The sequence below is a fragment of the Amblyomma maculatum genome, chromosome 1 (assembly GCF_055883805.1).
Source record: "Amblyomma maculatum isolate TAMU_Amacu chromosome 1, ASM5588380v1, whole genome shotgun sequence".
In the NCBI taxonomy this organism is placed as follows: Eukaryota; Metazoa; Arthropoda; class Arachnida; order Ixodida; family Ixodidae; genus Amblyomma; species Amblyomma maculatum.
The window spans coordinates 212,842,219-212,914,307 of NC_139344.1; positions in this window are offsets into that span (position 1 = coordinate 212,842,219).

A 72,089-nucleotide genomic window follows, 5' to 3' on the forward strand; every position below is an offset into this window, starting at 1 on the left:
TCAGATATAGAAAGAAACTTAGAGAAACTTTTTAGAGAAACTTAGAGAGCTTTTTATCCAACTGTTTCGAACTGAGTGCAGTGGCTCAATAGCCATCTTGCTCATCTAAGACATTCTAACGTGAGAACAGAAAAAAAAAAAAAAGTGGCAACCCGCACGTGCGCGAGATAAGCCCAAGAAGGTTGAAGCTCCACCGATGCGGTTGAGCGCTCACTCGTTGAAAATGTTCCGCCTGGTTCTCCACTGACGCCACCATGACGATCAATTTCTCTCCTCATTACTCATGCGGCGGTACCCGCAGTGGCGGCTGCTAGAAAATCGCTTCCCACGCAATCGCACAGGGCCTCAGAATCGCTTTTCAAGTTTATCGCTCATTGTTTTTATACCTTCATCGCTTTTTGCATGTTTTACGCAATAACGTATACAGCTCGTTCCGTAGAAAAGGCGTTTTTTTTTTTCTTGTGCGCATGTGAATAAGTCAAAAAAAAAAAAACAAGAATTTTTGTGGGGAGGTGCGTTCGTCACGTGCTGTAGTTTAAGACATGAGTGCATGACGCAATCTTTACGCAATTTTTTCTGTTTTGGATCTTCGTCTTTTCTATTATTTATACTGACCAAGATGTTGACTGCGTCTGAAGCTGCTGTGGAGTTGATATATATTCTCCTTTGTTTTCTTTAGCACAGCTAGAGGCGCGTAGTTATGTTATCGTCAGATGAGATTACGCTACTGCGTTGACCCCTTTGAGAATAATGAAGGAAGCATGGTAGAGCCGATGAACTGAGGCAAACGGCAGCACACTTTTGTAATACGGGACTGGGTAATATATATATATATTTTTTTTTCTATCGCATTTCTTCACAATTGGCTACCGCCGAGCTTTGTTACCGCTGCAGTGTGCCAGTTCACTCCGCGGATGCTAAAAACGAACAAGAAAGAGGGATCGTAATAATATTTGTTGTATGACGTGTGCCTGAGCGCAGGCGTCAGGAATTTCTTTTTTTTTTTTTTATTGCGAAAGCAATACTACTCGCTCTTTCAAACCTTCGCGTGACCCGGCCGCAGTTACGTCTTACCCACGTGACGCTGTGACGTCACACCTCACGTGACACACGGGCTGGCAGGAGTTGCCAACTTGTGTCTCTCGTTTTACATGGGACGGTTATGTCAGAATCAGCCTGCTAGGACCCTGGCATTCACGTTACCCCTGTAGGCCACTAAGGCACGTTCATATGGGTTGGTCAAAGCGGGGCTTTATATGTGGGCTCCGGAAGAAGAAAAAAAGAAGTACTCTTGGTCACCCGCAGCTAATGATTTCGCTCAATATTTGGTTGAGCAGCGTTGAACCATTGTAATTTTTCTGCTATGAAATAAATTGGTTCACTCATCATCGCCGCTGTCCAGGGATGTTCTCGCATGAACGATCGGTTTGTGGGTAAAGCGCCAGCGACATGGGCAATGAAGTGTGCCGTTCGCTATATTATGAGAGCCTATATATGCCCTAATTAACACCGTTCCTACTGTAGCCTTGGATGGCCGGGTACTTAGCCAAATCTCAGCCTCCAAGATAGGATAACCCAAGGGCCAATCCCGATATGAGCCGTTGCTCACGACTTGACCTGCCCTCGCGATTGGCCGTCGCATGGGTGCCGGGTAATTCTAACCAATCATTGTTGTAAAGGCGCACAAACAGATGTATTTTGCATTAGGGCGGTACGCGAGTGACCATTCTGCGCCATCGGACTAATAGTGAATAGCCAACTACGTCAGATGCAGCAGCCGAAGCCAGCAGGGAGGCACAGGCTTTTCTCGGCATGCCTTTGGTAAGACGAGCTAAAGCCTGTTTTAGCCTGCACGTTGACTGCATGCACAAAGTATGAGATTGAAGCTTTGTCGGCTTTTCGTCCGGCTGGCATATAAGCGCTTCAAGTGCGACGCTGGTTGTATGTTGCTTTTGCAGTGAACATAGTGACGTTCCCGGTACATTGCGATGGCGTTCACGGAACGTGTCAGAAATTGGCTGCGTAGGGCACGCAATTTCGCTGGCCTCCGCTGTCTGGTATCAATTTCAGCCTCTGCCACATCGAGTTTGTAGCACGCAGTTTTCGATACTCGTACTCGAAAACTGCGTTTTCTGCCCTTAACTTTGTCTTGCAGAGGAACATGAGAGTGAACAAAAAGAAACGTTTAGCCGCAACTGATGGCGTGTCAAAAATTCAAAAGGTGTTTTCGATACGTGAAACACTAAAACAATGAGTGAGATTTAAGGATGAACCATAGCTTTTCTGAGATCATAGTTATCAAAGAGCAGTCATTTCAAGCGTACACGTGCGACTATATCTGTGCTCAGTGTTTAGACAGACATGGTACGCCAAAGTATGCCACTCACAATCGGCGTTAGAAGATGTCGCGCACCGAGCTTAGTCATTAAACACTCGAAAAAAACAAACAAAAGGGGCGGTTTCTCATTAAGGTGCATTAGCACTTCAGAAAATGCAGGCGGCGTTGTTTACGGAGTCGTGTTGTCACCGCGACCAGCACCGAACGATAAAAGCGGTCAAAGAAACTGCGTCAGCCCAGCGTCTGAAGGAAACGAATGAAGAAATGGCGCGGCGAACGTGACTTTGTCGGGATTGGATTTCCGTGTAATGCGGTAAGCAAACGAACTGTCAAACATGTTTCTTCTTCTTGGGACTCCATCGACCATCCGCGTGCGAGGCGACAGCCTAACGGGTCCCTTTATCGATCCCGCGCAGTGCCGCAGGTGTACCGCGGGACGTGTCTGGCGGAAGCGCATACCAGCTCGTATCCAACTCACAGCCCCGGGACTCGTCTCGCCGCCGCAGGCTCCCGGGACCTTTCGAGGGGAATGAAAGCCGGCCAGCGGGTCTCACTCCGTTGAGCGTTCCAATCACGTCTGAGTTCGCTCACCGTGACGCGTTTGAATTTCGGGCGCCAGGTACAAGGCGGTGATGAATTCGGGGCTAGTCCGCTGCCATGGCACGGTACCCGCTGAAGGGACCATTGCTCGTTACATGAGCGCGTTTAGCAGCGCACATGGCGATGTTTCTTATAGTGGCCTAACCAGACAAACTCTAAGTAAAGAAATCATGCGAGTGAAATAGTTTTTGTCCAACGTCTTGTGGAAATGGAAGTGCCGCACGAAACATTCTGTGTACTTCGGATGTGTGCATTTCGTCACAGACTGCGGCCGTTTTGCTGGTTCGTTAGCAGAACTAGGAGTTTGGTAAACCGCACTCCTCCGTAGTGCGTGATGTTATATGGGGCTTTGAGTAGGGGACGTTTCAGGAACCTACTTGAACAAAATGACATGGGCGAAATTTCGTGTGTTTTTTTTTTTTTTTTGTTAGCTTAGACGCGCTTAGAATAGTACAAATGACAGTTCTACGAGATTGTCCTAAAAAATCACCCTTTGTTTATCGACTCTAAGCTTCGCTGTCATCGACGATGTTATTTTTTTTTTTTAGCCACTCGGCCTTTATAAGTGCTCGTTAACGAATACATAACCGAGGTGCGACACGATTACTTTTTCTTCTCTTAAAATGCATCTTTGCAATACTTGACAGCAATCGAACAATGACCGAGATTCCCTGTAAAATAATAAACTTGTTTGGCTTTTACGTAACAATAGAATCGCGTTTAGAGTAAACTAAACCAGTTTGAAGGTACATATCGCCTAATTTTACTTTGCCATTAACGCACAGCATCCACCACGTATCTCTACCTAAACTGGCTGCTAACGACTTCCCAGCGAACGCCTTTCGAGGCGAGCTATTGTGGTTGCATGCAGTTGCTCTGAAAACTTTTGTGTTCAAAGTACTGCCCCGCGCTGTATTAATAACACGTCTTTGAGTATCTCCAAATAATTAGAATATTGGAAGTGCGATGCAGCTTCGCCATATTAAGAAAATTGACTGTTTTCTTGCTCTAAACACATTTTTTTTTTTTTTGCGAATAATTCGAAATGTTGGCTTCTTAGCTGCCATAATACGCAGTTTTATCTGAATCTAACATATGCCAGACACGCTTTAATTCTACTTTAATTCTTAATTATCCCGAAGAGGCTCGCTGCTTACGCTTGGCTGCTTTCCGTCGTCAGGTCGGGAGATTTAACCTTGGCATCAAACATCTGCGTCTCAACTTTCGCAACACCGGCTACTAAGTTTTCTCTTCCCGTCCGAGCTTTTTGGAGTGTTTGCTCCAGTGAGAAATGAGGCGGTTTTCTTTTTTTTCTTACATTGTTCACGTAAGAGTCAAATTAATCTTGGCATATTTCTTTCCACCATTTGCCCTTTTCGGCAATGGTTACTTCACTAGGATACGGGCAGCCATCTATATATGGTCATCTCTCAAGTGTTATATTTAGCAAAAAAAGCGTTCCTGAAATGTTGCGTATTGCGTACATCGTAAGAAATACGTATAGCGCACATTCCTAAGAAATGCGCTGGAAACAGCGCTTCCTAATAACACCATTGCTTTCTATTCTCCGTTGTGTGAGCTGTTACAATGGTAGTTAAGTTGCGCTGTCCGATCAGATATTTTCTCTGTAAGTGTCGTTACAGCGCATATTTAGCCCAAATCAACAATGAACACCAATGGTTGAAACTTGCGTCATCTCTTCTATTTATCGGCGTATTTAAGAACACTAACCCTACGGTAGGTGACTGGTCGCGAAGATCAACCAACCGGCAAATGTTGAGGAAGCAAAAGTTTTCGTGCAGGAGAGAAAAAATGCTCATGCGTAAGTATTTCTCTGCTTCCAAACGGCCACAGGGGCTAGCACTGGAACTGTATATTTCTTTGTACGTATAGTACAACTACACGTTGAGCATATATTATGCCGAAAAAAAAATTTGCCTTTTTCGGTGGGGCGTGGGTAATTTGCCAATGGCGCCGCGAGAATTTTTGGACGGCCTGCTCGCCCCCGATGGACCGAAAACTCGATAGCGATAAGCACGAAATGGCATTGCTCCATCCCAGCCTCCATAAAGAGCGCAGGGTGACCCTTTTATTCGAAATATATACGGCAGTTTTTCATGGTCAGTTTAGGACGCGAATTTTTGACATTCGTTGCGTAATGAACCGATGCTTACCTCATATCGATAGAACGGCTTCGAATTGAATGTCTGGTTTCCAACCACGCGTTTCTTTGTGAATATGCATAGTTGCTTATATTTTCATCTCTTCAGATTAAAACACCTTTAGGTGCAAAAAAAAAAAAAAAAGTCACCGCAGAATGGCTTTAGCATAAAGGACAGCAGTGCACGTCATGAATGTTCTCTGGCCAAGCTAAAGCCTTCTTTTCCGTGGTATACCATGCAGAGAGCCATTTTTGCAAGAACACGTTAATGAAAGTGGGCACTATTAAAGCGCAGTGTTTTAATCTTCTTTGTTTTGCTCACAAAATAAAAACGCACATATGTGCCCACCTCCCATGTCCCATCCCACACACACACACTCACACTTACGCACGCGCACGCACACATGCAAGCAGAGACGAACTAACATTATGGGGAGAAAAAAAAACTTTTCCCGAGAATATGTTCTTAAGAAGGCGAGCAGAGTACGCACGAAAGTGCGCACAAAAGCCCTGGTGGAGGCGTTGTCCTAATAAGGCATCGTGGAAGCTGGGATGCGACGTGGGATGCCCTTTGTAGGGTTATGAGTGGCATAGAAGGATGGGCTGGCTGACGACAAAGCGGCTGGCCGTATATTGCAGCCTACCATCAGCTGAATTGCCCGCTGTGGCTGGGCGACACACAAATGTTATTAATGAGCTTAACGACCCCGGTCGTGTGCAGTACATACAGCCTTACAGGTGCATCAAAAGCTACTTGTACAAATTTATTCTTCACGTTGACTTTTACGCAAAATCTATACAATGAAGAAGTGTTCTAATGCCAGACGTCCAGAAAGTACTAACTGGGCGTGTGTACAATGATTTTATTGCGTAAAGAAAGGATTTACGGGATTTTCAGTGATAAATACATACCGCCTTTTTCTGTTTGCTCGTTTTTGCAGTCCCGTGTCAATAAAAACTGCTTTTTTATTTATTTCGCGAGTTGTTTCCAGCCCAGCTAGGTACTGCTAGAAATAGAGACTGAACATGCCAGTTGCATACAAACAGCATTAGTTAGGTCGCAAAGCGCCAGCATAAGAAGGAACGCTACCTGGTGTGAGCTTCGTCGGATTTTCGAAAGCTACAGCACTGCCAGATTGAGCCTTCGCTAGGTCTGCGATGGCTTGAATTATTAGACTCATTTGCAGCTGCGTTTCGCGCCATGTAAACGGCACTATCTTAATCGTACCCAGCGTACATCTGTGAAATCCCATATCTGCTGTGTGAAAACATGGCCGCTCAATGCGGATATGCTTAATGGACACACAGAATCACACTATCAGAAAGCGAAAGATTCATATCAAAAGCCAGTAGTTGTGCCGTTAATTCTTACACATTTTGTTTCCATTTCTCTCCTTTCTGTCATTTCTCATCTTATAATTTTGTCTCTCTAGAGCTCTGATACACTGCAGCAGAGTTGCGAACCAGGTAACCTACAGCTTATCCTCAACCTTGTCTTAGAGTGATTCATGCTCTGTCTTTGCTTTAGGTAACAAATTAGCACTTATTGTGCCTGTACAAACAAGCTCCATATAAAATGATTAATAATATTCTATTTATGTTTACACTGCGTGATGACTGACGATTTTCGTTTCATCAGCATGGTTTTATCAGAGCTTGAAGTGGTATTTTTATTTCACATCATTGACAGCTGAGTTTAACACATTGCAGTTTGTCGTTCAGTGCACAGCACCTTTTGCTCTCTCTCTCTTTGTGTCCAAGATACTTTGTTGGGCGAGTTGGTAAACATCCATTAATAATTTAAATTAAAACTTGTACTGTGGCTTCCTTTTATCTTGTCCTGTGTCTCCTGGTTCGTGCTGTTTAAATTAATAATAAATCTCTCTCTCTCGCTTTCTCTTTTTTTTTTTTTATCGCAAGCTCAGTGCGACGCTGTCGTCAGCTATTTCCGAGGAATATCAGAGGGCATAAAAAGTACCGAAGGTACCTGTACATAACATTACCCAGTGCGCGAATTTGTAGCACGACACGTCTGCAGAGTACCAGCGACTGATTAGACTGGGCACTTGAAAGATTCAGCGAAACTTGTCACGTTAGCAAGTGCGTGGGCAAAATTTTAGTTGAGATCACGTGGAGAAGGTATTCAGTGAGTTTAAGCTTCATAGGTCAGCTCCGACACGGGAGGCGAGTAGGTGGTCAGCTGATGGTCGCACACTGTTTTCAGGAGTTGTCAAGTCTGGTTAAAACGACAGCTTAGCCCAGACTATTATAAATGCGGTTCACTGTCGCTTGCTCGCGTTCTGTCGAGATGAGGGCTCACTTTATCCTCCTTGGCCCCGGGCGAATGATTTGTCAGTGCCCGCTTTACACAATTCACTGAGAGAGAAAAAAAAATTTTTTTTTCGAGTACCCTTAGTGCATTCGGCGTGGGTTACAAGTTGAGCAGTTTCCACCTGTTCAGAATGGCAAGAAAAAACGAAAAAAAAAAAACAAGAAAAAAAAACATTCGATTTCACCTGAAGATTTTGTGTCGTACAAGATGTAGTGCATGTGCTGGTTCGTCAGAAGAAATAACACATGAACGACTGTGCTATTTTAACAGAAGATCATGGGGGAACTATGTATGGTTCAAGGTGTTGTGTTGTGGTGCAGTATGGTATTTTTGGACAAGAATATTGCCTGTTTTCATTTCTGTCAGAGTGTCGTTCAATTTTCATTCAACGGTATTGTGACTCCGGACTGTCAGTATTCACACGCACTTTACGAAAGTGTAAAAAAATTATATGATACAGAATATACTACGTGGACGTTAGTAAGTGAAAAGCTATTTCTGAAACAAAAATGGAATGTGCTTGGAAGTGGCTTGTACTTGTGAAATAATAAACTGTTTGGCCGTGACTGACCGGACAATGTATGTTGTGTGTGATTTTACCTCATTAAGATCGCTTTCTTCTAGCAACGCTTAAAGAGCTTTAGCTCCAGGAGGAAAAATTATCGTGTATGAAAGTAGTACAAAATATTTGAAATATGCATAGTATGTAGGCTTCGCGAAGGCTTTCAATAAAGTACCGCATCGTAAACTTCTTTTTAAACTGTGCAAACTAGGAATCAGTGAAACTATACTACTGTGGATTTAGGCATATCCAGATAACCATTATCAAGTTGTTAGAAAAGAAAGTACAAAATTGGAAAAACGTGAAGTTTGGTTGGGGGTGCACACAGGCCTCAGTTTTAAGTCCGCTTTTCTTTTGTGATATACAAATGATATTCCTGCTATCGTTGAACCGCCTGTCAAAATTAAACTTTTTTTCCCATGATTGTTTATTTTATTCTCCTCTGATTTGTCCGGCAGATCAGACTATATAAATATGTGTCTTCAGTCGTTAAATCCATGGTGCCTGAAATGGGGCATTAAAATAAACTAGTAGAAATCCAAGTACATGCGTATGTAACAAGAAAGCAGAATGTTATGCAGTTTAAATACAATATCAGTAAGGATTTCTTAGACCAAGTAAAGTATTTTAGATATTCTGGAGTGACATTAACACATAATCTCGAGTGACGCAGGCATATTGAAAATATATATTTAAAAGACTATCAGAAGCTTTGTTTTCAGCGAAGAAAGTTGACGAATGCAACTAGAGAAATTAAATTGATTGCCTACAAGACATTTTTGTGACGAATTATGGAACATGCAAGTGCAGTATAGAGTCCACATCACGGAAACTGGAAACACTACAAAGGAATTCAGCGCGTTTTATATATTCTAAATATGGCCGCAATGATTAGGTCACAGAAATGCCAAAACAGAGCGAATTAGAATTACTAGAAATAATAAAAAGAAAGCAAAAATTGGATTTTGTTTTCTGGTAATGAATGATATTGAAGTTAATAAAGCATGCTATATTACACCTCCTTTGAGATGTTGCCTAAGAAAAACTCAGTGAAGTATTCCAACCTATGGTTACACGTATTTATGTGTATCATTGCTCCTTCTTTCCCGATGCAGTAGAAATGTAGAATCAATTGTCAAGCGAAGTTGTGGACGAGACAGATGTGGAAAAAAAAAATGAAATAGGTGCAAAACACGTTCTTCCAGGACCGCTGTGCAAATTCTTAATTTTGTTTTTCTGGGTGTGTTTTAGCCATCAGAATTGAGCTTGTATTTGTATGTTTCCCTCTCAGTAATGACCCTCATTTGAGGGTTAACGGTATGAATAAATAAAATAAAAATAAATAAAAGCAGCCGAACACCTGAAGGGTGTCGAAGGTCGACAAATTGAATAACAACTTAGAGTGAGTCATGTATTTGTGAGCATGAAGTAAGGTTTTGAACTCGCTATTTTGTTTCGATGGACATTAAGTCGCGTTCGCACTTTTTTTTTTTTAATAGGAAGAGTGTCTGTGTGCCTCTTCACTGTTCTTTGACTACAACATCAACTGGCTGTATACAATAGTTTAGGCTTGCATCCTTCGAGTCATTTCCTATGTCTACTCCAGCGCTGAATGACAGAATCTACGTGCTTGATTTATAAATACAGCGGCTTTTTAATGAGGAGACTTCTATATCGGCCATCTGCATATGAAAGGTAGGTTCATGCGTAAGCAGTGTGGATGTTGCGGCAGCCGCCAAACACTCGTAATGAACGCGGGACCCTCCCTCTCGTATTTGTGCCGCCGAAACATCGTAAATCCTTTCCTCACAAAAACAAAAAAAGAGAAATTAGCGAGCGACGAGCGAAGTCCCCTTTTCAAAACTATGCGCCTATACAGTGGACGGTTGTTGCGAATTTTATGCCTACGTTTGCGTTCTTCGGTTCACAGTCGCGTGCCGGCTCAAACTTCGGCAACTTGGACGGGCCGATTATGCACCTGATCATCTAGCTTCAGAGGGTTGGGAATGCGTCGCAAACCAAACGCAGCAGCTCGCAAGATTTCAGGTGCTCGGCCATCCCGCATATACGATGCCCTACTCGTTGAAGATCGATCGGCCTTCACCCTTAAGCGCCGCAGGAGAGCGTTCAACTGTAAATGCGCAGCAAGAGATTTTTCGGAAATTCTTGAGAACGGAGAAAAGAACAAGTGAACCTCTGCTAAAAAATGCGTACCACTAGGACTGTGCTAGTTGTGAAACCTGTTGTAGATCTATGCTTATGATTTTGTTTCTGAAGTGTATACCACTGTCACCACCAGCGCTCTATACGTGGAGAGAGCTAACCGGTCGCTCGCACGCTTCCGTGGACCGTTTTTCGCAACAGACAACTTTTTGCAGCGACATTGCCTCGATCTCTTTCTCTTTTTGTTGCAGAAGAGTTTTGGAAATGGAGACGACTAAGCAACATCATCCGAGTGTCTCCACACCAGACATCCGTAAACATACCAAAACGCAACTTGGTCCGCAGTGTGTTCAAGGCCAAACCTTTCCACAGACCTCTACGTCTCCATATCGGTGTGATTTCCTTGGGGACCGAACGGAAAAAACCGGCATTGCGATGAACCATCTCAACTCATATCCACTTATAGTGTTGCTTTAGAAGAAAGATACGGCGGTGCATGACCACGCTCAAGGCACGGGCTGTTGGGAACGTATGGGTAGTAAAATAAATAGCAAATCAAACAGACATAGAGCGCAAAATGACTGCAGCAGCAATGCATAAGAGACCCGGAGGACAGCCTCTTTGCGCATGCGCTTTTCGAGACAATGATTCAGCGAGCTCCTCAGCATTTTATTGCAGCCATCCAGCCTTCTCCAAGAACTGAAACATATCAAGGTACCGGGAGCAGCAACGCCAACAAACAGTTGGCTGCACGGGGCACACAGCGTTTTCCGCAGAGTGTCTGTAGTGGACGCGCAGTGGCCATGTGGTTACGCCCCCGTACGACTCATGACTCTCACATGAGGGAGAGTGCGCACGATCGACTTTGAAAATGAATTCGTGTTGTTACACACCGCAGATCGATCGGCACTCGACCTAGCAACGCTCGCAGCCAGCCGGTAATTTTGTTCCGCGGATGGAGTTTAGCAACAGCACTTCAGCGGACTCGCAGCTCTCGACAGCGTCGATCCGTTTACTGGTTCAGTGCGTTCCCTGGGCTAAAAAAGAAGTGCATTTATCGCAGTAATGGCATTAATCAGGCTTGGAGAGCGCACTCAAGTGATGCGCGCTCCAAGCCCCTGAAATGTAGCGTGGTTTTCGCGAATTATTCGAGAGTTATTGCACTGTTTCGTGTCGACGTATTGACAATAAAACGTTCAAGCTGGGGAGGGGGGAGGGGTGGCATTGTTAAAGGAATCAGCTACACAGACGAAGATTAAAGCTAATGGGTTAGCGAGAAATAGTGCCGAAGTATTCCTGTAGCGGTTACTGACAGATTGACCGGTTCACATTCATTGCAGATAACTTTTGACGTGCGTATGCTGGCAGTAAGCAGGCAAGCTATCGTTAATTTAGAACCATGGGAGCTGTTGCCAGGAGCTGTTGCCTCCGCGCTCTCCTGACCGGTCGTTCGTTTATACCGGACCAACATATTCGACGGACTCCTGCCTCTTCCCTGAGGGAATTTAGTGCATGAATAATTTAGTGCACTGAATAATTTGGGCCTTGCTTGTTCCAGCTTCACTAGTTGGCACGGTGACATTTAACCCAGACAACGCTGTTAAATATAGACAGCATACAATATATTTGCCAAGAAAGTGAGCGCATTAGAGGAAAAAATAATAAAATGCTTACTTTCTAGAAATAAGCAGTATTTTGGCCGGAAGAAAGTTATCGATGACGCTTGTAGTTTGATCAGTTATTTTACAATTGAATGTTGACGCATAATTAAAGCCTAAAGTACGAAATAATTCAGGAAAGGCACGCACTCGCACGGAGGCAGGAACAGGGCTGGCACTCTTTTCCGATAAAGTTTCAACATTACAATCACAGTTATCGGTTTATCTACGTAGATCGCAAGACGGTGCTCTCCCAGATTCTGTTCTGGGATTCTGTGTACTGAGAACCCTGTAGCGCACCAGCTGAACACGTGTTTCCTCGAAAAAACTTCTTAATCTCGTCCACCTATACCTTACCCTCTGCCACCCCCAGCTGCGACTGATCTCTCTACAGGAATCCTTCGCTACCACAGGGGACTAGATTTGTCTTCTTTTCGCACGCCCTGTTCATGTCCATTTCTTTTTCTTTGTCGTAGCTATTGACATCGTTGACTCGCATTTATTCCCCGGCGCGCTTTCGCTGTCTTTTAAAGTTAAAAATACGATTTTGCTTATAACAGCTCTCAAATTGGTTCTCTGCGTTGTCCTCAATTTATGTTCGAGCTTACATAGAACGCGCTTTGGCCACCAAGTTTCCATACGATAGATTCGCGCTGGAAAGATGCAACTGTAATGTACTCTCGTGAGCAGTGGTAAGCTGTCATTTATAACCAGATAGCCCCTGCCAAGTATACCCTACCCTTTCCTTGTTCTCAAACCTGTTTCATTTTTATGGTCTGCTCCAACAGCCCATTTTCACTGAGCAGATACATTATGCTTCGCTGTCAATCGCAAACTGCTGTCTTTTTCTTTTTTTCCGAGACTGTGAAACATCACTTTAGTTTTTTATTACCATTAATGTTTAAAGGAATCGGTTTGCTTGACCAGCCTATGTCCCGTACTTCGTGCCCTGAGTTGCCGATCAAGGCAATGTCTTCAGCAAATCAAAGCTTACTAAGGTATTCTAGATTATATGTTGCGACCTTCCGGAGCAGCTCCCTAAATGCCTCCGATTAACGCTTGATGAACAATAGCGGAGAAATTGTGTCTGCCTGCCCCACACCATCCTTTACTTTGCATTTATCACTCTCCCTGCAGATCACTATTTGCGCTGGACAGCATCGATAGATATTTTCCTGAACGCTTCTCGACACCTGTGAATGCAATATATAATGGTTGGTTATATTCTGCGCATTTGTTTATAAGCAAACTGATGGCATGAAGATGATGTATTGTCGAATAGGCTTTCTGATAGCTCTTCTTGCCCTTTGACTGGCTGGTTGGAGGACACTACAATCCACGTCAACGCGTAAACGACAGAGCGCAGTTCCACAGAGCATGGGGCATGTTGCTGGTCCTACCACAGCAACGCAGAACCAGTCAGATAAATACCTCACCTGCCTCCGCGCTTAAGGCACGCATAAATACGCTTCGCGGTCTGTGCTGCCACATATATCACATAGATCATATGTGGGCTTTCACCGCACGAGGCGGACTTAGGGTTGTCTGATGGTCGAAAGATTCACTGAGCCATTAGTGCAGCGATTTGGTCCGATGCCTTTTTCCTAAGAAATTCGTCTCATAATAGCCGAGCACCAAGCAGGGATAAATCTCGTACCCATTGAAAAGCCGGTCGGTACCCCGTTGCACAGGGATCGAGAATAGTACCTCCCGAATGCAAAGCGGATGCTCTACTATGCACAAGGCCACCGCTTCGGTTCACAATAGTCGGAACTTCCCTTTTAAAGTGCAAGTGGAATTAACATACTTTCCTGTGTACGTGTCGAGCTACCGGTTCCAAGTTTGCCTCTAGGCACCGTGCAGCAGTAACTCGCGGTGCGACGCGCGCGCCCCTCGCGGCGGGAAGAACAGTTTGGTAGGGAGACGTGCGCCCGGTCGTGCAGCGGAGACGCGGCGGATCTGCTGTGCGTGGGGCACATTCGCCTTTCGTTCTTTCGATTCGCGGCATTCTATGGTCACAAATGAGCTGCTAGGTTGCAGTCCTTGAATTGCTGCTGTTGCACCTATTTTCACTGGCCTGATAAAATATATTTCCCGTCACCGAATAAGCTTTACGAAGCGAAGCGACGCTAAGTGCGAATCGCTGCCTTCCAACGAGCAGTGAGCTGGCAATCATGCCCGGGTATTGCCGCGTCCAGAAACACCGCGAAGCATTTTCCCTGAAAGAGGACACACTATACCTTCACCTGCATTAGCATCCTTTTTCAACCCGCAAAAAAAAGCATAATAATAATATTTAAAGAAATTGAGCAACTCATAGGCATCAGCGCTACTGGGACCGCCGTGCGCGGTGGGCCGCGCTCGTGGATGCAGTTGTTCATTGCATAATTTTTATTTAAGCTGTCTTGTGGTCTATATTTCCCCGTCTATGATACCTCGCATAAGCACCAGTACAATGCAGAGAGTAATCAACAGGAATGGAGCGTTTTAATAGCGCATTTAGTACGTCTTGTGCATTTGTTTCGCGAATTTACCTTGGCAACTTTTCTTTTTGCTTGCTTGCTTGCTTTCATTATTTTTTTCCTCACTCTGAGCTCATTCCTTTTTTTCTTTCCACACCCTTTTCTTCCACGCTTATGCCGCTACTTTCCTTCTCCTCTTGGGCGGCTTCCTTTGTCCGTCCCCCAGCCTAACGTTATTTTTTTTCCTCGCCATCCTTCGCTGTCCGCTTCGCCCTCCTCTGTAGTGATTCATAAAGCCCCTGTCTGCCATTCCATACGCTTTATTCATTTAGTTGTGTTAATGACATTTCGACGTCTACTGATTTGTTGAACCTCGATTGATAAGCTGTTTCTCATGCGATACTGCTCAATCGAGACTATAGTAAAAAATAAGTAAAAAAAAAATCAATGTTATTTTTTTTTTTACTTATTCGTGGACGCTCTGAACAGACCTCGCATTCATTACATGCCATCCTGCTCCAAACAAGTTGTCGAGCGGCTGGCTGCCACCTGTTACCTTCCCCTGTAAAAACTCAATTTTGTGGCAGAGGACTTGAGGCATTAAGGATCGTTAAAAGGCATTAAGGATCGTTAAAAAATACGAAAGAAAACTGGCATTCAAGTCGGGATGAGGCAGGACGTTCTTTCAACGAAAAAGAAAATTAAGCATGCTACAATTCTGACATGTGACAGAGAGGAAGGCATGCATGTTTATTAGAAACTAGATCGCTTGTGCAGTGCTGTAAGGGAGTTTTCATGAGAAGAAGAAGAAGTGGAGGTTTCCGAACGTCTGAAGCTAGCGCTCTTCCACTTTTCTGGATTTTATATCGCTGTGAGCTATTTGTGATCTCGACATCCTTCGGGATGGCGGGCGCACGACCCATGCGCCCACCCGCCACCATCGAACAGGCTACAGCGTACTCGACGGGTCACCTTGACGTCGCGGACGTGGAGCTTCCAGACTCGGCAGATGACTCCACCGTGACTGAGATGGATTCCGACAACAGCTACACGCCTGCACAGTCGCGCCGCCTGAAAAGGAAGCTGCGCCGAACATCAGTAATGAGTGAGACACCAAAGAAGAATGCTGAAAAGCAAGGGATCTTTTCCGTGGCCTTCGTACCAACAACGGCAACGGCGAATCTGAATGTGATAGACAGACAGCACCTGACGCAGTTTTTCGACCAGCTGGTTCCCGGTGAAGTTGACGAAGTCAGAATTAATCCCTGGAAGAATGTCCTGACCGTGGATGTCAAATCCCAGGCTACAGTGGACAAGCTGAAAGGAATTGGTGCGCTAGGCAACATGCCGGTCCGTTCCTTTCTTGCACATGGGAAAAAGACTACTGCAGGTGTAATCACCGACGTTGACCCCGAGATAAGTGAAAGCGATCTCAGCACGCTGATCAAATCTACGGCACGCATTGTGGATGTTCATCGATTCGGCCGCTCAAAGTGCGTTAAATTAGTTTTTGAAACTGAATCCCTCCCATCCCACGTTAAAGTGGGCTATGTGAGACACCCAGTTCGGATGTATGTTCCAAGACCTGTTCAGTGCCACAAATGCCACAAGATCGGACATGTGAGCGCCGTTTGTCGAAACGAGGTATCCTGCCGTCGATGCGGCGGTACGCATCCTCATGACGCATGCGAGACGGAGGCTGTCAAGTGTGCGAACTGCTCGGGTGCCCATGAATCGACGGCTAAGGACTGTCCTAAAATTCGAGATGAAAAACGTATACTAAAAAAGATGGTGAGAGATAACTCGACTCATCAAGAAGCGGCCGCGTCTATTCGTCGTCGCAAGCACCGTTTCCCGACGCCGACACAAGGAATCGGAAGGCAAGCCTAGCCTGGATAAGTCAAGTTCAGAGCTAACGTCAGCTCAGGTGCCACAACAGATTGAGTCTAATCTCGTTAAGAGTACTCTTGCTGTAATGTCGCAGACAGTGTCACAGGCCAAGGATCAGACAGAGGCTGTTGTAGTACCTACCGCCTCTGATGCTGAGTGGCCAGCTCTACCATCAAAGGCCAACGCCAGGCCTAATCCCAGTTTGGTTGCCACACGTACTGAAAATTCCGACAACCCCGACAGCCAGCAGGTAAAAGAAATGCTGAAACAGCTGGTTCGTTCAATGCGGGTGCTGCTCTCCGGCATCAACACGCAAACAGCAAAGTTTGCTGTTCAGTTTTTGGACGCATTTGAGCCGCTCTTGGCGGCATTGCAATAATTCACAATGGCGCAACAAACTAACCCCACCTCTGTGACGATGGACTTGTGCCGTAGTGTTGTGATGCAATGGAATGCCCGAGGCCTGCGTGGTCGGCTGAGTGACTTCCGACAGCGGGTACAGAAGTACCGCTTTCCTGTGATTGTGATCTGTGAGCCCAACATGCCGGCTGCTTTCCGCCTTTCTGGATATGTTCTGCTATGGTCTAGAGAAGCAAACGAAACAAGCAATGTGCTGGTATGTGTACGCCAAGACATTGCGCACGTCCGCCATGCTCTGCAGCCCCACAACACGAACCACTACATTTGTTTGACGTTAACCCTGAAAGGACGAGTATGTTCTGTAATTGGCGCTTATATTCCACCGAGGGATGGCTTGGACAAATCATATCTATTTTCAACAATCCAGTGTTGTGCAGCTCCTCGTATTATTGTGGGGGACTTTAATGCTCACCACCCTCAGTGGGGTAGTGCAATAATGAGCAATAGAGGAAGAGACCTGGCAGACTTTATGCGTACGCAAGATCTAGTCAATATAAACGACGGCTCACCGACGTTTCTACGCGGAACAACCTACAGCAGCTGCTTGGATGTGGCGTTTGTTTCCAGAAACCTCCATCCCTCCGTTTCTTGGTGTAGTGATGTGGAAACACATGGGAGTGATCACATACCAACGTACATATGCATCAAGTGGTTTGCACCTGCCACTTCACCCCGTGTGCAATACACAGACTGGCCCGCCTTTAGGGCAGCGGTGGAGACTTCTAGCGTGAACCTCCAGTCACCATCTCAAATAGAGGGACTCATTACTTCCTCTCTCAGTGAGAACACTCGCTGTGTTAGTGTGCCGGTGTCAGTGTCCAGCATCGACGTGGAATTCGAGCGGCTTCGCGCGATCCGTCGGCGGGCTGAAAGGAAGTACAGAAGAACGAAATCCGCGCAAGATCTCGCACTTTCTCGCCGAGCTAAACGACAAGTTTTGCATCACCTGGAGAGGTTAGGACGACAACGTTGGAGACAGTTCTGCTCATCACTGGATCCCCGTAAGCCCCTGTCGCGTATCTGGCATGTTGCGAGAAGTTTGCGCACACCTCCGCGAGAAAGGCACCCTTTTCGTGCCCTGGCCCTTTACCAACGCCGCAATGAAGTTGAGGTAGCTGAAGATTTTTGTAAAATGGTTGTGGGCACAAACCAGGCACAGTTACCAATTTCAGAGGTTTTTGCACCACCTTCGCCGAATGATCAATACGACGTGCCCTTTACAATAGCTGAATTAGACGCCGCTCTTGCTTCTTGTCGGCATTCATCTGCACCTGGTCCTGACGGGATTACTTATTCAACCTTATCGAACCTAGGAAAGGATGGTAGAACTGCACTACTTAATTATTTCAATGATATATGGGCTTCTAGTACTGTTCCTGAACACTGGAAAATTAGCCGCCTGGTTGCTCTTTTGAAGCCTGGAAAGCCTCCTCTCGAACTTACCTCATACCGGCCAGTTGCCCTAGCAAGCTGTGTTGGAAAAGTTATGGAGCGCATGGTGCTGGCAAGACTTGAGTGGTATCTAGAGAGTAATGATCTTTATCCGAATATGATGACTGGATTTCGCCGCGGACGCTCTTCCATTGACAGCGGCATCGACCTTGTGGCGACAGTAGAACACGAAAAGCGTCACCGTCGACTAGTAGCTGCTGCATTTTTAGATATAAAGGGAGCTTACGACAACGTCCTCCATGAAGCTATTCTTGATGGACTTGACGACGTGGGAGTTGGTGGCCGGCTGTACTTGTGGATTGTAAGCTATCTCAGCGGCCGCACTGTTTACATGACTACGCCTGAAGGAGATACTACCCACTTTCAGGTCGGTCGTGGATTTCCACAGGGAGGAGTTCTCTGCCCAACTTTATTTAACGTTGCGCTAATTGGCCTGGTGAGTGAACTGCCAACTAACATCCACATAAGTGCATATGCTGACGACATCTGCATCTGGGCCTCTGTTTCGACGCGCCCACAACTACGTGCGAGACTGCAACGAGCTGTGTCATCAACATCGGTGTACTTACGGCGTCAAGGTTTATTTTTAGCGGCAGAAAAGTGTGCAGTGATCGCGTTTACGGGAAAATGTGTCAGCCGCTACCCGATTACCCTTCATGGAGTCGTAATACCATACGTCTCCAGGCACAGATTCTTGGGAGTAATTATTGACCACCGACTATCTTGGTCGAAACATATTGCTATGGTGAAGAAGAGGCTAATTAATTTTTGCCATGTACTTCGTTACATAGCTGGCATCAAATGGGGTCCAACTGAGCGCTCCTTAATACGGCTTTACGAGGCTCTGTTTGTTGGCTACATCCAGTACAGTCTCCCAGTACTCTCTAGTATGAGCATTTCCTGCTTGCGGACTTTAGAGAGCGTGCAAGCGCAGGCACTGAAAATATGCCTTGGACTGCCCAGATTCACCTCTAACAAAGGCACAATTGAAGAGGCACACGCTCGCCCAATGTCCATATACTTGTCAAACGAACCACTTCGTGTATATTTACGAGCACTTACAAGACACCGTTTTCACCCACTCAGCAAGATTCTGGATGAGAGGCCGGACTGCAGTTTTACAAGTGCACTCCGCTGCCATCAGTCGCAAGTACCGACAGGATATGCCCTCCCATATCGTCCCACCCAACCACCATGGACGATGGATAAACCTTTGGTGCACCTTCGTGTTCCCGGAATACTAAAGAAATCAATGGTACCAATTAGTGGACTCAAACAACTTACTCTGGCACACATCTGGTCAGAATATCCCAGTTATATTCACGTATACACCGATGGATCTGTGTCAGCACAGGCATCCGCTGCAGCTGTGGTCATACCAGCTCAGAAAACGACTCTGCATTTCCTTTTGGGACATACCTCTACATCAACCGCTGCCGAACTTGTAGCCATTCGGGAATCTATTCGCTATATACGTGGGGAACCACCTCAAAAATGGTGTATATTCACGGACTCGAAGATTGCATTACAAATTTTGGAAAACTTCTTACGCCACACTGCCTATCAATCCCTGGCACTAAACATTATGGAGCTCATCACATCTGCCCAGCTGCAAGGCCACATGATAATGTTTCAATGGATTCCTGCCCACTACGGCCTCCATGGGAATGAGCAGGCCGATGTTGAAGCAAAAAGCGCACTCATCAATGGCTTCCAAACAGCTGTGCCTTTTTCAAGAGCGGATACGACGTGTCTTCTAAAGAGTTATATGAATATTGCTACAGCAGCTTACTGGGCTCAACCAGACGCCCGACACATCCGTCTAAGAAGGCTCGATCGAACATTTAAATTTAATGTTCCGCGTGATATTCCACGTCATCAGACATGCTTGATACATCGACTTCGTTTAAACGTGGCTTTCACGCGCAAGTACTTACATTTAATTGGACAGATGGACTCATCGGAATGTTTAACTTGTGGCATCCCAGAGACTGTGGACCATGTATTATTGGTGTGCCCAGAGTATGCGAACGAAAGAAATGTGCTAGCTGCTTCCTTGAAGCGTTTAGACAAGAGGCCTCTGTCGGAGGAACTGCTGCTGGGCGCTTGGCAGGACAAGGGGAAGGGCGTCCAGGCAGTGCGCGCTCTTTGCCGTTATTTGAGCGCCAGCGGACTTGATTCACGTTTGTAAAGCAAGCTGCTGTGTCTGTATATATTGATTCACGTTTGTAAAGCAAGCTGCTGTGTCTGTATATATATTTCATATGCGTTCTCCCACATCGTCACCCATCATGACCTTCTTTCTTCTCTCCTTCCCCTTCCCCAGTGCAGAGTAGCAGGCCAGATTTGAATTATTCGGGCCAACCTCTCTGCCTTTTCCTTTCAATAAATCCATCTATCTATTCATTCTCATAGCTGTGTCACTGTATCAGTGACCGCGTGCCATCTGCCATCCTTTCCTTTATCGTCGAGAAAAGTGGCAACCGCCTCACCAGAAAACAGCTAAAGCTCTTCAAAATCCGTCTGCATAATATAAGTGCCTGCGGCATTTTCAGGCCCTGGTAATTGCGTTCTCGAGTTTTCAGGCTTGTCGCTTTTTTTTTTTGCATTTTTCTCTTCTTGGACTACAGCTTTATTCATTCCCATTATTCTCCCACACTCGTTCCATCCTTCTCGGCCACTCGATTGCACGCAGATTTATTTTTTTTTTCTCAGCCACCCCAGCTTGGGGCGTTCGAGCTGGCCTTTGTGAAGCTGTACCACACTCTGGAGGAGAGGCGTTCGCCACAAATGTTTTCTGTATTTTTCTACATTTTTGACGTATTTTTTACGCCCCCCCCCCCCCCCCCCCCCCCCCACACCTTCCCACCCTTTTTTTTTTTTGCTCGGCCTTTTCTAACTGCGCGCGCTTCTCCTGTCCTCTTCCGTTTCGCGTGTTTCCAGCCTAGAAATAAACGCCCAGCGGGCGGCCAGGGCTCGTCCCTCAGTGGGTTTACATGAGACCGACAAAGTCGGGTCGGGGAGGGCTGTCGGGCTAAAAAACGGCTATCGGGCTCAAGTATACGCTAGGGGGTCGAGATAAAGGACCCTCGGATCGGATCCCGCCAGCCCGACTGCAGGGGGTGGGTTGGCTCTTCCTACCCAATGGGCGAGGGGCATGTATACTCTGACGCGTCGGGCAGGTGCCTCCTCTCTCTCCTCCTTGCTGGTCGAGGACGGGACCGTAGCCTTGTATACATGAGCCCGACGCAAGCGGGTCGGGTAGGGGGGAGCCGGTTGTCGAGCTTAGCCAGCCCGACCCGTCCGGGTTTACATGAGCTCGATTCTGTCGGGCAAAGATCGCTGCTACACCGTGCGTCGAGCAAATGAACCAGGCGCAGGCGGGAGAGGAGGAAGAGGAGGAATGCTCAGACGAACAGCTCACAGTCCCGTCCCCGACCTGCAAGGAGGCAAGAGAGGAGGCGCCTGCCCGACGCGTCAGCGTATACATGCCCCTCGCCCATCGGGTAGGGTCAAGCCAATCCACCCCCTGCAGTCGGGCTGGCGGGACCCGACCCGACGGTCGTTTAGCTCGACCCCCTAGCGTATACATGAGCCCGATAGCCGGTTTTCAGCCCGACAGGCCTCCCCGACCCGACTTTGTCGGTCTCATGTAAACCCCCTGCGTGAGCTGTTCTTCTGAGCATTCCTCCTTTTCCTCCTCTCCTGCCTGCGCCTGGCTTTCTTGCTCGACGCACGGCGTAGCAGCGATCTTTTCCCGACAGAAACGAGCTCATGTAAACCAGGACGGGTCGGGCTGGCTCAGCTCGACAACCGGCTCCCCCCTACCCGACCCGCTTGCGTCGGGATTGTTCGTGCTTCGCTACGTCACTTGAGCTTTCGCTGCGCAGGCCGCCTTTTCAAGCGCGCGCCCTGCTCAGGCGGCCGCGCGGGCCGCGCGTCTCCCTATCAAACTGTGGCGCTGCCTGTTCGCCGCTAGTGCTGTCCCCTGGGTTTCTGCACGGTGCCCATAGTCATACTCAGAGAAAAAGGGCAGACAACTGTATACAAATACATTTGAGTTCGGACGCATCATGTCATGGATGCGTAGAATTATTGGCTGTGTCGAACATAAAGATTATATATTCCAAAATGTGTAAAATAATAGGAACATCGCGCTGTATATCGAACTGCAATGTCACCGGTCATTCGATATATCGAAGTGCGCTCCACACAGTTACAAGTTTCGTATGGTTAATAGAGTTTGAGTTTTAAACTGACTAACACTATGAGGGACGCCAAAAGGGGGGCTCCGGATTCTTTAACGCGCATTGAAATCGCAGAACAGTACACGGACGACGTGCGTTTTGCCTCCATTGAAACGTGGCCGCCGCGGCCGGGATCGTACTCAGATCCTCCGTTCAGTAGTCAAATGCCCTAACCACTGAGTCACCGCGGCTGCGGAAGGCCATTTTCCTACGCACTTTTCGAAAACTTCCCATGCGCGGAGCGCGGTCGGCTGCGTGGCCCAGGCACTTGCTAGCAAGTCCGACGCTGTGAGGTGTGCCTGGAGGTGGCTTTCAGTCCCTCGAACTCATTTTCCCCGCTAAATCACTGCAGTGCATTGAAGCAAACCAAACTGAAGCCTGTAGCAGTGGCTGTTGCGTGCATAGGGGGCTTCGCTACCGAAGGGGTGCAAGGTGCTAAGGTATGAAGGAGTGCAACTCTACGTCAAGTTAATGATTGTTTTATATTGTACTGGTAGTATGATTAGACGTGCTATAATAGGCGGCGGCTGTGATTCAAAGCTCTAACCGCAGTGGCTGCGACGCTAAGTATGTTTCACCAAGCAACGCTTAGCGAGCGCTGCGCCGCCAGCACACCACCGGACTGCAAGAAGAGCGTCACTGGCGGGGTACTTCTAGGTTGCAGGTAAATTTTCCTATTACCGTTTCTTATATATGAAATTAATTATGTCGAACTAGTTCGCGACACCCTTTGATTTAGTTGTATCCGGGTTCGACTTGCACAAAGCTGTTGTATCGGGGGCGTGTCAAATCGTTCCTGGTGTCCACCCTCCGGCCAAAGAAAACTTGAGCGACCAAATTCAAATCGGAGGCGCCACCTCAGAACAACGGTGTAAAGTGCTCTTCCTTATACATACACCAACGCCTTCCGCCGCGGCAGCTGAGTGGTTAGGGTTCTGGACTGCTGATCACCAGGATGCGGGTTTGATCCCGGTCACGGCGGCTGTGTTTCCATGGCGGAGAAAAGCAAGGCGCCCAGCGTGTGCGATGTCAGTGCACATAACAAAAAAAAAAAAAAAAGAAACCCAGGTGGTCCGAATTTGCAGAGCCGTAAACTACTGCGAGCCTCATACTCTGAGCCGCTTTTTCATAAAAAAGCCTCTAAAACCTACCTAAAACAAGCATAATCACACTGTCATTCATTGCGCTAGTGCGGCTAATTTTGAGCGATCACAGGCAGGAGTCTTGCGTGACGTCATCATTGTGTTAATTATTTATCGCATCAGCTAGCGCTAATAACGTTTCGCATCTTAGGAATAAGCAGCAGCACGAGCCTGACTACAGGCAAGGCAAAGGCCTCTCTCACAGCCCTACAATTGAACCAATCCTGTGCCAACCGCATTCACCTGATCCCCTCAAGCTTCCATACGTGATCCGCCAGCTTCCTCCCGCCCCCTGACACGCTTGCCTTCCTTCGGAATCCAAGCTGTTACACTTAGCGATCATAGGTTACCTTGATATCGCCTGACATGTCGTGTACATGCCCATTGCTTCTTGATTTTCACCCGAGTGTCATTAACTCGCGCGCTTGTCTTTGTTCCTTGATTCTATTTGCCCGCTTCCAGCCTATCATAACTGTTATAACTGCCTGTTATAACTATTATTTTCCATTCCATAGCTCTCTGCGTTGTCCTCAGTTTAAGTTGAACCCTTTTAGTTACCCTTCATACTTCTGCCTGATATGTGAGTACCGGTAAGATGCAACTTTTATATACTAAGGCTCGATATAGCTAACCTTTTATTTTAAAAAATGCGTAATAAGTTTTCATAGCAAAGAGTGTAAAACTGCTGCGAAAAAAAAAAAAAACAAAAAAAAAACTTTCCGCGGAGTATTTTTCTGCGTTAATTTTGTTTTTCAATCTACGCTCATTTTTTTATCGCCGCCTCCACACGGCATAATCTTTTTCCGTTCGTAACGCTACGCCTGTTATCTTGCTAGGTTCTGACTTGACTCTTTCCGAATGGTCGCTACCGCACGCACCCGATGCTAAGTTCGGCCTTTTCGCAAAGATGTGGGCATGGCATCTGGAATTTTTTTTTAGTCGTGTTTAAATAATGCGCGGTCGGCAGCCACGGCCATTACGGGCCCGACGACACCCAAGCGAGGGCTCCGCTATCTTCGTAGCCGAGTTACTCTCTGTCGTTCGGGGGAAAACGTCCGCTCAAAAAGCAGTCTTGCTCCCGAAGTCTTCGTCCGCCTTTCTGCTCGCTTGTCTTCACTACAGCGTGAGAGGGCGCTACTGCTGTGAGGCTTATCAGTGTGTTCTTTCTGTGCACAATAGTATACAGGTGCATAGTGACATCCGCACGCTAATTTTTTATTTTTTTATTTTTTAGAGCTTCAGCCAACAGGGAAAGCAGCCACTGCACTTATTGACCGGTCTGCTGGCCTAAGCGCCCTCGTTCACCTGCTGAGAAATGAGGAGGGTAGATAACGGTTCAGTGCCAGGAAGAAAGGTCAGGTCGGACGGAGCTACCTCTGCCTTGCGACTTATGGAGCAGGGAAGGGAAGGAAGACAGAATGGTGAGAGTAAAAACAGCAGGAGGTGATGTCATTGAACAACGATATACATACATACCGAGTACGCATACCGGGTGCGGGGGAGAGCAGCATATCTGCAACAAAAATAGACATAATTTCACCATACTTTGGCAGCTATTTTCCTTAACGTTTATTTCCACAACTTCCTAATTATTCCGCCATTTGCAGCAATAATCAAATTTATTCGGCTTCACAAATGGCTGCATGATAGGATCGGGTGGTCCTTATAGATGTTGGTAATTGCGTCAGCAGTCACAGCCTTTAGCGAGTCTTTGGCGTTATGCGGCTTTTTGTTGGCCCATCTCGCAACGACGCTCCGGACATAGTAGTTAAGAGTATTTAATTCTAGAAAACTAGGAGGCCACAAATTTGGACTCACGTGGTCGTGAAGGTTGTTAGCAAGCCAATCCTGGTTGACGCAGGTGGTGTGAGCTGGAGGCGGATCAGCTGAAAAAACTAAGATATTTTTGTCGATATAGTCTCTATCCAGGACATTAAAACGATGGAAAACTTCATGTGCGCGGCAGTATTAACGCTGAGTCTTTCTGCAAAAAAAAAAAAGAAAAAAAAAGTGGAAATACACGTCACTTTCATTGCTGACGACGGCTAATATCATCAAAAATGACGGAAATTTGGTGCGCAATATCGTAGGCACCTCATCTGCGCAAAATCACCTGTCGTTATGGAGTTTAACCTTTTGGTATTGGTCAAAATACTTTTCATCTGAAAAAAGAAGAAGAAAACAGAACATTCGAGGCTTTTCTGGCTTTTTAAACTTGCTTAGCAAGCGCTAGGACCGGGGCAAACGATTCTCCCGAGTTTTACAGGATGAGTTGCCTCCTTCTCATGGCATAGGCCCTGTTCTCAGTCCATGGAATGATACCTAAAGTCCTCATGCACAGTAAGCCTGAAGTTGACACTGCGACTTAGAGCTCATTTGCAATGACCTTAATTGACTTTCCTTAGTTGTCACTCTCGACAACATGCAGCCGGTGGAGAAAATCAGGTGTTCTGACGACATCTAACCGCTGACGTTTTTTTTTTTTATTTTTTTTTTTTTTCATTTCGTCACTAATGCCGCGCCAACGCCAGAACACATCACTCAATTACACACCTTATAAATGAAGGACTTCTCTACGTTCAAAAATGTGGGAATTTCCAAGTCGCTGTGGTGCACGGCCATGGTGCCGAGGACCGCATGGCTTTTAATTTTCTAAATCAACATGTGCAATTCCATCTTGGAACAAACTACGCACTATCAATATGAATGATAAGGTGCCAGTAAACAAGAAGCTGCACGCCAAGGTAGATATGTCGAGTGTGCTGATGTGCATAACAATAGGGAATAGTATTCTCAAACATTCTGGAGGGCACTTTGGACCACTAAAGTGCGATTAGGAGAAAGCCATTATAGCACGGTAGATCGCAGCCCTCCACTACGGCACTTCTATCTCCCTCTCTTCTTTCACTCCCACCTTCCTCCCTTCCTTTAAGGCGCGGTACATGTGTCCGCGGAGAATGGTGACATATACTGCGCCTTTTCTATCCTGAAAATCAATTTCAAACGCCGCTGATGCCTGCTGTAGTAACGCCTCCAAGACATCTGGGTCTGCTTCTGTTTGCTGTGTGGTGCGGCGTTCGAGGAAGCGGCAAATGAAAGGCGCCGCATGGACGCCCGGCGGTCAGCTTCGTATGTGTATGAATCGCCTGGTGACGTCATGACCAGTCTTGACGGTACATCGCGCGCCCCTTGTCGAACACAACCGGCATTTCATTGAACGCATCAAAGTTCACCGGCGTTCCATAATTTGTTTACAGGATAGGAAATTCGCAGTATCTGTCACTCCCGGAATCCCGCTATCATCCTCGCGGTAGACAAGCGGAATTACGAAAAGCATTTCACGATCCGGGGCGTGGCACAGTGGTACAGCGCTCGGCGGGGATCCAAGGGATGGAGGTTCGATTCCCGGTGGGGACAAGGTTTGTTAGTTTATTTTAAACTCTCGCTCTCGAAACGTGGACACATTTGCTAACGACAGTATCAGGCATTAAAGGATTTTGCCTTACTACCTCGCGCATTCGGGATAGACAGAAACAACATACATGAATGCTCAAGAAAGGACGCACAACGTGCACCCTTTGTCAAAAATATACGTCCCAAGGGGTTCGCTTCTAAGAACTTTAACTAAGCCCCTGGAAGCAATACTGGAGGAATATGTAGGTAAGCATAGAGAAGAATGGGGACTAGATTTGTCGTCTACTAGATTTCGAACGGTGCAGAGGTGCACTGAGCCCCGTTACGGGGCTTAGAAGCAAAACCCTTGGGCTGTATATTTTTGACAAAGACTGTACGTCCACTTACACGAGGACTAGCACGCACATCATACAAAGCCATATACCCTGTCTCCAGGACAGCTGACCGCGACGATCTCATGCGGTGCTTAATGCTCAATGCCAGACTAAAGTCTGGCCAGTTGACGCTGTAAAGAGTGAAGAAGGTAGAATCAAGTAATTTCGGGGCCCTTGATATGGCACGCTGGAAATCACCGCATGCGACGGCTAGAGTGAGTCGCCATAAACGTATTAGCCAATCTACTACCCGAGCGTATGCAGCAGATAACACTTACAAACGGCGATACAAGCGCGAGGTCGTCTTCTCTCTTGCGGCTGGTGTGTGACTAATTCTGATGCAAGCCTACAGGGACAGGGAGAGGGGGTCAATGTAGTCGAACGTACTCGCAGAATGGCAGAATGAATGAGCATTGTGTTTCAGATGATTATCTTAAAACTTGGGGATGCATTCTTTACACGGGGTAAAATGCTCAGGAGAAATTTCAAACGGTAAAAATTGGACATAAACCAGGCTGGTGGAATAAACACCTGCTATCGTATGGCGCACCTCGTAAAAAGGAATGAACCATATTAGCCATCATATGGTCTCTACGCTCGAAAGCATGGTCAGCAACTTTCATCTTAAACCTGCCCGTATAACTCACGCAGTGGTCCGTAATATTCCCGCTAAGAAAGCACAACTGCATTTCACCCAAGCATAATTCCAATACTCAGCGGGAGACCAACCACAACATGCAACAAGCTGAGGCAATCATTAAAACAATAGATCGAACAGAAACTGTTTGTGACTAGGCGAGGCTTTTGTTGTTTCGCCGCGGATTCCTCGCGGAACATGCTTATTGGTTTTTAGACTCGTAGGGTGCGGCATTTAGCAGTCTTGACTGTGGTCGTAACCTTCCACAGGCAAAGCGTTTTATTATTGTGAGCTTATTGCGGCATTTAAAACTTCCGCCCGCTGACATTCTCTATCAGCACACTACGAGAAACGCGGAGGGGGCGCTTATACTTGATATAAAAAGTACTGTCATAGCTGAAATACGGGGTAAGTTCATTACACGGGTGCGTAAGTTAATAAGGTAAATAGCGGCGGCGCTAACTATATTACGGATTTTGCTAGTGTAACGATGATCCTGTAGGCGAAATTGGAAGGAAAACGGAGGGAAGAATTGTGAAAGGGTCGCTCTCCGCAGCTCGGTAGCAGATCAATGATAATAAAAAAAAAAAAAAAGAAAGCCTTCATGGGCGCTTAAGTTAAGCAAGGTATCAAATTCTACTCTAGGCCTCCTTGAGTAGAATTTGATGCCATTACAAGCAATGTTTGCGAATAGATAAGTTTCTTTAGTTGCAGTCAAACGTGATCTCTGTCGCTTTGTGGGGTTTGCTATCACCGCTTCCTTATAAAGAAATTCGATCACATTAAAACTGTCATCAACCCATTAAATATGTGAGTTCATTTGATCTTTTTGCGGCTCTCAGCGACCATCCCCTCAGGTATGATTCCGCCGCAAGGATGGAGCAGTGACCTCGTACGTCGGTACTCATTTGCAAACATTCCTCATTTTATCCTCGAAGCTATGTTATTAATTCATCCAGGTACATTTCGTCGTATAGTCCTTTTGTTACTTCTTTGTTCACATACGATGTCCATATTCCAACAATGGTTCATGGCCCTGAGGTTTCTGCTTCTTCTGATGGCAATGCTGCCAATATAGACTTGTGGCCGATTAAGTAACAAGCTGTTTGCTTGATCTCGGCGATGGAATATTCTTGTTGTGCAATTTTAAATCCAAACGTGTCTTGGGACGTGTGGTCGCAGTTTGGTTTGGTTGTTAGGGATCAACGTTCCAACGCGACTCAGACAACGAATTACGCCGTATTGAAGGGGTCCGGGCAATTGCGACCATCCGGAGATTTTGTACATCCACTGTCATCGTCCATCGAAACGCGGCCGCCGCGGTCGGGTTCGAACCGGAGTTCCCCGGCCGAGTAGTGAATGTCCTAAACACTGAACCACCACAGCGTGGTTGTGGCAGCAGTATATGTGGCAGTGGCCGCCTCGGATCAAACAGGTTCGCAGAGAATCTTGGGAATCTTCATTCTGGCCCGAACGTTGTAGTTGAAATCGCTTGCCACACTAAGTAATTTCTTCCGGAATCCGGCATGTAACTCTGTCGCCCCTATATCATCAGCGACGGCTTCATGAGTTTGTGGTGCCACGTATACACGCGCAACCACAATCTCATTCGGCAGTTGTGCTGGGCAAATCTCTCCACTTTTATGGTCGCGACAATGAGGGAGATTCCGTAACAGCGAAACCACGCCGCGCATGCGTGTCAACTCCAAAAACTCGGCGCTTTGCTTCGCACACAAAGTCAAACTCTTGATTTCGTATGGTTGCTTAACTGTTTGCAGCCAAGTTTCAGGAAAACAAAGTTACAAGGAGACTTTTGGTAAGGAGCCTCCGCCAAAAGCGGCGAAACTTTGCCCTTTAAATATGGCCTCATGGCGTCCCACTCCTCGGAGACCAGTCATCGCTCGGTGATGTCATCTGCAAACTGCCACCTGCCAGACCTTCGAACCCGGCCCTGGACTTGTTTTCATGACGTCACACGTCACACAACTCGCCGACCAATCAGCCCACAGCAGCGATGTAACGTGACCTGGTTACCTGATCACCGATTGGTTGAGATGATGACGTAACAAGTTCGCGTGACCTCTCTCGGTGAAAGCTGGAATATTGTTACAAGGAACGCGATGTTTATGGTGCGACGAGAGCTCTGAAAAGCCTTCCCATTAAAAAAGAGAAAGTCGAAGGTTTGCAAAGAGCTACTGCGTTTCACGCTTTCTTAGCTCGACATGTTCCACGGGCAGCTACCGGGGCACGACCACGCTGACCACTCGTCTCTCCACGTAGACCGTTCACACCGAAGGCATAGGCACCAATGTATCGGCGCTGCAAAGCCGTCTTAATTGGTAATCTTTCGCACCAGAAAAGATAGCAACTTGATCATGTTGTTTGCGCGCAGAATAAATTGTAAGACGCGGTGCACCCACGCTAGTGGAAGGATGAACTGATGAACTGTTTTCACGGACCGGCTACCGGTGCTCTGTATGACGGAGGACTTCGAAGGTGATCTGAGTGTAGACAGCATTGCACATTTAGCCTCTCCACTTTTTTTTGCGCCTTTGAGTAAACTTTTTTTGAGATGACATTGCTTGATTGGTGCCTCAAAGCATAGACGGCGTTTCATTTGCTTAAGGTGGTGGCTAAGTATGCTTCGAAGGTAACCAAACGAGCTCCCTTTACTACGCACTGTTCAGACTGCGTCCCATTAACAAACCACCTATCATGTTACGTTGTATAGGATGCACAAATAGGGGAAGAAAACTCTATTCATTTCATTTCATTTCAGATCATATATTTTACCCTCAGGGCTTTCAGATTACAGAGGGGTGGGAGCAGTACAACAAAGCAAAGGCAAGTGCAAGAGGAAGCATGAAACAATACAATTCTGTAGAAAAATAGCTCAACACGAAACTCAATACAAAACAGGAATACAGCTATGCAGAAAATAATAAAGCAACCAAACAAGATTATCTGAAATGGATCAATGAAATACAAACAGTGCGTAAGAGATCAATAACTTGAAATTAGTCAGGTAAAAACCGGGTGATTATTTTAGCTCTAAAACGCGCAGGGTCGGTTATGCAAGTAACAGTCTGGGAAAGATGGTCCCAATCGTGACATGCTTTGGGAAGGAAGGAATTAGAGCAGGTCACAGTCCTACAGTAGAGAACAACAACATTTTGAATGGGGTCGACGTGAGGTGAGATGAAAAATGGCTCTTTTATGCAACTAGCCATCACGTGCTTGTTGTGATAGTATATTTTATGGAAAATACAAATGCGTGAAATTTTACTAAGAGTAGATAGGGATTGAAGCTTGAGGTTAGATTTCATAAGCGTAATACCCGTGTCACACGGCCACTGTAAAGGCATTTGAATAAAAAGACACCTCCCCAAAAGGAGTTTCATCAAACGCACGACAAAGTTCAATCGCCGTTCCAGAAGAGGTTTTTATCAAAACCGGAGATCGCCGATCTATTTTACGGCTGGAAAGGCGTAGCCTCCACCCCAGTGGACACAAGTAGTTATCATCTACAAAAAAAAGGAAGCAGCAGTTTATTTTTGTGTCACGTTTACACGGTACAAAAAAGATATTTATGCTTTGCAGAAGGTTAACTAGGCGCAATAATGAACTTTTTCTACAGCACTCTCGTGTGCACTTTGAAGATATCACGTGATGACGCTAACCGCCGATGCGGATGCGCGACATCTTTTTTTAAATTTACCGTTTGTGAACATACTGTAGCTAAATTTACTATGTAATAACACAATTATTTGATTTATATGATGCGATACGTTGGTTTATTGGGCTTATTCTGAGTGGTTTTGTTTCAAGATGTAGCGCCGCGCTTTCGATTGCGTCCTCGGTAGGAAACGTTAAGAAGAGATCGCCAGCGCCGTGTGTCTGCTATGCGACTCCTTTTGAATACAAGTCTTTCAACTCGCTAAAAGACCGCTTAGGTAAAAGAGTTTTTGCTTGCTCGTGTGACACTGCACTTGCTGTCAGATGATAATGTTCTACAATGCAACGAACGCATTGATTATGCAGAGCCTCTAGCTCATTTATTAGTGCGATATTACAGGGGTCCCAGACGGAGGTTGCGGGTGGATAATTGTAGTGTACAAAAGCATTTTCAATGAAGGCGGCGATAAAAAGAAATTTCTGCGACATTCTGCGAATGTCTGCCCAAAGTTAGCCTTCAAAGTGTCGGACTTGATGTGAAAATTGCAAGATTATAAGATATGGTAACGCCAAGGTGTTTGTACGATGTTAACGATTGGAGAGGAATATTATTAATAAACTAGTCTGGACCTGTCTGTAGATTACGAGTGACATGCATCCATTTGCATTTAGATATGTTTAATTACATCTTCCAAGACTGACATCAGTCAAATATTTTGCTTAAATCAGTTTGTAGGCAAGCCATGCCATCCATGTTATTATTTACTCTGTAAATTACACAGTCGTCGGCAAACAAGCACATATTAGATGAGATGTTAAGAGGCAAGTCATTTATAGAGATCAAAAATAATAATGGTCCAAGAACCGACCCTTGTGGCACATCTGAATGTACAGGGGCTAGTAGTGAATCGTTATCGTTTGCAGAGACGAACTGAGTGGGGTTACTAAGAAAGGCACGAATCCATTTGAGTATGTTAGTATCAAAGTTAAGTTGGCTTAGTTTTAAAGCTAAAAGAGAATGACCGAGTCTATCCAAAAGGTTTTGAAAAATCTAAAAATAAGCAATCTGTTATGAAGCCAGAGTCTAGAGAAGCATGAAGGTCATTATTGAAGGTCGTTATCTGTGTTTCACACGAAAAGAATTTGCGAAAAGCATGCTGTTTTGAAGTAAAGAACAAGTTAAATTCTAAGGAATTAACCATGTAACTAAATATGATGTGCTCAAGAACTTTACATGGGACGGAATCAAGTGAAATGGAACGGTAATTACGTGGGTTCTGAGTATCTCCAGATTGGTGCACTGGAATTACTTTGACGGTAAGGCAGTCATTGGAGAGGGATGCGATGCCGTAAAGATTGCGAGAAAAGACATTGAAGTATAATCAAAGAACACTGCGCAATATTTTTAAGGAATTTAGTACTGATGCCGTCAATGCCGCACGAAGAAGACATTTTAAGTTCGTTAATGACACCCCGAATTCCTTCTGACGAGATGACAATGGCGTCCAATTGCAAGAAGCGATATACTTGCTGTGAAGCTAGTGCTGAGGGATTGGTTAAGCTGGAGAAAACTTTGATGAAAGTTTCATTGAAAAGCGTTACGCACAGTGCATCCGGAACTGGATCGCCTTGTTCAGTAACTAGTGCTATGGTGTTAATTCCGTTGCCTTTCCCTGTGTTCCAAAACTGCTTTGGATTGTTTTTAAGCATATTTGGAGGAGTATGATGAAAGAAGGTAAACTTGGGTTGACTTTATTGAGTTTGAATAGGCTGTTGAAGCACCTTTGTACGCAGACCACTGGGATAGCAGTCTGCGATGTGCGAGCTGCGCGGAAAAATCTTTTTTTTTTTTTTCTTATTGGAAAGGCGGTGTACCATTCAGCAGCACAGTTAGTATATATTCTCTTCATAGGTATATGCTTCTTTATCAGGTCAGAAACCATGTTTTGAGTATTTCCCTATTACAATGCACACTGAGGTCAAGATGAGTAGGCAGAAAGTCATCTAAATACGAGGTCAGAGCGGCATGAAAGTTAGCTTGTTGCAATCTATGATGCAGTTGAAACGCCTACGTTAACCTGTTACTGGCAAAGAGACAGTAAAGCGAATTATTTTGTGATCGCTTAGACCAAGTGAAATGATGATAGAGGACACGATGTCTGGCGACAATGTTAAGACAAGGTCAAGAAAGGATGGCGTAGTGGGAGTGACACGTGTTGGTAGTTCAACAAGTTGCGACAGCCCAAAATCAGAACATACGCGAAAGAACTTTTCAGAATGTGAACATGGCGGTACCACCACTGGTCTGTCTTGATTGCAGTGAATCACTTTAAAGTTAAAGTCCCCTATCAGAAAGACAGCCATCCCTGGCAAGCGAACAGAGATTTGATTGAGGCAGTCATGCAAATCTTCACAGAAAAGGTTTGGCTAGACGGTGGTCGAAAGCAAACCCAAAAAATAATTTTCCTAAACCATAAGGTTATATAATACTACACGATTTCTAAATTTGTGGTTACAGTAACACGGAAGCTCTCAATGTGTTGATTATTATCAAGTAAAACGCCACCGTTCCTCTCAGATCTGCCATTAAGGCATATATTGTAATTATATTGACAAATAAGCAGTTCACGGCCTAATACCTTATCATACAACTGTGCCTCTGTGAGAACAATAATATCAGCGCTGCACTCATTTATCAAAGCACACAATTTCTGTACTTTGGGGAAATACTGCGTATGTTTGTGAACAAAACATTCGGGCCAGTGTTCACACTACTAGCACCGCTTCCCGTGGCGAGTCCCTACTTTCCCACATCAGGCAGAATACGACCAGAACGGAGAGTGCACGGAGGAGCACTGTCGGCATTGTTCAGAGCAGGCTCAACCTCAAATACTGCATCACTTTCTACACTGTAGCTATAGCATTTCCCATTGGCAAATAATTTATTGTGCCGTAAATTAACTGGCAGGCCATACTGTTTTGCGTATTCAATTACCCGCTTCCTCTCCACACGTGTGGATGCAGAAAAATATTCCCTCATACAAGGTTACTCATCCTTGCGCAATGATCGGCTGGAGTAAACTACACGTTTTTGCTTTATGGGTCTCAAATTTTATCACGACGGGCCTGCTTTTGTTTCCTGGGAACCTACCGATTCTATATGCACGAGCAATGCAGTCACTCTTTAAAGAAAGTTTGAATTTTTCGGGGATAAGATCAACTAGATTTTTTTCCGATTGTTCGCGAGTCTCAGAAGCGCTGTCAGGAAATCCATAAAAGATAAGATTGTCACGCCTTGAACAATATTCGCTGTCGTCTAAACGAGCATGCATCACGCGTGTTTCCATTAGCACACGTTCCAGTGTTCTACGTGTATCACAAAGATCCCGCTTCCAGTTATCAAAACCAGACGTAACATTTTCAGCAATGTCCTTTTCGTCAGCTATGTCGCGTGTTGCAATCTGTTGGTCTCGTTTCAACTCGAATCGGTCGTCAGACTTAGCAACCTGTGCTGCGAATTGACATTTCATGCATTTCCTGCAGCATTTCACAAATGTTATATAGAGAGGGACGCCTCCCCCGGATCATGGTGGCTCTCGACGTCACCGTATATCAAGAATAAAAGATCACTGAATGGCTGGATCAGTGCTCCGGGTCGTGGAAGCACAGCTAAGCTATACAGCGGTTATGAGATCTGAAACATGCACAAGGTGGCTGATTAACCTGCACGAAGAACAAAGACTAGCGTGAGGCCATTGCTGTCACGGTGCTTCCACGCCCACCGAGGAAAATGCTCGAGATGCTTGACTTTATAACTGACGTCAGCTGACGTTTATAACTGATGTCACTCCGGATGCCTTGAATGCAGCGAAGGTCCCTTGCGCTGACACATTGTCGAAGTACGTGATGCCCTCGGCTCTCGGCGAAAGTAGTGCCACTCCATCAGACCTGCCGTAAAATGGATCCAAAGACCAGTCCAAGACGATGTTTCCATCACAGGTCGGCGTCGATGTAGAGTAAGCCTGGTAGGTGTTGAGGGCGGCGCTGAGAACACGCAGCTGAATCTGCGTGAATCTGAATCTGCACGCAGAACAAAGACCAGCATGAGGTCATTGCTGTCATGGTGCTTCCACGCCCACCGACGGCAGTACTAAAGTCCCAGTGAAAAGGAGCGCTTGCGCCGCTGCACACTGTTTACCACGCCGAACAGCATAGCAGTTCATGCATGCGCCCTCCACAGATAATGAGTTGACGCAGCTTGCGTGGGCCCGGCCGCTGCAGTCATAAGGACTGCCCACTAATCTCCGTCCATGTCCCAAAGGCCTCCACTCCAGAATCAACAGAGGAGGCTACAATAGCTCAATAGCTGCTGCCATTGCCCATACTGGAGCTCATTGCATTCATCAAGATTCAAAAACGGCAATACTAAATTTCGCTGGAGGCAGGATCCATGAAACCACCTACTGCTCGTTACAAATTATTTCTGCTGAACCATCCCGCCAGCTGGAACTGGTTCGGATGCCTAGAAACTCGGGAAATCATGGTAACGAGACCACCAATGTCCACACCCGAGGGCTCATAAACCGGGCGGTGGCGGACTCGGGCCAGGACGACTCGAAAGAGCGTATACATACATTTAGCGAGCTGACGCAGGGCTATGGTGGGGAACGGCAGCTCTACTCTCATACTCACTCATCCCTTACCATCCACAATCGAATCCTGTGGCGCTGTCTACATACCCAAACCCTCCCCATCACCTGCTATCCCGCTTGCATCCCGTTGCCTTCACTCCATCCTGTTACTTGTGCTCCTATCCCACCGCTACCCTAACACAAATTCTTATGGAGTGTACGCCCGGCTGATTCTCCCCCGCCGGGTCCGGAGCTCTCCACCTATATGTGGAATAGGAGTCCTCACTGGTCGCGACGCGGACCCGCTCCGGCAGAAGACCGGCACCACGCGGGACCTTCGGATGTGCAGCAGCGACACGGACTGTCAGGCATCTAGGGCAGTGAATCCGAGCCTGGCCCAGGCTTGCAGCCCACCCTAGTGGACATTAAAGTGTAATCTCTCTCCGCTAAGGCCTGTTGGCCAACCACGGATATCGAGCGAAGCCGTCACCACCCACGACTTGATAAGGCCAATGCAAGGTGCCATGACTCAGTTTATGCATGCCCGCACACTATGCTTAATTTGCTGACCCTTCGCCGTCCATCCCGTTGTCGTAATGTAGCTCGCTGGTGTGGCTGGCCTTGTCGAGGTCTCAGTGGCGAAAATGAAGCCATGCACCCTGGAGGAAAGGGAAAGGTAACGGGAAAAGTTAACGGCATTGTCAAATAAATATAGACTCCTTCTGTATCTGATTTGATCTCCAGACACAGTCGAAAAAAAGAAACTACAGAAAGTTTCTGCAGTCACAACAGAATTTCTGTGCGGCTTTTGACTGTGAACCTGTTGTGATCACTGGAATTTGTAACAAGATTTTCGGTAGTTCCAACAGACTGCAGAAAGGTACTACAGAAAAAGCTACTGAACCACAAAAAGTACTACACAACTAAAGGAAAGCCTGATGTTACGACATAACTACGCAATATTTTGTAGTATTTTGGCATGGTTCTGTGGTTTTTTTTCTTTCATCTCGGGGAAGTTGCGACAGTGACGCAATTTCAATATCCTATAAGTGAAAATCCGTTGTAGCTTCTAACAATACTTTGCATCTTGGATGCGCCATCAGGGGCGGTGTACTTTGCTGCGGAGGTTGCTTGCTCCAAGGGCGGGGTGAAGACGGTGTAGCGAAACTTGACATAAGGGATTTGCGGGAAGAAGCTGAAGGCGTTGTACAATTAGAAGATATGAAATATTTAAAGCAGATATATACGATGGATCTGGCTAACAGGGAAATATTCCCTCCTCGGCATGGCGGAAGATGCATAGCATCTAAACTTAGCCGTGAACTGCTGACTGGCTCCTCGGGCTTCCTCTCCTTAAACACTCGGGGTCCAGTCGACACTTCAGAACCATCCAATTGCCACAAACATTAAAATTATTGGTTCGTGGCAACATTGAACTCCCCTTCACTCTAACAGAAGGAAACCCACTCTCCACAAAATGTACACGCACTGAAAATTCACGAAGGCGGATAGAGAGTAAGCTAAAATCATTGCAGTGCCGAATGGCGAGTCCCGTCCTTACCTTCTACAGTGTGAGCGAAACTTGCTTCCACTGTAAAAAAAAAAAAAAAAAAAAAAAAAAAAAAAAAAAAAAAAAACGTCACATGGTGCCTAGAGTCACTGTGTAAACCTTGCGGTTCTTAAGACCATCAAAGTTGAAGGGTAGCGTTCTTTCCCGCGACGGGTCGGGACCCCTGGCTTGGCGGATGCGTGAAGAAAGCAGTGGTCAAACGGTACTGCCACCTGCGGCTGTCTCCACGAGTGCGTCTCCTTTGTTCGGCGCTCGCTAAATGCTTTCCCCAGTGCCGGACAACATCTGTTTTGACTGGACGCGACTTTCCTTGAACCCTCCTGCTACGGCGGTATCCTGTCGGTCCATGTGTGCGACCTACGGTTAGCACACCCAAAGCCGCCTAATCTGCCCCTTTTGGTACTGAATGACTGACAGCAGCCAAGCGGCACTCCGCCCCTAATGGCTTTCCGTGCTTTGTCAGGCGATGCATAGCGTCTCTCTGTCTGGCCGATGCCAGCCTGTCTTTATGCTACAAGTTACTTTCTTCTTTGTTTTTGTTACCCCTTACGTAATGCCCCTCAAAAGGGGTCTTTAAGGAAATCAAAATGAAATGAAGTAAACCTGCCATGAAGCGCTGGTTGCACAGCCGCTTGCTTTTCCCGGTCTCCCGCGCTAGTACCCCGTGACTCGTCGGTCCCTTACACCATAAGTTCCAGAGCGTTAGTCGGAGAGCATAAACTTCGTCGATGATATGCGCTTGCAATGTCTTGAGTGACGAGAACTGTTGTTTTAGAGCATCAATTGCTTTCAGCCCCTACGTTGCAAACCTTTATGTTTTTGGAGGAGCAGTAGCAACAAAGAGTCCAGCCCGCAACGCTATTCATCCTGTTATGAACTTAGTAGCACAAAAATAAAGACAAGGTTATAATGAAAAAAAGCTTTTTTTTTTTTTTTTTTTTTTCCTTTGTAGCGTCAGTGCCTCAGTGGATGAAGCAGGTGCAATGAACTACGCCGCACGCTTCCGACCTCTTGTCCTCACCCTGCGCAATTCTTGTCGGGGTCGATCGGCAAAAAAGACACACAAAAACAAAGAATCATGTGTGTTACATGATGCCCTCAATAATTATTGCTCATGACGCCGCTTGACAGCACATGGACACGGAGAGAAGGCGAAGCATCGCGGTTCGTTGAAAGGAGACCTCGGTAGAATGCGCGTTGGTTTCTTGCGAAAGGCTCGGCACACGACTTGCGCCAGAGGCAACGTAGCATGCGAACGCCACGGTGACTCAATAGATGACGATTTCTGCTGGTGAGTAATTGGTCTTTATCTCATCGTCAGGTTGACGGAGTCCGCACAGTGGCGTGGACGAAGCAGCATGAGCTGGTATTCGGTGCTTTTTTGAGGTCGAAAAAAGTTCTACGACCGATTGTGCTAACATCAAAGGGCTGTAAGCTTTTAGAACACATTGTATCTAAACACACTCGCCAGTATTCAACTCGAGAAAAAAAAAAAAAAAAAAAGTTCAGACTTGCGTTTCGGGAGGGGGGCTTGTCAAGAGAGACCCAATAAAGTGCAGTGTATGCGTGCATGATACCCGTACTTGAACATGCGTGTGGAACAAAGAATCTGCCCCTAACCTTTTACAGGAACAGAGGCGGGCGTTATGTTTTATTTCCTCCCGATTCGTACGTGCGACTCCTCTTCTGCCCGCTGAATGAAGAAAAGAGAGTTTCTTCTATTGCGCCCTAAATGATTTAGTTGTGATTAGCAAAGCGCGATACATAAATGAAGCAAAAACACGCGTAACTTGCGATAAATATAAACTCGTCCAGGTAGGAATATTTGTTAAGGATTACTTCAAATACGCCTTTTTTTTTTTCTGTTTTCCTGTTACGGCATTTCACTGGTATAGTCTCCAAACTAGGATTTGAACGCACAATCCAGAGATCAATTTTCAGCTTATTACCACATATTTAAAATAGTAGTCCACATAGACGGCATTTTAAGTTCATTTCAATATTACTGGTCTGCATTTGCCATATAATTTGACCCGTGTACTCATTCATATCTTGGTCCGGATCGGACTGATAGTATGCACAAATACCTCCATAAATAAATTACTATGGTAAACTTCAGCCAGTATGCACTATATCCTTAAGGCATATACCGCGTGTTGGGGCCATATGTGTCCGACTCCCACTAACCTTTACCTGATTTTCTCAGTCGAAAGTAAGCACTACTTAAAAAAAAAAATCGAATTTTCCCTTTCCGAAGCTGCACTCTGGTCTATGATGGACTGAGTAGAGGAATTACCCTCGTTATCAAAGAAAATATTTAAATTCAGGTTTTTAACCTGCACTGACGTCGCACAGAACATGGCTATCTTTTATCGCGCCTTCACTTTAATGCAACCGTAAACGCAATATTTTATTTCTGCATTCATTTTTTATACTTGGCTGTCAAGTGGACGCAGGAAAAGCTATCTCCTACACTTGTTGCCGCATTCACCGCTTGCTGACGGGACCAGCAACAGTCTTGCCGAGCGCGCTAACTCGAGCCTGTGTCTCCACACGGGATACGTGCGGTTGGGAAGTGCACCTGGGACGACGCTCGGAAGAATGTAGTGAGAAAAAAAAAAAAAAAGCCAGCGTCTCTTCTATGGACCTCGTTCACGCGCCTCTGGACGTACATCGATCTGTCTGGTCTGTCGGCCTGTGTGCACACGCGGCCACGTTGAGCGGCCGTCCAATCAATCACACGCCACTTGTCAGAAACAAGGAAGCCAGTCGCCCCGGCCGTGGCCCTCGTAACGAGCCCGTTAGGCGCGGTTTTCCGCACGGATGCGGTCGGTGATAAACCGGGCGGCGTTGGGATGAGTCTGCTTTCTTGCTTCCTCGGGGAGTATGCCGGCGGCCGCCACACCACGGGTGTCACGGCCTGACCGAGCAGGATTGACAAAGAGTTCGCATAGATAACACATGATTTCGGCCAATTTGTAATGAGATTACTTTTGGAGCAGCGCTAAGTGACAAGGCATGATAGCTGAATTGGTTGTCTTCTCTTGTCACTTCGCTACGCTGTGACTCCTTGGTGTCGCCAAGACGAGATAGTTTAGGCTTTAACTTTGGTTTCATTTCTTCTCAGCCTACCAATTATTGCACCTTCCTTTCCTTTTAAGAGGCGCGTACAGTCATACATCATTGATCAGACCCCTGCTAATATATGGGACTCGAAATATGGACTTCTTATATTTTTTATTCTTTGTGTGTGTGTGTGTGGGGGGGGGGGGGGGGGGGGGGCATATTTTTTCAATGTTTTGCGCCTCGTTAATGTCAAAACTCGCTATCTAGACAGTGGATGAGGGGGAAGTGTACCGAGCCCATTGGAGCCCATCTATTATTTTTTTCACGCTATTATGCACACTAATGAGAGAGCGAAACCTTCACTGTCACGCTCATATGCTCAATTATCTGCACTTTGAGCGCAGGACGGTAAAGGGACACAGTCGAAAGCTGTAAATGACTTCATCGGGGACCTTTTCTTTATGAAGTTTAATGTTTTACAGTGCGCAGTTTCTGAGCTGAGGCACATTACCATGTTTCGCAGTGCATGAGTTACTGCGAAGAAAACTCCTGCTGCAGCTTTCGCAAAGTATAAAGCTAAATTCGTTCCATTTCCCCCGACTGAGGGCTGATGTAATGGTTGTAATCAATTCTTGTACAAATTACCTCATTTATCCATGATACGCCATTATAAGCTATCATATACAACTAGACGCGTCAAGCTGCCCTATATTATTCCAACCACATTTGTGTCCTGTGTATTATGCTTGTAGGCCCAAAATTTTATAATTTCAGCTTCACTGGTCACATCAACGAAGAAAAGCTGACAATAATTAAAGTGTACCTTTCTAAAATACTTTTTCTACGCGATTTGTTAATACCGATGACTCACTTTAGAGAGAGTTGTCTTCGGAAGCCAACATGTCCATATTACCGAGGCACGACTGTATTACCATTAGAGCAGGGGGGACAGATGGTGTTTCAACGTAAGATACTTCCTATTAGCATAAATGGCGATACTCAGGAGGTCATCATGTGTGCTCTTTTATGTCTCACGTTTCCTCAATAGCATGTCTCACCTTTTCTCAATATTTCTCAATAGCAGTTTGGCACTTTCCTCCATAATTTTGAACGAAAACCGTTGCTTAAGGTAACCTAATAATGTCCACAAAAGATATGGAGGGGGACACTTAAGTGCCACCTTTCATTATTAATTGCCTAATTTTTGGATTCGTGATTTATTCCTTGCAATGATGCGTAAGGCATTACTGCACATGACTCACCCAAATATTTTCTTACAGCGGCTAAATAATTTACAATGAATTTTTTTTTGTCTCACCTGTTTTGGATTCGGTTTTAACAACCTAGCGATGAATACGGCATCAAAGCCAAGTATATATTACGTGAGGGATAAAAAAAACAGTGATGTAATGATTGTTTGTCGTTTTAATTCACGGCAATGTTAAAGCTAGCCTGCCTCAAAAATTCTGAGAGCACTGCAGAATCTACACTGGAGAAATGCGAAAGCCTGAGCGTTTCTGCTGCCCACTGTATATCGCACGCCCCATGTAGAGCTTTTGCTAGCAAGGCTAGGGCTCGTGCCGCACAGTGGAAATGTCCTTTTCTTGGCGTACGTTCGTTGCAGTGCTACATATAAATATAATTGGTTTACAGGAAAGGAAAGGCGCAGTATCTGTCGCACTTTCTCCGGTAAGGGTGAGTTTGGACGGTAAACCGTCGATCCTGCCGCTTGGCGTTTCTTGGCACGTGTTCAAGTGAGGGATTGCAGATGGCAGGAACGCTATAAAAGGCGAACACATCCCGCGGAATCGCTAGAACACATCTCGCGCACCAGAGATTTTGACCAAATAATCACACCCAACGTAAGAAGAAAAAAAATATCTATTTTTCGTCCCTCACGTGACCAAGACGACTTTGGCATTACAGCCTGCCTGTCATCTACCATCTTCTAGAGCCACGCCCGCTATTTTTAGGTCACAGTGCCAACGCCGGGAATTTTGGAGAATGGGGCCTGTAAGGCTATTACGTGCAAAAACATGTATATATATATATATATATATATATATATATATATATATATATATATATATATATATATATAAGTGAAAAATTGCTTCATACTGTTTCCAAGTTTATTTGTAGTCGACGTTTCGGCAGGAGCCCTGCCTTTCTCAAGACTGATGGTACATGATTCTTGTTTGTCTTCTTATAGGGTTGGCCAGAGGTGATACAAACAATATGGGCACACACAGGTGAGTCAGCTGGACACGCACAACACACACATACACACACAGCTGCGGAGAGCAGGCTAGGCCCAATGGGCCATCAACCCAAGGCACCGGCCGCCGCGAGTCATCTGTATACAGTACAAGACACAATACAGGCAACCGCGGAACAACCTTGGAAGGGGGGAAAAAAAAAAGAAAAAAAGAAGACGAAAACAGGTGGGGGAAGGTGTTTGCTGCAGGTGGTGAGAAAATTATTTTTCTTGTTCTCACTAAAAGATGGGAGCGCCCAGCGTGATGAGAAAACCAGGTGGACACTGCTGGTTAGAAGAACCTGACAGCGGCGAGTAAAGTTCGAGCAACTTGCGACGGGAGATGAACCTCAAAGAAAGAATAAAAAAAAAAAAAAAGAAGTAAGTAAATATGTGGGACAGTAGAATGGTGAAATACTTTGAGGTTTTCGCTAACAGATGTGAGGGCTAAGCAAAGGAAGAAAACAGGTGGGGGAACGTGTTTGCTGCAGGTGGTGAGAAAATTATTTTTCTTGTTCTCACTGGGAGCGCCCAGCGTGATGAAAAAACCAGGTGGACACTGCTGGATAGAATAACCTGACAGCGGCGAGTAAAGTTCGAGCAACTTGCGACGGCAGATGAACCTCAAAGAAAGAATAATAAAAAAAAAAAGAAGTCAGTAGAATGGTGAAATACTTTGAGGTTTTCACCATTCTTTCACCATTCTACTGACTTCTTTTTTTTATTATTATTCTTTCTTTGAGGTTCATCTGCCGTCGCAAGTTGCTCGAACATTACTGGCCGCTGTCAGGTTATTCTATCCAGCAGTGTGCACCTGGTTTTTTCATCACGCTGGGCGCTCCCAGTGAGAACAAGAAAAATAATTTTCTCACCACCTGCAGCAAACACGTTCCCCCACCTGTTTTCTTCCTTTGCTTAGCCCTCACATCTGTTAGCGAAAACCTCAAAGTATTTCACCATTCTACTGTCCCACATATTTACTTACTTCTTTTTTTTTTATTCTTTCTTTGAGGTTCATCTCCCGTCGCAAGTTGCTCGAACTTTATTCGCCGCTGTCAGGTTCTTCTAACCAGCAGTGTCCACCTGGTTTTCTCATCACGCTGGGCGCTCCCATCTTTTAGTGAGAACAAGAAAAATAATTTTCTCACCACCTGCAGCAAACACCTTCCCCCACCTGTTTTCGTCTTCTTTTTTTCTTTTTTTTTTTTCCCCCTTCCAAGGTTGTTCCGCGGTTGCCTGTATTGTGTCTTGTACTGTATACAGATGACTCGCGGCGGCCGGTGCCTTGGGTTGATGGCCCATTGGGCCTAGCCTGCTCTCCGCAGCTGTGTGTGTATGTGTGTGTTGTGCGTGTCCAGCTGACTCACCTGTGTGTGCCCATATTGTTTGTATCACCTCTGGCCAACCCTATAAGAAGACAAACAAGAATCATGTACCATCAGTCTTGAGAAAGGCAGGGCTCCTGCCGAAACGTCGACTACAAATAAACTTGGAAACAGTATGAAGCAATTTTTCACTTTTATGTAACCTCTAGCAACCAAGTACGTCTATTTACTTATCCTATATATATATATATATATATATATATATATATATATATATATTACAGTGCCCTTCTGATGATTTCAGCCCGAAGGAATCCTAAAAGAGTGGGTAATGAAGTAGTACAATAAGGGCAAGCGTTTCCGTTCGCCCATTTCGTTAACCAGAGTTCAGAACAGCTAGAGACTGCCCACAACTATATATGACGTTGGGGGAAAAGGCACTCCGGCGCTCGAGTACCTCTGATACGCGCACTAAGACAACATTTTCAGATATTCTAGCGAAAGCTACACTGCACTAGGTTTTCAAGCCGTCGGCGTGGCACCGGGAAACCTTGCCACGTGACCGTTGCCTAGCAACTGTCACGAGGTATAGACAGAGAGCTGGACCAGGATTTGGAGGAGGGAAGAAGCAGAAGAAGAAGTTAACGACAACAGCGAGTTGCTAGGACAGTAGCTTCGTTCGAACGTTGTGAAGGCGGCACATTAAATCCAGATGCTCGCCGAAAAATTTGCTGCAACACTCACAGCTTTCGCTCTATAGCTAGGTTCAAGCTATGCTTAAACCCCCACAGTATTGTTTTTTCGCCGAAAGTTATGCTCCGGTAAATACCGGATAACAATTCGACGCATAAAGCTTGACGGGGTATTCATTGCTTATATATTACAGTTAATTTAGCCTGCCAAATGTTTTCTCACCTTCAATTTGTGTAAGCCGTAGTACTGTATTTCAGAGAGCAAAATTAAACTAAACTACAAAAATGTGTTATCTCTTCGGGATGCAAGATCTGCATCTTAAGTCCTTTCTAGAGAGTATAAGTGAACGACATCGCTTGCTCTTTCAAGGTTTCAGATGGCACCAAATATATGCTTTCATAATATTTCATGATATGTTGTTTCTGCGTGGTTCCACCATTCCACTATCCGGCATGCTTCAATTTGGACGGGCATTGGCAGCTGACTAGGTCGATGAAGCAGGTTCGTTGTTGCATGCTCATTTGACAGTGATAGCCGTCAATGACACGTTCCCTGTTTTCACGGCGGCATCTTTGTTGCGGAGTCCACACGGAAAGGAAGAATGCGAGGGCAAAGGAGCACGGCAGAGGGAGAGAGAGAGATACAGTCAGAGACGAACCAATGTGAAAGGAAGGAAAAGGTGAGGATTTAAGTTAGCGTGATTACGGCCGGACTGGACGATCGTGCACACCAGCGCCGTCCACGTATGTATGTATGTATGTATGTATGTATGTATGTATGTATGTATGTATGTATGTATGTATGTATGTATGTATGTATGTATGTATGTATGTATGTATGTATGTATGTATGTATGTATGTATGTATGTATGTATGTATGTATGTATGTATGTATGTATGTATGTATGCATGCATGCATGCATGCATACATGCAGTTGCATCTTGCCTGTACTCACCTATGGGGCTGAAACGTGGAGGCTAACCAAGAGAGTTCTACTTAAGTTGAGGACAACCCAGAGGGCTATGGAACGAAAAATAGTAGGGGTAACATTAAGAGATAGAAAGCGTGCAGAGTCGGTCAGAGAAATAACTCAAGTTACCGACATTCTAGTAGAAATTAAGAAGAAGAAATGGACATGGGCAGGACATGTAGTGCGAAGAGAGGATAATCGATGGTCGCTGAGGGTAACAAACTGGATTCCAAGGGAAGGAAAGCGTAGCAGGGGGCGGCAGAAAGTTAGGTGGGCGGATGAGATTAAGAAGTTCGCAGGGGTCAAGTGGATGCAGCTAGCACAGAACCGGGTTAAGTGGAGAAATATGGGAGAGGCCTTCGCCCTGCAGTGGGTATAATCAGGCTGATGATGATGATGATGATGATGATGATGATGATGATGCATGCATGCATGCATGCATGCATGTACGTACGTACGTACGTACGTACGTACGTATGTATGTATGTATGTATGTATGTATGTATGTATGTATGTATGTATGTATGTATGTATGTATGTATGTATGTATGTATGTATGTATGTATGTATGTATGTATGTATGTATGTATGTATGTATGTATGTATGTATCCCGGCGTGACGGATACGTATCGACTGAGGCGTTTTGATAGAGGCGAAAATAAAAAATACTCTTGTGCTATGCGATGTCCCCTCGTATAGTTAGTCGATTTGGGACGCTAAACCCGAAAAAAAAATAGCAACAATGTGAATTTCACATTAACAATGCGTACTTCCAGAACTTGTCACTCCAGTGCGAACTGTAAGACATTTGCCAGGAAAGGACCAATACACCTGAATTTAGACCGCAATATCTGTCATAGGATCGTTACACTTTTGACGAACGATGGTGATTCGTCTTATTAATGGTTCTAAAGGCCACATATTGTTATAAAGACTTCGTTCTTGCGTGGTCTACGCTGCCGACGTGCAGCTAAAGCATCTACCTTGTTCTCTTTCATTTCGGTGCTGCGCTCACCACGAAGCGAGCGGGTGAGAGTGCGGAACAAGTGGACACCACTCGCCGCCACCGAAAGAGGTGGGGAGCGAACATTGAGGTGATCGCTACGCTAACAGCGGCGGAGAGCGTAAATCAAGGAGAAAAGCACCCATTACTTCAGAAGCGATTGCGAAGGCCGTAAGAAAGTGCGCGCTCTCCCCTCGAGACCTGGCCATGCCGCCACTTACCCTCACCGCCAATATACCCATCACTCGTCCACTCACACTCTACTTCCAGACGGCCCCGCCCGCGGGTAACCCACTCAGAACTAGGAAGAGAAACGACCGTGCAATACAATTTAAAGACACTGTGCGAAGGCGATCGATGCACAGAAGTAAAATGAACCATTAATATTCTTACGCAGAGTTGTCACATCATATTGTAGGATCACTTGTGCATTTTCGGCAGTCATAGTCATCTTCCTTCCTTAAGAAGTAGCGTGACTAAAGCAATTTCCGAACGCCAAAAATATTCCAATGCAAAACTCTCCCACATGCTTTATATGCTTTATATGGGCGACTGCAAGATGGGACACTAATAATGTTTCTTCAGCAAATGTGTATAGACGTTAGGATAATGTTTATGAGTTATAAAATGGTTTCTTGCTGGTATACTTTCCCCGAACTCAGGCAACGAAAACGAAGACCTTCAAGTAAATTTTCAATCGTGGAAGCAAAATATTGGTTATCTGTGCAACATGGTTGAAATAATCAGTACAAAGAGAACTTACTGAAAACGTTTATGGTTCATAGTCATTGCCATCAGCCTGATTACACTCTACACCCATTACATGGTAAATGCCTCTCCATATCTTTCCAATTTATAGTGCATGTTGTTTAACGCTCCAAAACGACATGGACGATATAAGGAATGCTATTGCTGAGGGCTGCTTCTTTCAACCATCTAGGATTATTAAACGTGCACTGACAACATTTCTTACTAGAAAACGCATCGTTTCTTAGGGATTTTGATCGATCGCAATCTAGCATGGAGCCCACATTGCACCCTATTGAAAAAAAAAAAAAAAAGCGAACATCCATCGCTTACTTAATCTGCTTTCGTGGCAGAAAATCATGGGGCTTGTCGGTACAGTCAATGCTGAAATTGTACAGAGCACTATTTTTATTATTCCTGCGGTGCAGTAAGTCAGTACTTTCAAATACATGCAAGACTTATTTGCGTGCCCTCCAAACAGTACAGGGTCAGGCCCTTCGTAGATGCCTGGGCCTCCCTCGGAGCGCATCAACGTTGGCAAGTATTGCACTGGTCAAAGACCCCCTGCTTTCGACCTATATTGCTCTAGACTCTTTGCAAATGCACATACGACGTATTTCAAGGGTTCCGCGGCATCAATTTGCGCAGAGGTCTCTGCAGAGACCACATTCTGCATTTGCAGAGATTATAGCAACGCACCAGTCTTCCATCTCAAGACAGTTCACTCCGGCAGCACGACCTCCGTCGCCACTGAGGTGTCTGCAGCTGCCATGTGTGCGCCTTGCTATTTCGGGGATATCGAAGAAATTAAATTTATCAGTGCCAGCCCTTCAGCAACTGCCACTCTTCATGCTACACAATGACTTTTTGGACCATATTCACGTCTATACGGATGGCTTGGTAACCCTTATTAGTTCTACATGCGCCGTCGTCGTTCCTGCGAGACAAGCAAACATTTACCATCTAATTTCGCATTAGTCTACGTCTACTGGAGCAGAACTGGCCGCAGTCGGTGCTGCTGTAAAGTATATCTCTGAACAAGCTCCTCAAAAATGGGCTTTGTTTCGTGGTTCCAAACCTGCCCTAAAATATCTTCAGTCAGTCTTGAGCCATGGTAACCATGAGAAACTTGCAGCGGAGGTTCGACATCTGCACCACCAGATATTACAAGAGGGTCACGAAATTATCTACCAAGCCCATAGTGGAATTGTTGGCAACAACTTAGCTGACAATGCTGCTTGACTGGCTCACGATACAAGCAACATTGTCGAGATACCATTGTCAAGAACTGACGCAGCACGGCACCTTCGACTGATCACCCGAAACGTGACTAGACAATCATGGTCTACGCCTGGAGGCTGGACGTCCCGCTCGCACCACTTTGACCAGTCACTTCAACTGCAGGTACCATTCGGCCTCCCCCGCTGTGATGCTACGGTGTTGTGTCGCTTGTGGCTAGGAGTGGAAGTTACAAACACCAATTCCCATCTCATTAGAATGGCAGACTCTCCAACGTGTGAGCAGTGCGGGAGTGTTGAAACGATTTTGCACATACTTTGTGACTGCCCTCAATTTGAATGTGAACATGCCTTCCTGGCGGCTACACTCCGCCGCTTAGACTGTCACCCTCTTACACAAGCTAAGATTCTGGTCCCTTTGACGACGTCTTCATCAGGAAGGAAAGTAGTAAAGGCAATCTTTAAGTTCTTAAAGGACTCGCGGTTGAGTTCAAGACTTTAAGTGTACGCTCTCTACCCCCTTTTACTATAGATCTCTGGACATCTGACAGACTCCTTCCCTTGGCGCTCTTTCTTTCCTTTTTCTCACTTCGTTCCCCTCCCCACGTGTAGGGCAGCCCACTGGGCATCGCCTGGTTAACCTCCCTGCCTTTCTATTCTGTTTTTTCGCTCTCTTTTTTTCTCTATATCGACACAGAACACAGGCTCCATGCATTTCACCTCTATTGAAACACGGCCGACACGGTAGATTGAACCCTAGCCCTTTGGATCAGCAAACTTGTGCGCTATCACTGAACTATCAGTCAGGCTGTGAGGAATGTGTTTATACCCTTCACTATAGGCGCGTGGTATTAACCATACAAAACATACACGCGTGGGCTTTAATAGTGTCCCTGAAGCTGACCATGAACACTCCCAATTTCTCTGGTCCAGTCATTCGGGCTTTCCGCCCCCGCCATATAGCTTAATTCATCCGTCGTTTTCTGTCTACGTGCTGAGTTCGCTTTTGAGTTCGCAGAAAGCACAACTTACGAATTATGATCACCTTCTTCAGCGAACGAAAGAACCGGAAGCGGGCATTAAAAGCCTGATGGGGGAGCTAAAAATGAAATTGACTTAATACCGCGTTCTAAACCTGGCATGGTGCAGAATGTAGGTAAATATGTGTGATGCGGGGACCACAGGATGGTAAGGTCTCGAATTAGTCTAGATTTGAAGAAGGGATTCTTAATATGTGCAGCCGCAAAAAAACACGGGACAAACACAGTGAAGACGATGGGACGAAGCGCCACTTCCATCTAGTTTACTAAACACACGCAACATACATATATAGGCTTTATCGTCACATGCACGGACACGTCACCTAAGATCAAATTTAACGTCATAACACACGCTCAAGAAGTTTCTTTTCCGCCGTGTACAGAGCAATTAATGTATCACATATGCACGAGCCGGCTTTCTTTTTGATAAAAAATGCTTCGATCGGTTCCCTAGCTGTCTTTTAGTTTTTAGTTTAGAACGTTTTTAGACCTGAAAATTTAGTTATTTGGTGATCGGTTGTGTTAGTGCTTTGCCGCACCTGCAAATAATCAACAACTTCCATTTGATTCCTCACATTCTAAGTTTGTGAAAAGAGGGATTGATTTGCTATGCATTGATTCCGTGCTCAGAAGGGAATGACCTCACAGAATACGGATAGTTTTAATCAGCAATTGGCTAGGCTCTTGGAAGCCGGGTTTCCTCGTTTGTTCGTGACAGCCGTGGCTGAAAGCCGTCTGCAAAATTAAAGAATGCTGCTGGTAGAGCTAGGCCAGACGTCCATCGTGAAGGGGTGAGACCAGTCGTGGTGCCGTATATACACAACGTGGCCCACAATTTGAAAAAGGTTGCTAATCGCAATGGAATACCGGTGTTTTTTTTTTTTTTTTTTTCAACACCGAGAAAGCTTGAAGGCCTATGCTCCCGTACAGAGGAAGAAAGCAAGGAACGAGGCTACAAGGAACGAGGCTGCGGAATAAAGCACAGGAGACGCTACGTGAAATGCACTGAAGGTGTGGTCTACGAGATCCCTCTTTCCTACGGCCACACCTACATAGGACAGACTGGCCGCTGTATCAATGAGCGAACGAGAGAGCGTGAACTAAAAGTGGAACAAATGAAGGAAGGCGCGCATTTGTCGAAGCACATTACAGAGTGCTCGTCCTGTGATCCTGAGCCATGTTATTCTGACGTGAGCCTTCTTGGTAAAAGTAGAAACAAGACAGCTGGACAACTGATCAAAGCATTTTTATATTAAAAATAAAGTCAGTTCTTGCGCATATGTGATACACCAGTTGCTCTATACATGGCGGAAAATAACTTTCTCGAGCGTGTGTTATCACGTTAAATTTGATCTTAGGTGACGTGTCCTTGCATGCAACGATAAAATATGTATGTTGCGTGTGTTCAATAAACTAGTTGGAAGTGGCGCTTCGTCCCGTCGTCTTCACTGTGTTTGTCGCGTGTTTTCCGCGCCTTTAAATATTAAGAATGTTCTGTAACTAACTCGCCCAGCAACAAGTTCTCTTAAATTTGAAGAGAGAACGGAACAGATTAGTAAAGAAAAGAATCGAAATCTGTGGTTGCATGCTTCCCGCATATGCTCTCGGCAATCCACTTCCAACCTCTTTGATTACTCGTGCAGCCCATGATAACGCATTGTTATCCTGGCGACGCTCCTACCGAGAACGGCATTGAAAGAGGGATATAAGTTTTTTAAACAGCGGAGGACTGACGAGCTAGGCCGCCCTGTTATGCCTAAAACGTTTGAATGCACAGCTTAGTCCGGACTGGCAGCAGTGCACCGATGCAGTGCATGTGGTTCGAGAGTATAGTTCGCATCCTCCGCATGCTTTCGGCAAAATGGTTTATATGAATGTAACAATTAGCAGCCGGCCTTTAGTCCTCTGCTGTGGCGAAGCAATTCACCACTGCGGCTTTAAAACATCTGACGCTGCGAAGAGTGCGAAGAATCTCTACCACTTGACACGTTACCATTGGGAACTGAACCTCGCAACGTTTAACGATAGAGCCTCATCCAGCGACGATAGCCTAGCAGTGCTCTTCGAGGAACCTAAAGTAAGTCATAGGGCTGATGAGGCTAGGAGGACAGGTGAAACATATACAGCGCTAAAGGGCGGACACGTACACACGTACAGTACTGCCGGAGTCGATATGGGCAGATGGGAACTACGTGTGGGATTCTTGATCAATAACGATATTGCTGGAAACATGTGTGCCTTCTATAACGTTAAAAACCAGGTTGTTATGGTAATTAAGCTAATAATAGGTATAAATGACGGTAGTAAAGAACGACGTACAAATACATTAGGTCAGGAAGCTTCCATGAATACGCAAGTTCGACAATGAGTGAAGTAGAAAATACAGCATGCTGCACCCATAGGGGACTTCAATGCAAACGCAGGTGAGAAGTAGGCTGGATAGCAGGCAGTGGGGGAGTATGCTATAGGCTCTAGAGTATCAGGGGGATTGTTTTGCATAGTTCGCAGAGAAAAATAATTTACAATTCATGAACACCGGGAGAAGCTGACATCAATGTTTAAGAGTCCGAATGGTGAGATAAAAACTGAAACAAACCTCATACTCGCATACCAGACACTTATCCTGGCATAGTACAGGATGTGGAGATGCTCGGCTAGGTGCGATGTAGTGACTATAAAAAAGTTGAAGTCTCAAATCAGCGTAGATTTGAAGAGGGAACGGAAGAAACTAGTGAAGAAGAAGCCGTTCAAAGAGTTAGCTGTAAGAGGGAAAGTAGAGGAATACGGGATGTCGCTGACAAACAAGTATTCGGCTTCAACCGAGGACCACGACCTGAGTGATCAAGCAAAAAAATGTATTCTCACAAAATCATTACGGAGCGCCTCGCCGCGGTAGCTGAGGGGTTAGGATGCTCTGCTACTGACCTGGGGGACCCGGTCTCGAACCCGGCGAAAAGGCATGTTTCGATGGAGGCGAAACGAAAGGTGCCGTATACCCGGTGATGCCAATGCACGTTAAAGAATCCCAGGTGGTCTAAGTTTTCTAGATCCCTCTAAGACGGTGTCCCGCACAGCCGATGTCACTTTGGAACAGTTAAATCACATAAACCATGAACAAAACATATCGTTACTGAGCGCGCAACACAAGTAGGTGGCAGTTTAATTTGGCAGGATTCTGGTAAGTTGTCGTCGAAGATGAAAGATCTGACGGAGAAATGCTAAATCTTGAAAACTTTGGCCCCAACAGTCAGAATTAGATTTGTCAAAGTTAATGATAAAGCGGAAGGTATATATATATATATATATATATATATATATATATATATATATATATATATATATATATATATATATATATATATATATATATATATATATATATATATATATATATATATATATATATATATGGGCATGAGGTAATTAAAGCAGCCTCGTTTACACAGTCAGGACGATAATGGGAGCGGGAGTTGTGCAGAATTATTTAGCATGCAGCCAGCAACGAAAGAGGGAGTAAAGAACGCAAGCCTCACAAGCAATGACAAAAAGAGAAAGTAGCTGGTTAGTACCAGGTCAGAGCAGTACTGTTCAAGGACAGTGGGGATATTTTCCTAGAAAAACTGAACACCCTATCATCACGGGTATAATATTTATCGCAAAACGACAGGACGACAGAAAGATAGGACAAATACAGTGACTCATGAAGGCGATTATACCGGAAGCTTAGAAAAATGCTGACATCATTTTAATCCATAAAAAACGGACGTCAATGGCTTAAGAAATTATTGACCGTCAAGCCTGCTGTCCTTATCTAAAGGGCATTTAGTGAAGCAGTCGGTAATAGAAGCAGCAACCCATCTTGGAATTTACTTAACCAAATGGCAAGACAGGCTACCGTAACTGAGCCTACTGAATAACAAACCACACCAACACGGTCAATCAGGTAATAGAAAAATGCACTGAATGCTACCAACCCATAACCTTCATAGACTGCGAGAAAGCATTGCATTCTGTCGACACCTTCGCAGGCATGCATGCGTAACGGAATCGGGAAGTATTACAACCGCATGTGAAAATACAGCAAGATTTTTATAAAAGCTGCACAGGCATCAAAGTTCCCTATTCACACAGCGATTAAATCCTGAAAAGGAAGATTATCAGGCAGGTAGACACGATCCCCAAGATGCTATTCACTGTATTTCAAGGGAGTATTCAAAGATCTTAATTGGAAGCAGTTGGGGATAGGAGTCGGTGAACAATACCCTAGCGGGCGCACTTAAGCAACTACGCGGCTTTGTGGCGACTCCCGCGTTACAAAATGAGACCCTGTTTTAAACGATGATTTGGACAACAACTCTGATTTGGAAAACCTTACTAGTATTATTTATTTTGTCTTTGCGTAGCACATAGAATGTCTTCATATAAGCTATACTGTTCCCAAAATGTGCGCCTGCGACTGCATTTCAATTCGACTGTATTTATCTAGCAACATGAAAAACACTTTTTCTTTAAATGTACGCTTTTTCTTCAAAGTGACACATTTTTCTTTGCAATTAGCCTTTGTACTGGACATTCAAATCCTCGATGCTATAGAAGATATTGTGGAAGCACCTTAACCTAACTTGTTGTTCGGAAAGTTTCCTATGCGTGCTACTGCACGTCTTTCCGCATTCTTTTCAACTTTTTTCAAGTAGCACGCAGTCTTAACATTCAGCTACGAGCGTTAAGCTTCAAAACCATTACTGCATGCTGGAGCTGGCTGCCTTCACTAAACTCAGCCTTTTGTTCAGGACCTAGCATGGGTTATTTTTGTGACTTCGTTTCTCCTTTGGCTTCCCCTGAGTTTTCATTAATGACAAACAATGCCTTAGCGAGCGAATTCCACACTGAACAGCTCTCCAAAATTTCTTCTTCAGTTCAAATCAGCTGTTTGTTTTTTTCCTTCCCCTGCTGTCATACCGCTATATCAGCGCATGCCTAGCTCGCCGTTTTAATATGCCCAACAACCAAGCTCGCTTAACTATAATTCCGGCGCTAGCCGACCACTCGCACGTTAATTAAGGGAAAAGTGCTTAGGTTATTTCGTGTCTCCTTTTTCGACAAAGAATGCGCACACACTTGCTCGCTCCGCTCTTGTGTAGCGAAGTCTCGGGACGGCGATAAAAGCCGTGAGTGCAGTCTTAACGCCGGCAACGTCGAGCGGCCACAGCGGGCAATCCTGGCGTCGTAACGTTGCTTTGCTGCGCAAAGCACTGCAGCCCGCTCACAAATGGGCGTGTAACGTGTCTCCGACAACACTCACAAAGCCGCTTGTTCTGTTCTCTGCTGGTCAGCGTCACAGCTATGGTAGTGGCGCGGCGGGCTATATACAGCCTAGTACAATGTAAGCATGTTAGCGATACAAAACAGCGCGTGCAACACACTGCGGACAACTTCACTGGGCTACAGAAGATTATTTCCACTGCTTAGGGCAGCTGAATGCCAACACTCGAGAATATTAACCGACTGCTATTACATTCACATTTCTCGTACCTGCAACGTAGGCGTAAAATGTACCTAACTCTAGTTAAGCAGCTTCACTTGCCCAACCAGCCTCAAAACGTGGCAACCGACAGCACTGCGGCAATCTGAAGCAGCAAGATATCCCAGGCATAATTGAGCACCTCCCTTACAGGCCCATTTCAGTATTCACAAGAGCACCAATATTACAAATTTTAATGCTATATCGAAGACACTCACGGAAGGACCTGAAATATTTTATGCACGTCGAGAGCGCAGATCACCGAATAAGCTTATACCAGCAAGGACGAATTGAGGGCCAACTGTATAATTCTGCCTTGTATCCGACGCTCGGAGGTGCAGTCGGTTTAAGCAGGTAAGCTCACTGGATTGCGAACACTTAGTGTTATGATATTCCCGGAGCGTCTACTGAACCCTTTTAAAATGTTTGCATTATGCAAGTGTTGCCGCAAGGATCTTTAATGTTTATTTGTTTATGGTAAAACCCGCCGGTGCGTGGCTTTACCACTTTGCTGCTGACGAGAGATGCTACTAGATGTATTTGTGTAGTTAGTAGCAAAGCGCAATCTATTATGCACAGTCGTTAGAGATTACCATGACTTACCTCGAAAGTTCTTCGTCAAATTTAAATTGAGCGCAGCCGAGACCGCCCGTGACTCGGTTCTTAGACGTCCTTAGACAACGTTGACATTCTTAGACGACTGTTTTTAGCATGCATGTTGCTACAGGTGCTGCCAAGGCGATCTGTGCTTTGAGAGCGCAAGTCAGCCCTATAAAGATAATAAATTCCACGCCCGTCTGCTCATTCGTTCTCCACAGATTGTCACCACCGCCGCTTGATATCTGGAGGAAATGTTAGGCCATCAACGAGCCATATTCAAAAAGATGGAGTTTGCTGCAGAGACGTTTTCTCTGGTTATGTGCAGCCCCTTCAACCTCCCATATTTCAAAGAGTGCCTCATGGTGTTTGGTATGTGGGCTTTAACTTTTCAAAGCGACTGGGCAGTAAGTAACCCCTTACGGGAAGGCTCCGGTAGTTCCGATCACGTGGTTTTCACGTGCGCCGACATCGGTGCCTTGCGTTTTGCCTCCATCTAAACGCGGTTGCCGCGGCCGGCATCGAACCCGCAACCTAAGAATCAGCAATCAAGTGCCTTTAACTGCTGAGCCATCACAGCGGGACGGACTACTTCATGAAGACGTGGGAGAATAACTAGTCCTCCTTGATTGCGGGGCGAAAATTCAATGCGCACAATGACTCAGGGCTTTTGAGGTATGTCTGCCTCGCAGTTCAAATACCTATCCCGACCTAGTATGAAAATCGTGAAGCTTCTTTGTGGACTTTGGCTTTTACTAGCATCACTTGAAAAGAAAACGGCCGTCATTTGCTCCTGCAGTCCAGGATTCAACTTTCAAACAAGTCTACCCCTCTCCAACGTCGACGAAAAGTGGCTCTTTGGTGTCTTTGACACCACAATGAATGAGGAAAACAAACCTATCCTGCTATGGGCGTCGTCGAAAAATACCTTTCAATGTGAGGTCAAATGAACCGAACAAAAGTTTAGGGAAAGCGTCAGTCTGCTAGCGAAATGAGCAACTCGCTCAATCCTTGATTGATTTCGTTTGACTTTGTGTACCTATCATTTATACCTTGTTCTACATTGCCACATTCAATCCGAGGTAGCCTTTAGCTATCACACTTCGATTTTTCAATGTATCTATTTTCCTTCCGCGCACTAGCTGAGCGGCAACCAATGGATGCTGCGGCGCTTGCCCGCTGGAGCTGGACCAAAAGCAAAAGAACCTCGTCTCCTATGGCAGTCACGAGATGAAGACAAAACGGGGCTTCTCAAGCAATCTCCATTCACAGGAGCTCCTCAGAAGGAAACGTTAACGTGCAGCCGCCTGCCGACGCTGTTACGAAGTGGATTAGAACGATGAGCCTTCAGCAGAGCAGTCCGATAATGGAGCGCCACATACCCTTAAAGCCACGACCCCTGTTCCGAAATACTGGGTTTATATAAACGTTTGTTCCTCCTCCTCCAATGAGTGTCTAGCCTCACTGCGTGGTGCAACAAGGGAGCAAATATAAGGATTCCTCTTCATCAGTCATGTTATGTACAGTGTAGGTACTGTAATACCATTCTACGACAACTAAAAGGACAGAAAGGTACCAGTGATCGTAGCATCGAATTTCAATGTGGACATTTTAAGCTCAGAAGAACAACGGATGGCATTATTCATGAAGCGTATTTTTCTGTAACAGTAAAGATGGCAGCTCTAGCGTTAACCACACGACAACGCACGTATCCGATGTCACGTATCATATTTGCCAAAAGTAACCAGGCTTGACGGTTTCCTTCTTGGCCTTGTAAAAGCGCCTTCACAGAACCTATCAAACCTTAAATCTCTTCATTAATAAGGACAGCATTCGTACCTATCTTTTAAACCAATTTAAAGGTGCCTTAAAAGCTTCATTACACGGCTGAAAAGCAGACTTCGCAGCCTGGTTACATTTGGCAAAGATCGCTAGGAGAATCACTCTATAGATTGCTAAATACGTCTCTTACATCACGTTTCACGGACCGTTAGAGTCAATTGTGGAACTCGGACGTGAAGACAACAGTCGCGAGAGTATGCACGATTAATAAGACGTACTTTTCAAAATTCATAAATTGCCCCGTTTTATTGATAGTGAGTTGTGTCGCGAGTATCTTGTCAAATGTTCTCTCACTTCACAGACAACCAGCGCGCTGGTTTTTGCGGATTTCTCTCCCTGTCTGTCCCTCTTTTTTTGCCATTCTTCTACGCCAGCCTTCAGGAAATGTCAAATAATATTGGCCGACAAAACAGGACAAATTTTTCCGTTGGTGTTATGGCTCTAAGACCAAAACTAGAATAAATATTTATGCAGTACACTTAGAGATTCAACTTATTATTTCTAATTCACCACTGTCGTTGCTCAGTGGTCAGGACGCTTGGTTACTGAAGTGGACTACTCTGGTTCGAACCCGACCGCCGGCGACAGCCTTTATATGGTGGCGAAACGCAAGGCGTCCCTGTGCAATGGGATGTCAGTGCACGCCAAAAGAATTACAGATGATCGGAATCATGGGGAACCCTAGACTACGGTGTCCCGCATAGCCTGAGTCGTTTTGTCACATTAAAGGGCTATCAATCAAACTCAGCCATTATGCCTAGTGACCAAGGCATATTGCTAGTTGTCCGACTGAATAGTTTTGAAAAATTTAGTCGTCACCGTAAAAATTTGGGGGACACAGCAGATCCGCCTTTAAGGGATGAAGCGACAGCGTTGAAGGCTTCCCTTCCCTTACTTCCCTTACAAGGCCTGCCTTACAAGTCATCATTCGTATAACCATTACTACTCTCTTAATAATTAATCCCTCTGTTTTGCATCTATTACCTCGCACATACTGAAACCAAAATAACTTCCTATTAACGGAAATTTGTAGTAAGGAATGCATGCGTTACATTTCGTTGTCATAAAATTATGGAGTGATTTGCTAATTTTTGTTGAGACAATGGTAAGGTTGCCCCGATAAAAAAAAAAAAAAAAAAAAAAAAAAAGTTCAGAGTTTTAATTTTACAAACAGTAATTTTCTTGTTTGTACTACTTCAATGACATTAGTATTGGCCCTTATTTGTGCTATGGGTTTGTAGTGTATGCGGCTTGTATTTCCTTTCATTTCACATATTTCTCTAAACTATGCTAGTCCGTTCGGATCGGTTTGTGATCCTATCAATTTAAACGTACTTTCCTGTGTCGCTTTCTTTACTGCATTTTGTAATTTATATTCGCTATAAAATTGCTAAAAGATGGTCCCGATAGAGTGTCCAACTTTGGGACCTGTTTAGAAAAGTGACATCTAGAAAACCGCTGTCCTAAATTGAATTTTTATTTCCTGAGCTATTAAAGGAGACGCCATTCATAACTTCGCGGGAGCGCATCCAGAAAGCATATTCTAGATCGTGCAATCGCAGCTTATTTTCCGAAACAAGAAGACTAAGCGTGGTGTGTTTTTGTAGAGGAAAGTAGTTTTCGAAATTGGATGAAAAATAGAGAAGGAAGGTCTTGCTGATTGTGAAAACACAGGCAATGACTGCTATTATATTATACAGTTCGGGCAAAGCCTAGTTTGAGCCGGTAGTGTCGCCAGGCATTGTTTTCCTCTCTTCCGCTAAATAAATGCACGATCACTGTGAAATTCAGATAAAATATTATACAGCCTCCTATGGAGGGTAATGAGCAATTCATACAAGTGAAATTTACTTGCGTCTCAAAAGAAAAGACTGTGGTCGACATTGCGAATGAGGGGCAGGTTGGAAGGGCCGCAGCAAGCACAGTGAGCTTTAGGGATGTTTTATTGCTGCGATTTTTCCATTCTCTGTGGGATGTACAGTCTAGGCCAAAAGTCTTGAAGACAAAGGATTTCGGGCCAGCCGCACGCCACAATTAAAGATCGAAGAACCCTGAAATTCTAGGATGCGGTTTTTTACGTCAATAAGAAGCCGCCTTTTAGTATTTAGCAGCCAGTTGCTCTTTTATGGCGCCATCACAGCTTCATTTAGCAACAGAGAGGAAAATCCTTTGGCTTCAAGACTTTTTGTCCAAGCCCTGCCTAGACATAGGCTTGATTTTCTCTAAAGCGGTTTTCACTGCATATGTGGTGCGTCAGTGGTGAAGCATGCAACACGGGAGTGGCATAGTTCAAAGCGAAGATAGTTGATATTTCCGCATGACTATTCTTGTGCAATCTCAAGAACTAATGTCGCTGTATATACAGCGAAACCTGTATGTATTTACCTTATCTTAGGCTTATCTTACCTGTCTATCTTATCTTTATCTTAGGCTGCCGCAGACGCCCTGTCAGGTTGGCCTTCTCTAAGGTGACTGCATGCTTGGACGTCTCGTGTGCCCGTTATGGAGTGTCGTAGGCCCGAGTGGAAGGCCCACAGTCCACATTCTGGTTGGTAATCTTACGGGCCAGTTTATCCGCCTACCCGGTTGGGCATCTGCTCTTGCTGAATATAAACAACCTAAGACATACGTTTAGCTTAGCTGGTCTTTTTAGCAGCGGTCATGAAAACGAGGACTCTAGGGAACAAAAGCGATCAATGTGGGGAATGCAAATAATTTGTAGTGAGAGCATCCTATAAAAAAAAAAAAAAAAGAAGAGTACAGTCGGATAAAACGTATATCTTTGGAAGCTTGGTGGCTGCAGCCAGGGCGTTACGGCATATTATTACACTACGGACGGAGCAATCATTTTGACTAAAATGTAAAGTGTTCAGCAATACATTCCGGCGTTCGTGGGATGTCAACACGGATAGCTGTGAACTCTCACCTGAACCAATCCTCAGCAATGGAAACAGAACTGGATCAAAGCCGAAGGAACATCACGGATTCTCCGGGCGTCTGATTATTCGTCTTCCCGGTACACGTTCGAGGCTGACACGGTTGTCGTCTTGATGTGTGGAACTCACCTGTTACCACTCTGAAAGGGGGAGGGGGGGGGGGGGGGGGGGGTAACAGCAAGGTAATGTCTGCTAAAAATTGGTTTGCAGCTAAGGAGATTGTGAGAATATCGTCTCTAGCCCGTGGCTCAGCAGCCCATGCAGTTTCGAGCTGCGTTTATTGACTCCACGGAGAAACTGAGCTATGGACTACAGTGCGGTTCATAAATATGAGGACGGTTAGGCTCCAGTAAGGTAGAAAGTTGGGCGAGTTCGTAATTAGACATGATTGAAAAAATGTACTGCGCTAAAAAAGACGACGATTAAACACTTAAAGAACTGGACAAGCGCATGCTCCATTTTAAGTTGACGAAAAACCATACTTGTTAATCGCCTCATCCGCTTATTAATTAACCACATTATTTCATCATTTCTCGATCTTTAATTCGCTGCAATCCTCCTTATACTAACTTAACCCAGCATAATTCATCATATTAAACCGTAATCTAGTATATTCCATCTTAATCCAACTTAATTTACTCTAATCAAACTTAATCTATAATAGCTAACTAAATATAATATATATTGCCTTAAACCAACTTCATCCACCATAAATGCCTTATTGACCCTGATACTACTCAATATATTACAGTCCGCATTAACTCAACTGCTTTCGGAACATTTTGCATTATTCTCATCATAATATATGCCTTAATTCCACTTAATCCAGTAAAATTCAGCCTAACCCATTATATAGTCCGCTTTAATTTACTATATTTCACCGTACCACAACTTAATACATCATAATCCACCTGAATATATAATACACTCTAATCTAGTGTAAATATCCTTCAATCCAGTGCAATACAATCTAATGCCTATTAAACTTACCCAAACAACCACCTCACTCAATCACCCAACGCAATGACTGATCACTTTCAATATAATTTCCCATCTTTTTACTTTTAATTGATTCGGCTCTAAAATATTTTTATCATCAATTATTAATCAATTCAATCAGTTATGACTTCAGTATTGACCCCCCATCACACTTACCATCATTGGCTGGCTCGAACTTATCGATTACAAAGGCCGACAACTCCCGACTATTTCCCTGTCACGTTCCGAACACTTCTAACAACCGTCGGCAAAACAGGGAGCCAAAACTAGGGTACGGTGAAAGCTTTTTGACCGAACGAGATTTACACGTTATCATGTAAAGCATTGATTCGCCCCCGCGGTTGCCTTTAATGCATTCGTCATGGGGCGTTTCGCCATCTAAATGAAGCTGTTCTTTTTTTTTTTTTTTTTTTTTTTTTTTTTTTTTGCACCGTGCATGCCTTTTATGCGTTTAGAGGTATATCCAGTCACACTGTAGTAACCGGTGGACGAAAACGTCGCGTCGGCTGGGGGCGCGGGAGGTCGAGGACTCACTTATAAAAACAGCAAAATGTGGAACGTTCTGAGTTCAGTGATGACGACGTTGCCTAGATATTAGGCCTATTTTGGGATCATCCAACAAAATATATGCGCCGCTAGCAGACATCAAGGAGGCAAACCTGCTTTAAGACTTGGGAGGAGGAGGGCGCCTCTAAGACAATTCCCGTGTATATATATTAGCGGCGAAGTAGGTAGGGCTGGCATGAAATTCCGCCAAACCAAGCTAATCTGACCCGCAGCAGCTCCGCGACTTAAACCGCCCATGGGTTTATCGGTCAAAACGGCATTAACTACACAATGACAACAGGAGAGATGATTAAGTAGGAAAGGTGGGCAGGTGAACTCGAAGTATACGGTTTGCTGCTCTGGGTGTAAAGAACAGGGGATATACATGGAAAGGAGAAAAAATAGGTGAGAGGAGAATAAATATAAAGTTACCTAAATATTCTATGCGATAAATATTCCGCTTCTAATTTTGGGACGCAAACGGCGAGATGCAAAATCTCACTGCCCATTTCGCTGTTGCAAATAGACGTATAAGCATGAAGTGAATTGGTGGAAAGGCGCACCGCGCTCAAGGGCGTCTCATTTCTGCTTCGGCATGTGTCTCCTCTGGCGGCGCGTTCGAAGTGTCCACCGGAAAATGAGATAGTTTGACGCCTTTTCAGTTTTGTGAAAATTATTTTACGTTCCCTTTAGGTGTTTAAGGCCCACTTTCAGTGTTTACGAAATAGTGACGTAGCTTTGCCCCTTTCTTTTTGTGTCACGAAACTAACGCGTAGGTGACACTTGTTGACACGTGCGCTGCTCCAGCGACAACGCATCATGTAGGAACCAGGAGGCGACCCAAGTTCGTTTAGATTCGCCTTCGTGCTCTCAAACCGGTTCGCCTCTGAGTTCTTCTCAGGTTTTGCACTGTACTCTTCCCGGAGGCGCGCCGACAACGGGCAGGAAAATCATTTGATGCCTAATAAGTGCATTATGAGTTGCTAGCCTGATATCTGTCATGGGATTAGGTTGTGAGAAAGATACTTAATGTGCATTACATTACGATACAACGCTACGAGATACAGAAGCGCCGAATCGCTCAGCCTTTTCTTGCTATTTGTTTTGCTATTCTCGATAACACGGAACTGTAGCCAAATCAGCAAAGACGTTCTAATGCGCGATGGTTTCCGATTGCCGATAGGCACGACAAAGCAAAAAAAAAAAAAAAACCGACTGGACAGAACCACAATTTCAACAAGAGCACAGAAGCCATGAACCCTGCCCACCATGAAAGAATGCCTTTTTTGCCATGATTAATATATAGGCACGGGTGCCAGCCAGTCATTCATAAACGCTTGCAAGGCAACTGCTCATGCTAAAAAAAGAAGCGTGCATAAACTAAATTTGTGAAGAAAACACTTCGTTAGTACTACCGTAAACGAGCTAGGACGCGCGTTGCGCGTGTTTTCCCGCGACGCTAGCCTCGCCATACCCCGGGTATTACAGCAACTGATTTCAAAAATATAGAAAAGTAGAACGCTCGAAATAGTCAAGGAATGCATAGCAAGAAAGTTTGGGAAACTTTTGAGAAAGGGCCTTTCAACGCAGCCTTTTTTTACCTATATAAATTTTGGGCAAATTCTCAGATAGAGCCTTTCAACGCAATATTTTTTTTGCGTATGTTGTATAACTTCACTGACCGTGACAGCCATAACGGGCGTAGACTTTTTTTTGCAGTTTATTTTAAAAAACGCAGCCAGTTTGTTTTCTATGGCAGCCTTGGGTGCTCATTGTGAGAGCAGGGCAAGCCTGAGACACAAAAATCTGCAACGCATCGAAAACCTAGACCGTTTCTTTCTATCAATCTACTCGTAAAAGTATATCACACTACTTTACGGTTGGTTCACAATGACTTCAGAAAACGTATAGACCCTTAGTTTTTGTCGCAATTTTAACTGTTCGGCGTGCGCAGGAAAGGCTAAAAGCAAATGTTTGCTGAACGCCGGAAACTAAGCACCTTCCCATGAATACGCCATATGCATAAAGCACCTTCACCTAACAATGTCCCACATATGTGTCAATTAAAACTGGCATCCCAGAGAGCCTGGCTTCCATACTCTGCGTTACAGTGCACAAACATTAGTGCAAAAATAATTCTCACTTCTGGGCTTCATAAAATCAGCCAACCAGTTTTTCATTCATTTAATCATTTATACATCCTTCACATCATACCCTACTGATGCCCTGAGACAATAAATATCGATTAAAAAATAATAATACTACATTCAAAGCCAGCTTAAACAAAAATAATATATATTTTTTTTTTATTTTCCGAGTTGTGTAGTTAGTGTAAACTCGAAGTTCGAAGCCCTTAACAAGGCGCGATGCCATGTCAGGTTTTACAGTGAAGAAGAATTCATTATCTAAATCCCTGCAGCACGAGCAAATCATTCGCGTAACTCCGCATAAAATGGAGAGTGAGGTCATTAGACGTGCAGGACGCTGGGTGGAAACGCGGCGTCCGCTGATGCAGTGTTGCAGTGACTACGGCGCAGAATCAACTCTTCGTGCTTCTGTGCCGCGTCATGCACTTTCATTTGCTCCGTCGCTCTCAAACATAACGATCACGCAATTGGCGATGACGATCATTTTCCTTGCACCAAACGGAGAAGCAGAATAATGTGACCCAGTTCTTTTTCTTTCTTTTTTTTCTGAAATCAGCCGGGAGCAGAAACGCAGTCAGATGTTACTGTAAAGGCAAGCATATGCATCTGCCTTTCCTTTGGAAATGCAGTTATAACGAAATGTACACCGCAACGCTTAGAAAACCTGCGCTCAAGCTTGAGCCTGTCCGCTTGCACCGTTTCGAGTGGGAATTGCTTTATTCCTTTTCCAGCTATACTCTATGCTCGACTTTGCCTCGCCGTGGTGGTGCAGTAGTTACGGCGCTCGACTATTCTGCACAAGGGTGCGGAATCGAATCGCGGCCGCGGTGGCCGCTTTCCGATGGAGGCGAAAAGCTGGGTGCCTTTGTACTGTGCGTTGTCTGTGTTCACGTTGAAGAACCCCAGAGGGTCAGAATTTCCGGAGCCCTCCACTACGACGTCTTTCATTGCATGAGTCGCTTTGGGATGTTCAACCCCATAAGCCAAAACCAAACCTTTATGCTCGACTGCATAGGATATGAAGGGATAAGAGGAACACGTGAACCCAGACGATGACGATAAAGAAAGGCTTCTCTGCTCCGTCACCGAAGAAGCGAGGATGCTCCTCTGCTACAATGACATTTGAAGTGTTTAGTTTGGCTAGTTATGATACTGACTTCCTAAATTCGTTATCTTTGATTAAATGAGACAAAGATCGAAAACACCAGGGCAGCGGTTGTCCTGTCATTTTGTGTCTGCGTCTACCGTATCGGCCCAGATAAATAACTAGTATACGAGCGCGAAAGTGGGGCGTAGAATGACTTCTAGATCCCACCCATTCTATTCAGTTCACTCTCCTGAAGGAAAAACATCACCGAAGAAAGCTGTCGCATCAGCGCTTGTGACAGATTTCTGCTATTCGCATGTTCTCGTTTGTGTTTGTGAAGTGCCGCCGTGCCTTTGAATGCATGCATTGGGTGTTCTGATCGTTTCTCCGCTTACTTGACATAATAATCATTATTAGGCATAGTTCTTTGCAAATAATGACTGCATTAATGCTGCGCAAATAATGTTTTCGGAGCGAAACTAGGTAAAATATAGAGTTTCACATCACATATAATGCTTAAATCTTGATACTGACCAAATTATTAGCATAAATATTTTGTACATGGTACATGATGTACAGTTGCTCCTAATTAGATTTAAAACATATCACACAACGGCATGGATAGAGCTCCCGTTAGCGCGGATAATAAATTTTGCTTTTCTGTTTAAGATAATACTTCGGCGCATTTGCTAATAATATAGAAAAAAAATTAGACGTCATGTTTGTATGACACGGTAAGGTAAAACAGGCAGTTTAAATTTGGAGCTGCAGTGAGTGCAGCACGAAATCAGCGCCCGTCGCCTGTCCACCGAGTCTGCCGCGTGTGTAATTAGCTCAGTTTCGGTTTCATGCGGAAAAATTGCGCCTGATTTCCTCGCGCATAGCAGTTTTAAAAAACACGGGTTTCTTCATTACCTTTAAAAACCTGATATGGCATCGTCTTGTCCATGGCTTCGAGGTTCTAATCGGCAATAACCTCCAAACTTTGGTAATTAAAGGGTTAGTTAGTGGATTTTAGGTTATTGAATACATTTCTAGAAACTGTTTTAGTTACGTCCTCAGCGGCTAAGTGTATCTTTCTGAATTTCATTTTTTTTTTTTTTCACGCACTTTCCATAACATATGCAGGAATATTTCGAAGTGTTTGTTGAAACACCGGGTATCGTCGCGTGGAGGCGCTCGCATGGACACGCACCCCCAACGCGGACGTGCGCACGCGAGCGCAGAAAGAAAATCAATGGAATACCCGAAAGCCGCACGGCAGGGCAAGCAGTTAGCACTGCGCGTGCTATTTGTTTTCACCTTTTTGCAGCAATTGGAGCCCCCTCGCAACCGGAAAGCGACCCGAGCGCGCATCATTCGGAACACTCCCGCGCACGTCATTTCTTCTCATACTGTCGCTAAATGCGTTCGCGGTGGCAAGCTCCAGTGATTGTCATTCACCGGGAAAAGGACAGGAAGTAATAAATGGCGCGCATCATCTAGAGTGCGTCCGAGCCAGATTTGTGCCACCCACACCAGCTGTTGTCGGGGAGCCCGGCCCTGCTGACCGTGCCACTTGGCAGATTGCGGAGCCCTGCCGCGAGATTCGTGTGTTCGCAGCCGGGCTGGCACGTCGAATTCGAACTCTCATCGGTGTCGAATTGTCCCGTAGCCGCCGTCCGGGCCGGCGGCAGTATTTCGGGAAGGGGCGCGGCGAAGGCTAATTATAGGCGAGCAGTGGGCCGAGCGTGGTACTCTTGCTGTTTCGATTTACCTGCGCTCGAGGGATGCGCTGAAAGGGCGAGGGGACGCCACTCGTTGGTGTCCTACTTAACGTTTGTTCACCCCGGGGCCGGGAGGGGCCCTCCGCGCCAGTGTCGCTCGGGGCCCGTGACGCAGCCGTGACGTAGCCCGCCCCCGGTACCTGCCCCTCTCACACCTCTTCTCCTCCTTGCTCACACGCCTTGCGCTGCGGACCCGACTCGAGTCGGCCGCGTTGTCTGACGCCTCTCCGCGCATACACCTGCCCTTTAGGGGTGCCTCGGTCGTCCAACTTTCGCTCCCCCTTGCTGCATCCCCAACTTCGCGTCTCCTCTGCCGGTTTCTGTTTGGCCTTCTTTTTGTTTTTCTTCCTCGCTCTCACGCTGTGCTTATCTCTGCAATCGTTTTAAATTTAATTTGACCGCCCTCTCTCTCTTGGTAGGCGCTCGTAATTAGCGGGGTTTATGGCGGCAGGGATATGGGGTGACTTCCGGCAGAAGGCGAGCGAAATCTATTACGCCAAATAGCTTTCTCACCGCTGCTTTTTCTTTTTTTTTTTTTGCCCTAATATTTTCTTGGTCTCTACGTTGTTGCTTTTTTTTCTGTTTTGTAGATAATGGCCGGCGATGGTTTTCATGCGCGTGAAGAACTGCCGGCGGGCGTCGTTTCAGACGTCTGGTGTATGGAAGAAAAGAACAAAAATACAAGAGAAGCTACAAGTCCGGTGGAAGAAATTAACGTGGTCTGATAAAAACTGTAAATAATTAGGAAGGGCCGTCCAACTTCACTGAACATACAATGTTGTGTTACTGCCGGGCCGATTGTTATCGGAAGCGCGTTGAAGTTAGCGGCGTGGATTTCCAACCAATTCAGTTTTAATTCAGGAACTTTGTGGAGAAAATAGGATCGCGCTTGGAGATTAAAACGCAGAAGCTAAAAATATATAAAATAATTGGGACCGAGAGAGAGTCAGGGGAGAAAGCGGAGGATGCTAGCTCGGGGGCGGTCATTCACCTCCCCTTTTCCGTGACCTGGCACGGGACGACACTGAACGGGGTATGCCAGGAGCGTCCTCTCTTCCTTCTCCCCTCATCTTTTCTACGTTGTCTCTGTGTCTTTGTTTTTTCCTTCTTTTTTAACTTGCGTATTTCGTTCCCCTGCGCGCCCTCGGCTGGCTCTTGGCCCCGGTGGCGTGCCTCTCCGGAGGCTTAATGAAGCCCGTAATCACGGAACGCATAGCCGCGCGGTGAGCGTGTCCCCTTGTCGATCTAATTTTAAAGTAACCCCGCTCGCGCGTGTGCCGAGGGCCTCAGCGCATGAGCTGGCTGCTCTTGTGGCAAGTGTTCGTTCAAGCCGCTCAGCGCTTGCCACAACATCGACCCGGGGTGGGGGCGACGCCGGCACTGTGCTAATCCCTAATGAGCGGCTGGCCTGATTAAAATTAGGCTTAGAGGACTGCGGAGGCCAGCGCGCCTCGAGTCCCTTGCACTGCTGTATAGCTCTTCGTTGGGCCGTTCTACAGTAGAGCTCTTTCGGTTAGCCAGGGTTGTTTCGACGCGAAACGCGCTTCACACTGCCGACGACGCACCGGATGCCCGCGCGACTTGTTACAGCGGCGGTGCTGATTTCGCTGCTGAGCCACTCTGCTTACCCGAGTACTCGCGAGGTGTGACTGCAAGGCCGAGAGGCGACACTTTCTCAGTAGACTTGCATGCGAGCTCGGAAATCATTGTGACGAGCCTTTTCTGAGTATTTCTTTTTTCTTTCCTGTGCTCAGCTGAATAATACAACGGCGGGTTTTATTTTGGCCTTCTATACGGCAATGGCCTCAAAGCTTAACAGCAGTGTTTACTATAATAAATAGACATATATTGTGCACGGCTGGGAAAATGAGACCTAAGCTGCAGTGTTTATGTACTGAAAAATGTACTCGATATTTTTATATGCGAATCCACGCTCGCACAGCCCCCAGAGGATACAAAAACAGAAGTAAAGTGGCGTTTTTTTTTTTGGTGGGTAGCAAATGACTTTTTTCAGGAGCCAACAGATGAAGCAGTGATGGAGCATGCCGTCGAGGTAGCGAGAATAGAGTAATAAGGTTTCAATAAGAAAGGGTGCTATAGGTAAGGAGACATGACCTCTCCAGAACTATTCACCACTTGCTCAAACGGAGTATTCACGGAGCTAGATAGAGAACAATTAGCGATAAGAGTTGATGAAAAATAACAATAATCTGAGATTAGCTAATGTATTGCCTTGCAGTAGCTCAGGTGACGAAATGCAAATGATGATTAATTGCATAGAGGGACAAGGCAAAACTGTAGAACTAGCAAGTAATATGCAGATGACTTTAGTAACAATAAGCAGCCTGGGAAAAAAGTTTGCGATAGGCAGCGAGGCGCTGAAAGAGATAAGGGAATGTTTATACCTTGGACAAGTAGTAGCCGCTGAATGCGGGCCACGAAAGAAGCTCTTATATTTATGATTGTGTTGGAGTTTAAGGCTGTAAATAAATACGACAACCTTCGTCTAATGTATGAGCTGAAAGACCAGAGGGCAAAACGTAGTAGGTCTTATTGGCGTAAAAAGTCGGATGCAACTTTATTGTGCGCTGAGGCGCTACTCACATTCAAGGCTGCCATCTTTAAATTCTCCGTGACGAAAAATCAGCCCGTCGTTACATTTTTTTTTTCTCTTTTACCTGAAAAAAAAAGGCCAATCACGGGGCTTAAGTGCAGAATGTCGGTGCATATAGCTTAGCCGATTTTTCACTGCTGTGATTGGCCAGCGGAGTAATACAGGAGGGCATGTACTACTTACGAATGTTATCAACAGCGTTTGTTTACTTTTTTTTTTTTTTTAGGTTGTATGCTGTACTACAAAAGCAGCGCAGGAGTGCATTAACCAAGTCACAACTTTGACCACGTCTGTACCTTAATTCTTCCTTCTTCCATGCTCTTTCATGTTGCATTTAGATGTCAGTGCGCTCCAATTAGAAGCTGCCAAGCTTTTGATCAAGTTCTATTTTACCCTACTGAGCCTTCTCTCTGCTGATAGCTCTTCTCTTGAACGTCTCTTCTCGAACCGCTTATCTCTCCTCGAGCTTTCCGGCTTGCCTTGGCCGGTCTTGAGGGGAAACTACTGTTTGGTTTCCTCAGATGCTGTCCTTATGAGTATTTTCTTGTTGGTATGAGAGTGTACATATGCCTGTTGACGCTTGTATGTACGATCCTGACGACGACAGTGTTCACAAAATTATCCGCGAAGTACTTTCGCTTACTCCGCGCCTTTAGCACGTCTAAAAACGGTTCCTGTCGACCTATAAGAAAAAGAAAGTTTGAATGCTGTTCTGGCCAGCCCTTGCCACAGCGGCATTTCAAAAGGGCGGAAACGGGGGACCCGGCGACGGAAGAGTCAGGAAGGCAGGGGACGAGGTCGGAAACGCTGCCACGCCAAGCGAGCTCGCATCCGAGCGCGACTTGGCAGACGAGCAGGAAGTAGCAGCGCGCGGAGCGGCTCTCCTGACCCTCCTGCTGGCAAGTAGTGGACGCGGCAGCCGAGGCGTTGCGCAATGCGAAGTTTTCTTTGAAACCTGCACAACCGTCCTTGCGGGCGCTGTGCTTAGAACCCGGAGAGTGAAAAAGTAACAAATGTTTACTCCAGACCCCATCGCTGTCTGTCTGTCTCGTTGCGCTCCCCTTTTGTATGCTTTCGCTGTGCTCAGGTACAAGGACACTACTGTGCTGCACGATGAAATAAACGAAAGAAAAGCCAAGGCAAGTCATGGGGAAAGCGGGCAGTTGGCAGAAAGATGTGAGCGGCAGAAAGGCAAATAAGAAGAAAAAAAAAATGAGCGAGAATGTATGTTGTATGGCTAACTCGAAGCAACGTGGTGTAGTTACTGATGTTTATCAGAGTGGAGCCATTGTTGAAATTTTGCAAGCCTCCACGTTGTCTTCTCGTCAGTGTAGCGTGAGACATTTAAAACTGCTATAGGGCCCGTATCTCTCAGAGCTAAGAGCACCCATCATCCCCACCCTTCAGAGCTTGTGTGTGGTAGGGGTACCAAAGAGCCCCGCTACACCGCCTAGCGGCAAATGCGTTGGTCTCTGTATTTTTCGGAAATATTGTGAGTACTATAGTTAACGGTCTGCAACGGAGTCGGCTGTAATTCGAAGTGACTACAGCCGTGGCCCCCGCTATTATCACCTACCACACGACTTAAAATTCTAAAGAGTTTCTTCTTGTTTCTTTCCAAAGAGTTGTGTGTTTCAGGATTTTCAATGTATTCATGCTTCGTTAGTATGAGCTATTTAGACAATGAATGTAGTGCAATTGTACCAAGCCCTTTAGGGCCCCTGTATTTTTATGGCATAATTATGGACAACAGAGAGAGCCCCTACCCCAAAATTACGAGGTACTTTAGCGACTAAAGTAGTGAAAGCGAAAGCCTGAGTGCAGCATTCTGCTACGCAACTGGTACTGATTAGGGATTAGGTAATTAATCATGCAATAATTAACTAGCAATCAGGTGAGTGATTATTTAATTATTTATTGATTTGTTAACGCTGAACTACTTCATTATGCATCAATTAGTACTAA